The 72,089-nt window shown below is 41.2% G+C and overlaps 1 protein-coding gene across 1 annotated transcript; it reads right to left on the bottom strand.

Moving 5' to 3' along the window:
* Window positions 1-35,426: 35,426 nt before the first annotated feature.
* On the bottom strand, window positions 35,427-66,141 carry LOC130166722 (vasorin-like). Its single transcript, XM_056372451.1, has 2 exons — window positions 65,879-66,141; window positions 35,427-40,326 (listed from the first exon to the last, which is right to left on the bottom strand). Exon 2 carries the CDS (start codon window positions 40,303-40,305, stop codon window positions 38,179-38,181), a length of 2,127 nt encoding a protein of 708 aa, XP_056228426.1. The 5' UTR covers window positions 40,306-40,326; window positions 65,879-66,141; the 3' UTR covers window positions 35,427-38,178.
* Between the last annotated feature and the right edge of the window lie 5,948 nt (window positions 66,142-72,089).

The following is a 72,089-nucleotide window of genomic DNA, read 5'->3' as shown; positions in this document are numbered from 1 at the left end:
TAACAAGTGTGTAGCACATATGACAAGCGTTTGTGACACGAATTGGGAATAACATTTACCTTTTTGCTAAGCGTGATCCAGTGTGTCATTGGCCCTGTTCTGACCTGCCATTATCATCTGTCTCAGTTGAACCGATCACAAGCGGACAGCTCCGAGTTCAGGTGTGAACGCACCCAAGACACATTGAGGACACGATCCGATCACTCGCCGTATTCAGAGGTGGTTTCTGGGCCACATGTGGTCACATTCTTTTAGCCGTGTGAACTTAACAAATTAGTCCTGCCGCAGTTTCATAATGAACTGAAAGTATTTTATTATTTCAAATGGCTAAAACCTTTATTTTATCTCTCTCTCTCTTCTCTGTCTCTCTTTCGATCACAAACACATTGACAACAGACGTTTCTGTCATTGATGAACTGGCTGGACTGAACGCATACCTTTTTATATTTGCACATAGAGTGGAGAAGTGAGATCCGATCATATGTGGTAACTGGAGATGCATTTTAATGGCGGATGTAAACAGGCCCGTTGTCATTGAAACTAATCAAGCATTTTGCGGGATCATCCAAAAATGGACGCTTGTGTCTGGAGGGTTTCCTTACAATAACTGCTAGATGCTTAACTCGGCTCTCTGCCTTTCTGCAGATGTGAGGTGAGTCCCCACAGTGTGATAAACTAACACAGACACACATATAACATCAACCTGAGGATGAAAATGTTCCTTTTGACTAAATCTGGCACATTTTGACTGATGCTGACTAATATGGACTTTTCATGATAAATAGGTGAATAAATACCACATAATATCATACCATAATGCACATTTAAATACTCATCTTTCTCTAATGAGTGAATGAGATGAGAAAAATGCACAATGAAAACCCCCAACCCCAACATCAGACAAATTTATGAGACTGTCCCAGGCTGTAGATACAGTAACTCCCTCCCTCTTGAATACTCTTGAATCCCTGTATACCTCCCCTGCAAACTTTCCCAGGTCAATAAAAAGAAATAGTGTGTTGTGAGATGGGAATGCTGTGCTGGGTTATTAGTGAAATGGGAGAGTGGGAATAACAAGTTGCCTCCCCTGTTAGCCTTAATTCTTGACTGCAGAGTTTTCTCTTGGTGGTTGTGATGATTCTTACCTTCCCTGTCAGCAGAGGAGAGCTCAACGGCCAAATAAACAGCTTGCCGTATAATATTTCACCCTGGCTGCATTCGCAACTATTTCTGCATTTAATGTCAGATCCTGCAGTTTTGAATAAAAGTTCCTCCACAAATGATCAGTAAGTTATTCATCACGTGGATTAGAAGAGTGTGTTTTAGAGCATCTTTAGTCATTTCTTTTGCCTCTGTGCTCTAATGAATGTGATATGTCAGTAACACTTTTAGGTAATCTCTTCAAATCTGGTAGAAACTTTCACTTAAACTTAGATGAAGTGATTAAATTTAGGCAGTCAATGGTCAAGGTCCTGGTGACATCACACACTTGCGTACGCCTGGAGGGAATTTCATTTCATCTGGCACAAGCATTCACTTGGACTCGAGGATGAATTGATTAGAATTGATTTTGAATTGGTCTTCAAAGGTCACTTTGACCTCACAAAACATGTTTTTGGCCGTAACTCTAGACTTCATCTGCTAATTGAGACTCAATTTAACACAAAGGTCTAATAGGATAAAATGATGAGCTGATTATATTGTATGCCCCAAAAGGTCAAAGGTCAACTTCACAGTGTCATCATAATGTTCTGCAAAAACAGTTATTCAAAAATATTTATTCAACGCTGTAACTCAGGAACCAGAAGGGCAGATTGTGACCATATTTCCTGCAACTTGACTGGTTGGCGGAGGGATACAAGAGCGAGGCCTAGTAGTTGTTCGTCTTAGGAGAATGAATGTCTTTACTAAATATGATGATAATCCATCCAGTCGTTGTCAGATTGTTTTACTCTGGACCAAAGTGTTGAAATGACAGAAGTACTGACTTTCCCAAAACAGTAAATGTCTTTGCTGACAGCTGGATCGCTCTCCACCTGTGTTGAGAGCAGACATCCATCCACACCCTCCTGGGCTACATGGACATCATGCTGTTTCCAGCTACTGAAAGCAAATGGCTGAAGTAGAATAGCTGTGTAAGAATTATTCAAAGGGGACTTTGAATTATGCAAAGGGGACATTGCTGGCCAAAGACACATGACAGAAAGAGGGTGATTGACAGAAAACAGTGATGAGTGGGTTTGGAGAGTTTATGGAAACAGATATCGGAGATTGGATTTGACTTGAGAGTATGCAAAGTCTTAGGGGAGTAGTGGTGGAGACTAGAATAACTGGGTGTAGACTTTTTCAGCTGGATTCAAGAGGGATGAGGACAAAACGAGGGGTACTATGAGGAGAAAGTTTCTGCATCACTTGTCTGCTTTGCTGGTGTTATTAAAGCAAATAATCCACAAAGAAAGTCCAGTGTAAATAAAAAATATCTCACTTCTCAATTTGCACTTGGCCCTTCAATCCCCCTTTTCATTTCTCATCTTTTACAACCCAGTGCTCCTTCGACTTACTCAGCACTTTTTCATTAAGTCTCCCGTTCACGGCTCTCTGCTGTTTTGTTTTCAGTCACTGTACTCAAAGAGCTGCCAGAGGCAATTTAAGTACTCACATATGCCCAGTGCTGGCTCAACACGTCCACCTCTCACTGTGGGTTGCTTAACAATTTCCCATTGTGTGCAATTCAAAGCTGATCAGCATCTGTTTGTGCTCTTAATGCAAGAAATATGCACTTCAAATCAACACTTTTAAGGTTAGCCAAAAGGTAGACAAAGAAAAAGGGAAGAAAGCTTGTTTTACTGCATCAGCAAGTTGCAATTGATTGAAACTCTTGCACTAATCAATATTTTTAAATGAACAATTGATAGAATTATTAGATGTATTATATATATTGTATAAAAGCTGTTGGTCATTGTGGAAAAAACCCCCCAGAAGAATTATCACCCATCTCTGCAGTTCTCTTTAGCTCTACAGAGCGTCTTAGCATCTTTAAGCTCATTGTTTTGGTTTTACAGCTCAGACCTTCATTGTTTTGATCAATGTCACCATTCTCGGCCACAAAACGCACCACCTGCCCGACACTAAACAGCACACAGACAAAGTTAGCTACTAGCTGGTGAACATAGTGGAGCATTTAGCAGAGAAAAAGTCGAGTCACGAGTCGAAGGAAACAAACACTAAAATAAGAGTAAATATTCAACTTGCGGTGTTAGTGAATCTGGACACAAACATGACTACATGTGGTAATATGTTAATCTTGTGTTTTTTGCTTGTTGTGCTGCCCCCAAGTGGCCACAAAAAATAAATTAATTCACGTTTAAAGGAGCTATTTGTAAGTTTTGCTATCGCTACATAGCCAACATTAGCATTAACAGCTGTTTACTTACCAGTCTAGAAGAAACGATGCAAGTTCAGCATCAAACTTCAACAGCAGCTGTCTCCCGTGGTAGAAAGCAACTGCAGTGTTAACTCTTGTCTGTATCACGTCTTTTCTTCTACTGAAGTTAGCTAGCTAACAAGCTAGCCCCGGCCCATCTCGTCACTTTACGATAGCGACTCACTTTAGCCTCCAATCTGCCCTGAGGATGTAGCGCTGCTCAGAGGACGTATTATAACCTCTTGTGTAATAAAGACAACGATGGCGGCAGAGAAAACTTACAGGTAGCCCCTTTAAATGGAACAAAACAGTAATGGAAAATATTAAAGACACTAAAAAGTAACCAATATTAAGAGCATACATCTATTTTACTGCATTTTCAACATAGAAATCAGACTAAGATGGGTTTATAACAGAAAACATTTTCAGTAAAGCATTATCATCAGACTTCAGTTTGTTTTCAGAACCAAACTGAAGATGCATGGGCATCTTTATAAACCCACCACTTTAACGTTTAACAGTCAATCCTGCAGGAGAAGCTGTTATACCATTATCTTTGTTTATATCTCACTGTACCTTAGATTTCTAGATGTTATTCTTAATTTCTGCATGAAATAAAGCTAATTTCGCGTCATACTTTATAGCAAGGAAACCATCACTCATCATGTGCCGCACTCACACATTGAACATACATTGAAATTCTTGGTCCAGCACTCCACTACAAAGACAGAAATGGATGAAATCTTTTCAGTTGTGCAGAAGAAAATAAACCCTTCACACTGGTTTCTTTGCCAAAAGTTCCTTTAATAGTCCAGGATGTAATGTAGGAACAGGACACTCGGTTTGAATGTAGAGCAGGAGCTGGAAAAAAAACCCCATTCCTTTTTCCACTTACAGGTAATCAACAGCTAATTTAAGAGAGCTGACATCCTAGAGTGTGGAAATCTCAGCCTTTAAGTGGAAACAGACAAGGCGGGTTGGAAAGTGGGTGCACCTTAAAGGTTAAGTACACCAAGTATTACTATTTTATATAAAGCAGCCATTAGGATCCATTATATATGCTGTTTCCAAGAGTCTCCAGTGGTGGAATATTCCCCTTTAACCTCCTGTTTCCCCAGAGGAGGGTTTCAGTGGCCAGCAGTGGAGGGTTGTGGTTGCACTGGGCAGCTTCCAAATGTGAATTTATATAACTGTATGGAGCATTATGGTGCTAAAACTATCATGTACGCCTAGCAAAAAACATTCCTGGAAAAAAAAAAAAAAAGGCCCAAAAAAACAGGGTCACAACACCGCAAACGCTTCCCGTTCCGAAAGACTCGGGTCCTCTCGGCTCCTCAAGGATCAAACTGTCGGCTCGATGCCAGTGGTCTTCCACGCCACAGCTTTTAGTAGCTATTAAGGCCGGCCCTCGCGATGATCAAAGTGATTATTTGGGAAGCTTGTGGGGCCTGTTGTTGTCTTTGGCCAGTGGTTTCACAGCACATTGAGAATAATACTCTAGTCTGGAGAAGCCATTACCAGTCAGCATCAACAACCTCAGGACATAGTCTGACTGAAGTGAGCGGAGCAGAGGCCGAGCTGAGTCCGAAAAAATATACCAGGTTTGTTGATTGAGACTACATGAGAAGATGGAGGAGTTAAAAGGGGAGACAGTTACAAAGAATACATAAGAAAGAATAATATGTGAAAGAGTTGGAGAGAGGGAGAAAAAAGAGAAGAAGGGAAAAACACAAAAGGCAAAAACTACAGCTGCTCCATTGTCATTTTGTTGTTTTTTTTGTATCTCCCTCCTGCATGTTACTTTTTTGCATTATTTTCTATCTGTTTCTCCTTGTTTCCAGTCTTTATTGCTAAGCTAAGCTAACTGCCAACTGGCTGTAGTTTCATATTTAGCTTACACATACGACAATGTCAAACCATTCCTTCAAGGAAACTCCACAATCACTAAACAAGTCCATAAGCTCAACTGACCTTTAACATTTTTATTAGAGGAAAGAAGTATTAAAAACAGCACAGACATGGCAGGAGAGGTTTGTAAACAGGATAATTCAGCAAAGACAATAACTTTGATTCTTCATTTTTATGCTATGCTGTTAACCTTGTTTGTCTAAATGAAGAACCTTTTGTTTTATATCTAAACGTTATCGAGGTCATGGGACTCCCCAACGTCTGAGTTTGGTTCCTATAGCAGAAACAGGTTGTGTGTGGAAGCACAAGTATACTTCATAATGTTTGTCATATGTTTGTCTGCAATTGAGTTTACGTGTGATGTAATGGTTTGTCTCAGTCGATGAATAAGCGGATTGTTTTTCATCGTTGAGGTCTGTTGCTAGAGGTAAGACATTATAGCACAGCAAAAGACGGCTTGAGGCTAAAGTGTCAATACGGTCTTTGTACACCCTTTGCAAAAAAAACTAAACAAAATGTCACAAGTCTTTGGACAAGTTTAGTGAGTACAGACGTACTTCTCTACTTTTGTGACAATTGGTTTGGTTAACCATGACTAATCTATGCATGCTAACTTGCTCTTGTTCCAAGTTATTAAGGAACAAAGAGACCATGAGATTCGATGATATGAAAACTGACAATAAGAAGGACAAGAATGATAAACGTTCAGAGGAGAAAATGTACAAGAAAGATGGAGGGATGGATGGCTGTGTAAAATATGTGAAGTCTTGGAGGATGCAGTGCTTGGCGATACCCATTAACGCCAAGTGTCTCCATTATTTATGGTGTTGTTTATAAAAAATGCATGCATGTGTACATTTGTATACACCTCCGAGCAAACATCCTGTTTAAATTATTTACGCTTCTAACCACAGGTGCAATGAGTGCACACACAGTTTTCTGGCAGGAATCAGTCGTTTTTATGTTTTTATGACGTATGCAGCTTTAAGTATGTGGTTGTTGTTTAAATAATTTTACACAGTCTGGTGCAAATGTACTGTTATCAAGAAAAATATTAAGGACCATCTGTTTTCACCCAAAAACCACAGTGTTTCATTCGAGGCAGATTTACCAGAGAAAAACATCTTTTCAGCAAATGTGACTCTGGATGTTGTGTGTATTGTCCTCCTGTCACTGTATACTTGTCAGCATCCTGTTAGTGAGTAAACACACAAATCTGAAAATCCTTTGCAGCTTTGTGAAATAAAACAAAACCCAAAAAAATCCAACAGAATTATGTTTTTACAGCAGAAAATGAGCATGAAGGTGTTGATGTGCACACCGCGTTTGAATGGCACATTGAAAGGAAGCCAAGTCAAACAACATTGGTGGTCTTCCCGCTTCTCACAGTATGTGGAGAAAAATATACTTGTTTCATTCCAGAGCTGAGATGAAACGGTGATGCCCCGAGGCTGTAATTTATTTACACATCTCTGCATAGAAGCAAAGAAGGCAGCAGGAGATGGTGACGGATAACATTCATCTGTCAGTGCGTGAGGGATAATTTCATCTGTGCTGCACAAAGGAGACTACTGTTGTTAAGATAAAAATACAGTTTTTATTATTTGCATGAAAACCTCAGATACTCTACCTCTGACATCAGCCTGTAAGTTCTGTGAATAACTAATGCAATTTTTCTTGGAACAATTTTCCTTTACATTTTCTCTTGCAGTTTATAGCATTTACTTGTTTAGGATCTGCAAGCAACCGTAGGTACTGTATATATTGTACTGTAGTTTGGAGTCTCGGCTCTATCTAATGTGGCCAAATCCAGTCAAAGCATTCATCAGGGAATAATTGGTGAGGAAGATTATTGACTACATTTCCTAAAATGCGTTTTGACAGCTCCCAGGGAATGGGGGCATGGACTGAACTCAGGTGTGGTCAATATCAGTAATGAAAACCAACAGTGGCATTAGCACAGAGCGCACTGTATAAGAGCCAAGAAAGAAGATATGAGAAGGCCAGGTGAAAATATTGTCTTGGCCTTTGCAGTGATTTTCTTCTCTGATCATCAACTGAAGCCAAAAACATTTTATTCATTTCAGCGGACTCATTCCAAAAACTTTATGGAATCTTTCTGTCGATGTTGTAAATATATCAGTTGATATATTTTCCCAGAGCATGTTGGTTGTAGCTGCACTGGAACTATTTCCATCCCTGTGGCCTAGAAATTTATGTACTACGAAATGGCTTTGGCACTTTGAAGGAATTGTAATTGCTGCCTGGACTGTGTTCATAGCGATGTTTTCTTTCAGCCCATAAAGTGTTACATCCTTGTAGCAAACAAAAGCTGGAGAGAGGACGTGGTGCTGGTCGCTGGGGGGTACAAAGCACAGGCCCGGTGTTCACATCCTGCATCAAGTGTGTGGTTAAATTTGGGCTGCTGTGATGAAAGAGAAAAACTGTGGTTTTGGTTAAATCAATGAAAATACATGTCCTGTCTTTTGCCACCATAGACTTCTTTGATATCTACTAAGATGATCTTTTCCTAGTAAACTGAACATAACCATTAATATGCCGATTATGCTTTACTTGCCAGGACCTGGCACTGTAGAGACAACTAATGAAATTTATTGACAGTTTTGCAGTTTTGTTGTAGTATGAATGTTTTATAACTTTTCAGATACATTTATTAAAACATTTCCTGTGTGGCTGGCATTAGGGAGCTATTTGCAAGTTTTGCTATTGCTCCAAGCTAACGTTAGCATTAACAGCTCCCAACTCAAAACATTTCTTCTAGACTACCAGTCTAGAAGAAATGTTGTGAGTTCAGCATCAAACTCCATTTCTTTACTCACCAACAGCTGTCTCCAGCTGTGTAAACACCAATGTTAAGGCCTGTCTCTATCACCTCTTTTCTTCTATTGAAGATAGCATGCTAACCAGCTAGCCCGGTCCGTCTTGCCACTTTCCAATAGCGACTCACTGTAGCCTCTGATCTGCCCTGAAGACGTAGCGCTGCTCAGAGGGCGTATTATAACTTCTCGTCTTGTAAATGCAACAATGGCCGAAGCTCTTGTCAAGCCAAAATCACCATCACTCGCTCCCGTCAAGAAACCATGTTCTGCGTCAGAGAAAACTTACAGAGAACCCTGGTACGAACAATGCTAAATGTTTACAGCATATTACCTGCAATGAAAAAAGGAAAACTGATGGAAGAAGCATTAAATTCAGATAAAAACACACACTGAGAAGGAGCTGATACAGGTGTCAGACATTTACTAAAAACCAAGTGACTTGTTCACACCTGATGTCACATACATACATGCCCATTACAGTATCTGTTTTTACAAGTATTGTACCTCCACTGTTGCAGCTGTCATGTTGACGTTTTAGTCCTAGAGTCACCGGTTTTCCAGGTCGGCTGCACGTTGAAGTCGTAAAAAGTGAAAAAGTGATGTAATGTCTGAACATTAGTTCTGTGCTCGCTGGCTTCTTGAGGACTAATAAAATTTTAAAGTTTTTTCTTGTAGAAGTGGAAGTGTCTGAGCTGTGGTTCCCTGTTAGGTGGATGCCGGGGGAACACTAGTGTCTTGTCTTAGGGACTTTAGGGAAATGTGAGGTGTTTTCTCCGCTGAGGCGATGTTACAAATAGGCGACACGGCAGGGTGACGCCCTGATGTGGAGTTTCCTGTTCAGATTTTCTAAACCGCTGTTATGAGGCGCTAATGTAACAACCAACTTTCTTATGAGAACATGAAATATTACAAATATACACATGGTCAAAAACTCCACATAACACACACACACATTAATGTACAGTTAACCTTAATATAACCTTTTTGTTTTAAAGACAGTCTGACATTTTATCTGTCAGTACAGTCCTGTCATGTGGCGACAATTTCTCTGATTGCTCTCTCTTATCCCACTTCCCATTTTCTTATCTCTAACTACACTTTTATCTCAGTCTGGTTATTTTCTTTTCCTGTGTCTCTTCTCTCCAGTTTTTCCAAAGACATTTAAACTGTCATAGACACTGCAAAATTATTATCTTCCCATCTTTCTTTTCTTGTTCTTGACGACCACAATCCATCCATCCGCTTCTTATCACATGTTTCTTTATTTTTCCATCCATACAAGTGTGTGTCTGTTGCCGTGTCCTTCTTGCGTGCTCCTGGCCTTGAATCATGGTTTGAAACCATGTTGAAGTATGCTGACTGCTCAAACTCAATGAACAGATTAAGGATAACAGAGAGAGGAGATGAAACGAAAAGTTGTCATCATCTTCCCCATCTCCTCATCCTCTCTTCACTGCGTCTCTTCTCGATCAAACAGACTAATGAGTCAAAGCTGTTGGTAGGAGCTCTGTTTCGTCTGTCTTGGGTCTCAATGAAGAAAACATTGTCGTGTTTTTATTTTGCTTTTCAGATTTATGTAATGAGAAACTTTCATGACCTCATTTGTGGGCCAATGAAAGCTTTTAGAAACAACACTGATTCATAGGGTTTACTGTTCACCAGACATCACGGCTACAGAGCAGCAATCCCACTTAGTGTCATGCTCAACACCTCAGCACTTCTTCAGATCTTCTCTTCTACCCAGAACACCTGTTCAAAACCTAATACTTTACTTTTATATTATTCTCATGTTTTGCCTTTCTTTTCAAAGATTAGTTAATAGCCATTTTGGAAAGGTTTTGAATCAGTATGGCACACAAAATGTACTGTACACTGCTTACTAATTGGGAAAATCGTAGTACTTTTATATATCAACCTGAAATTTTCCACACTTACAGGAGATGTAAAATTTAAAGACTCTTATAATTCATGTTTTCAAAGGGTCACTGTAAAACAAAAAACAAGCACAATTCCATTTTAAAAAAGTGCATATCTACTGTACTATATTTTCTTTGAGATAAATAAAGTAGTTTATGCTTATAATGGTACAAGTTTCTTTTTCAATTTAAGCTATTTCCCATTGTTTCCTGACTTCATGCTAAGCTAAGCTAGTTGGTAACTGGCAGAAACATCAGCTTTGTGCATCAATCTTCCCATCTAGCTCTCAGCATGAAGTTAGACTTTTCTTTTAGGAGAAATTTTAACTTAATGTTGTCAGAAGAAACATTCATTCGATTCTTTGTTCCATCTCTCTCTTCATCTGCAGTTTTCCGTTGCGGCATAAAGCTCATGAATCAAAACAAAACTGCTTGGACACAAATGGCAAATTCAGTATTATTGTTAAGTAATTTTATCTCTGTCTATGTCTCAGACTGTTGTAATTTTCGGGCCATTGCAGTAATGCTGCCAATTTACTGTGTTCAACCTAATTTTAGGGGCTGTATTGTTTTTGCAGCCGTGCAGTTGACGAGATGATGGTGGTTAGAGAGTATGAAGGTTGATGGGTTTGTCAGATTGATTGTTTCTTAAAATGTTTTTCGTCCAAGAAAGGAATTTCACCAGCCTCTCCAGTTTGTTTTCAAAGATAAAAATAGAGGAATGTTTTTTTTTTCCTGATCGTTCCAAGTGAGGGCAGAAAGACTGGCTCCCTCACCTTTGATCCTTTTTTTTTTTTTACAGCAACACACAAATACTCCAGAGGTGACTGCAGGTGGTATGACCTTGACCTCTAAACTATTAGTAGCAGGGTTAGAGAAGGGTTATGGAAAAGATCTAAGGGGCCAGTTTGCAGTTTGTGTTTCTTCATTAAATTAGATGATAAGTTATTATCACTTATCAAAGATGACATGAGAGTTTGTGTTTTCAAGCGTCCTGATTTAAAACTTTGTGGAAACTGTCAAGCTTTCCTAAATAAGTTAAACAACTTTGATAGCAAGCAAGTATTCACACAAAGCATTCACACACACAGTATACCAAAGACATGAAACATTTGGGATTAATGGAGCTCCAAAGTCCTGAAGAAGCTGATGAGGACCAACCCAATTACACCTTGCAGTAATTTTACAGGATGTTCTTTGTAGTGAGAGTTGTGGCTAATATTTTGTCCACCCTAATTTAAATAAATGATGATAGAAATATAGTCAACAAACGGACTTAACCTTATATAGATTTGTGTCTTGGTCAAATTAGCATGAGGTTTAGAGCTAGGCATGTATTTGTAATCTTTAAAAGAGGTATTTTTAAGTTTTGCTATTGATACATAGCCAATACAAGAGGTTATAATAAGCGCAGCTCTGAGCAGCTACTTCTTCAGAGCAGCCTGGGCCAGGGCTAACTGGTTAGCATGCTAACTTCAGTAGAAGAAAAGACGTGATCAGGGCAAGAGTTAACATTGGTGTTGTTTTCCACCTCTGGAGACAGCTGTTGGTGAGTGAAGGAATGAAGTTTGATGCTGACCTCTGAACAAAGTTTCTTCTACACTGGTTAGTAAACTTTTAATGCTGAGGATGCCTATGTAGTGACAGCAAAACTTAAACATAGCTCCTTAAAGTTATGTTTATGTAAGTGTGTGTGTGTGTGTGTGTGTGTGTGCGTTTCTCTCTGCCGCATTTCTTCTCCTTAAATCAAAGCAATAAAAAATGACAAATCACAGAAATATGCCAAAAGTCTAAAACCAGTGTTGTCACATATTTAATAAATCACTTATGGTGGTTTTGAATGGTTTTAGATTCAATTCCAACAAGAAAGAGAAAATTACCATTTGCAGATAATGTGTGATATTTCTTCAAAGTCAGAAATGTGCAGCGTGGAGGAGGATGACTACTTCCACCACAGCATATTTCCTTAGGGATTCAGAGAAGTGACACAGTCAAAGAGTCATTTGTTTTTCAGAGATGACTCTGCCAGAAAGAGGAAAAAAAACACTTGAATGTTTACTTAATCAAGGCTGCATGCTGACTTGGCAAGAAATAAATCTGAAATGATTACCTTGCAAAGTTTATAACATTCATGGAAAACGTGTTTCATTTTTAGTATGAAAAATGAAGTGTTGAAATGTACGTCTTGTGAAAGCTTGAAGCAGATAAAAAAAAGAAAGTAGAGAAATATTTGTTTTTCCATTGCAGCACCACATAGTGCAGGAGACTGCAGTGCTCAGTAATAATCTTGTTTTGGTTAAGATTAAAAGAAAGATGGAGAAAAGAAAACTAAAAAGACAGATGCAGTCTGAAAATGAAGTCTGAAGATAATTTATTAGTTTTCATGGAACACACTCACTCACAAGAATTTCCTCTCTTCTCTGATTCTCTTGCAGTTTATAGCATAAACACTAGCAAAGTAATAGGCCTCCTGGTCCTTCAATCCCATACCACAACATGTAAGGACCCCTTTATGGCTTTATTGATCTGTCACAGTTGGGTGTAGCTGAATGAATCACACACTGCATGCTAATGAATAGCATAAGGTTTAGACAATCACAAGGTCACTTTAGTTGAAGGCTTTCTATCTGGGATGATAATTGAGTATCACCAATCTTCCTGTAGCTGTAGCTAACCAGTTCTCTGGAGTCTTATGTTTATGTTCATCACTGCATACAAAGAATATTAGCAGTCTACAGTAAGGATGCTCCACTTGCCACTGACACTGATCATCTATGAGTGAGATCAGCTGCACAGCACACAGTTCTTCTCTCAGCTGCAGACACCAGAGTATTAACCACAGGCGACCGGTTTTAAGGTGATCAGTGACAAGAAGTGGATTCACTGATCACATATTATATTATATATATATTTTTGGGGCTTTTGTGCCTTTATTGGACAGGATGGTGGAGAGAGACAGGAGGTGGGGAGGCAGAGAGAGGGGGAATGAGGCCGTCTGATGCGGGACTCGAACCGGGGCCAACTGCTCTACACATGGGGCGCCTGCTTAGACCACTACACCACACGACGCCCCTATATTATATATATTTTTAATGAAAATCGGCCGATCAATCGGAGCATCCCTAGGCTCCAGCCATGCTAGCGGCTCTGAGGTTGCACAGTGGTGGTTTGAGCTAAATGCTAGCCTTAGCACACAAGCATGCTCACAATGATGATGCCTGATGTTTAGCGGGTATAATGTTCCCCCAAAAAGCTATTACAGTTCATCTTGAGCAGAGCATGAATGTATGTTCAACATTTGTTTGCGATTCATCCAGTAGTTTATTCTTCAATTTAATTAAAAAATGTCGACCACATGGTGGCATTAGATCTGAAGTCAAGTTCAGACTGGTCTGAAGGGGTGGACCAGCTGACCGCCATCACTTTAACCGCACCACTAGCATGACTACAGAAACAGTTTTGCTACCGTGATATTAGATATTAAGAATCTATATTAACTTGCAAACTAATATGCCATTGATGTGACAGAAACACACCACTGAGGAATCAGATGTTGCTTCCACAGATCAAATACACTGTTGTGTTGTGTTTTCCCATCATAAAATCTTTGTGTGGTGGTGCAGCTTTTTGGCAAACTTTGTCCTTAATGTCGTGGGTTTGATCTTCGACTCATGCAGTGTTATAGGAACTAATTTTTTTTTCTTTCTTTCTGACACCTATAAAAATGCAAATTCATGCTTTTCTTACTGTTATTGGTCAAAAAATGTGAATTTTGGTGATGTGGTAGAAACAGCCTGTATTTGTTTCATGCATATTAATACCCGTACCCATCTGAAATCACGCTATCATTTATTAATATGATGGAAGCCATGTTGTCAGTGCAGTCCCTTGCATGAGAAAAGACCAGATTTATAATAATGGGAATCTTTTTCGGCTCATGAATGTTGGACTGAACTTGTTGCTCAGCTGTGATAGTTGTTAACGTTTTAACATGTGTTGACAGTTGTGCGTGGTGCTCTGCCAACCATGCAAAAACAATACAGTCCAGTTTCTAGTAAATCAACATTGCATTAAGACCAGTTTTTCTGGTCAGTTTACAGAGGCAATACGTGAGCTTGTCATTGATTTGGCTTCAGTTCCTGGCAGAGGTAGATGTTTAACAGGAAGGTGTGGTTTTAAGGGCCGGCTCTTTCCGTTTCAATGAAAGTAAGGAAAAAAAAAAAAATTTTCAATAAGAATCAATAAGCTGTTGATGGAAGTGTTTTCGATGTGTGTTTGTGTTTGAGGGAGAGAGACAGAGAGAGAGAGAGAGAGACCTGTGACCTCCTGTGTGTGGGAAGGAGAGCGAGTTAGAGTCTCACCGCAGTAAAGTAACATTCTGAGTTGCAGATGAGGCGTGACAGGACTGACAGCAGTGGGAGTCTTTGGTATTAACAGCAACCAATAAATAGTAACCTTTATTTTTTTTTCCTGTCCCTAACCCTGTGGCCTCTGCTTTCACACCCTCACAGGCTCATATATATTATATTCAATTACTTTTATCCTTCAATTTGAAAAAAACTCGTTGGTCTTTAAGGTAAGAGAGGACTCAGGGAAACGGCAGAAAATGAGGGACAGTGTTTTTTAAATGCCTGGACCATGTGGAAGAGTAGTATGCTTCTTGCAATTTTTCACTCCAGCTAACATGTTATGCATGAGGCACTGGAACATAGCGGGGGCGTTGTGCAACCCTAATGGCATAACGGTGTATTGGAGGAAATCGCCGGGTGTGACCAACATGGATGTCTCCATCCTAGGGAGCAGAAAACAAGTTGGGTTTGGTGCCTGAATTGGCCGTAGTCTGTAGTCATTACAAAACTGAGGAATATTGTCTGATTTCTTTTGGAAACTATGCAGGGCTAATTCCAGGCACCACAGCTATCGCCCTCCACATCAATATCATGGCACTAAACCAACATTTGCTGGGGATGATCAGAAAATATCAACAAGTTGTCGTCAATCAAATAGATAATATCAGTGTAAGCTTACTCAGATGAAACAAGAAAGACTCTCAATTACTCAACACTTGTGAGTTTTTCTCAAGCGAGTAACAAGCATAGAGCCACTGTTGTTGTCAGCCCTTGCTCGGAGCGATGATATATAGGAAGTCACATGGATACCGGCGCGGTGGGAGGCAGGAGCGGAGCATTACTGTGAGGGAAAGTAACACTTGAGCATCTTAACGTGTCAAACTGTGGAATTTCTTTTCCTATCGGGTGTTTGAATCACATGATTTGTGTCACAGCTTTTTTCTTTCCACCAGATATGGGCAATAAAACTGGGCTTGTAGGCTGCAATCATCAATTACCATACATAGGAGAAAAGAGGGTGAAAAGAAACAGCAGCCCACAGATGGGCGGATGGGAAAGGAGGGAGACAAGAAGTCCCCTCGGTCTCTGTTGCGGCTGTGACTTCACCACTGCACTTGCACATGTGCTCACTCGATCGCTCTTCCATCTGCTGACATCCACTTTGTATCATCATCTTTTGCTTCTCCACAAACAACACCTCCACAGCACACACACACACACACACACACACACACACACACACACACACACACACCATGGATAAACTGATGGGGATTTCCACTCATTTGTGTTGCCTTTGGTCGTAAATGAATTGTTTGTTTGTAGTAAAACCTTTAACTGGACTCTTCTTGCTACGTTCCCTGAGTCAGTCTTCCTTATATATAATACACAGATGGGTGACAACTACGTGTATTTCACAAAGTAGTAGAACTGATTGTCACCCATTTCTATCATTCTTATTACATGTGATACTTTAGGTCAAATCTCAAATTTAAGCGACTAAAATTGCTGAAGTAAGGCAGTGCTGCATAACATTGATTAGCCTGGTACTCTGATCAATAACAGTGTTTTTTGCTTTAGCTTAGACGTAATATCGGAGAAGATTTTTATGGAATTTGGAAAATTGGACTGTGGTGCAGTGTTTCCATTCATATCTTAAAACAAAACACTATTGAGCTTGTATGGGTCATACTAAAGGTCAGATGATGCTGTTAATCAAATGTGGAATTGTGATTATCACTGGTACTTTAATTAAATATTTGGTGCTTGTTACTGGTTGTAAAAAAGTCGAACTTTGAAAGGCCATAACAGCAATAAAGTAAAAGTTCATTCTTGACCAGGAAACGATAATTTCACACACACAAAAAAAAGCTTCCAGTCTTATCTCGACGACTTTATCAAAAGATGTTGTTTGCTTTACTTTACTCAGCACAGCAAAGACTGTGAAACTTTTTGCAGAGGGAACTTTGTTCACATATGTTTCGTACTGTTTTCTGCACATACAGAAGCCACACAGGTCTGGATATAAATGTTATATATATATATTATATTCTATACACAGAGGCTCCAATGGGAAAGGCTGTGGTGGTGGGAAATGGGGGTGGGGGGGGGGGGTGGTCTGTCACCCTTCCTGTCTGATTCAGGTTGTCAGGGTCATGTGACGTCTTGACCTGACTGTTTATCTTCACAGGGTTGACTGGGAGACTTGACTCCGTCTCTGAGATTGAAATTGATCCACAGCTCTGTAATCAATGCTGGGCAAACAAGACAAGGGCGTTCGTCTCTCTCTCTCTCTCTCTCTCTCTCATACACACACACACACACACACACACACACACACACACACACACACACAGGCACACGAGTAAAAGGTAAAAGTCCAGTTCGTTTAGTGCCCGTCCAACATGATCTTTAGTTGCGAATGTAGTTAAAGAGGCCCCAGCCTTAGAGGGAAAAGTCAACTACTGACTGGCCTCTGACCTAAAGCAGTGTTGGCTGAGACTCATGGGTATTGTAGTATTTAAAGCTCCTCTCCCTATCAAACTAATGGAAAAATCATAATTTCTCATTAACAAAATAAAAAAAAATAAAAAAATGTTGAGGTTATGCTTAATGTTAATGCCCTTGCTTAAGTTGGGCTGAGTAACTTTTGAGTATTTAATAGTAGTAGTCATATACTTTTTTAAACTGGTCATGGAAATCTCACAGCTGATCCATAAATAAAGAAAAAGGCCAGTTTCTCAGCTTAGCAACTTCTTGTTTTCAGCTTCTTTCTCATTTTTGTTCCCGTGACTGTCCTCTCTCTCTCAGTTTAAATCACAGACAGATGATGTCTCGTCCCTCAGGCTCCGACAGTGGCGAGAGCTGTTTATGTATACAGTAAAAAATGCACATGCACACATAAACTCATATTCAAAGCCCATGGCTGAAATTTTCTCCCCTGTCTTCCTTAAAGCTTCTTTTTGTATAGCCTTAACATGAATTACAGGAAGTCCTCCATGCTTGAATAGGAGGGAAAAAGTCCTGCTGGGAAAAACGCCCCGGCCCAAAGAAGTCATGAAAGACTTATGGATATGAACTTAAAGGAAACAGAAGTATGAGTTTTAGATTATGGGGTATAAATTTAACAGGAATAGGCTACAGACCCAGGAATAGTTTCGTCATCTCTGAATAAAACCTTCATTCAGAGGAACAAATTAGGACAGGAGGCTTGGATCACTGAGCAGGGATGCAGTAAATCCATCATGCTTTACACCTTATATGTACAGCAGGAATACTCGGTGGAAAAGTGCTTCACTCCATCGATAATACTGTTCACTGCACTCTCATTTAATTTTATTAATCCAAGGAAAGTTTCCAGTAGGTTTTAGCTGCTTCTATGTTTCACTTTTTACCGGGTTTGCACACATTTACACCTTTTAACTTGTTCTGTTTTGTTCTCCTACATCTGTCCGAACCATGAACTAAATATAAATATATATATATATATATATATATATATATATATATATATAAAACAAGAATAATAACATTGCTGGGACACTGGCTCCCACTAAATTCCACATGCATCATTCAGATGTGGGTCTTCATCAGTCCTACTGGCATACAACTACATTAAAAGAAAAGCTTACTTGGAGTAAAAAAAGTGCTGTCTACATATTTGTGGTCTTTTCTCTTCTATGGAACAATAGTCCAGTTTTCCTATTTTTCTCTGATTGTCAGACGGCGACAGAGTGAGTTCAAATTAGTTCAACATTTTGGATAATACACGTTTTTTCTTTCATCCATCCATCCACTATCATTCGTCTGTATGATAGAAATGCAACGTTAGCTAGAGTCAGCAGCTGCTTAGCTTGGCATAAAAGACTGGAGGTAACTACTGTAGTCTGTCTCTGTCCTCAGGTAACCTCTGACGTTCAATAATCAACGTGATAGTTTTTGCCAAGGAGCAGTTTCTCAGTTTTTATATGGATTAAACAAAAGAGATAGTACACGTTAATTATCGACCTTTAGAGGTGCCGCAAAGCTGATTTTATTAGCTTTAGGCTAGCTGTCTCTGTGCTAAGCTAACTGACTGCTGGCTCCAGCTACAGTATTCATCTTCTCTGCAGCTGGTCCTGACCTCTGAACTCCAAGGAGGAGGGAAAGCAGATTAACATAATTCAAGACTAGTACCTCTGTCTGAGTTCAGGACCTTCAAAATAAAACCTATCCTCACACATTCTCTTATGTTTTTATTTTTAGCTCAAGTTCCATTCACTACAAGTCTTAGCATGTTTGTCTGGGGTAGAACGAGGTTCAACGGTTTTGTTGTGGTTCATGACAGGTCCCACAAACACAGCAACAAACCAAGACAACAAAAAAAGCTCAGAGTCGGTCATTTTATTGGTCAGTTTCATGCAAGAACAAACTGACCACGTATAATTTACAACACACAGAGACACATGTGGTTCAAGGACAAAATGAAAGAAATCAACTCCACATTTATTATTCATTGTATTCAGTTATTTCCCTCCGCCAGTTCATTTAAAGATGTATATACTCTACTGGGTGTTATCACAACTTTGGACCATATGGCTCGGAGGAGATGTGTGCCAGACAATTTGAGCTTCATGCGTCATTCGCTAAAAATGCACCGTCCATCCATCTAAATCGTATCTTACCTGTTCCAACTTCCTGTATTTGCTCTGGCAGGGCCTTCATCACCGCAGTCTGCTCCCATGAAACCTCCGTGTGCATTAATTAAGACCCGCAACGATGTCTTACGCCCACTGAATGGCAGCTGATCCTCTCCTGGAGAGTGGGAAAGCAGGGCTGATCTGACAAGCTCCGAGGGAAGAGAGAGAGAGAGAGAAAGAGAGAGGGAAAGAGAGGGAAAGGAAGGAGAGAGGGAGACTTATAATGCAATTTTCAAAAGGGAGTTTGATTTCATCCTGCAGGTATTTGGAAAGCAGAGAGAGAGGCAGGCTTCAGGGATAAGGCTCTCCTTTGTGTAAACTTTCCACTGTATGAAAAAAGATCAACAAGAAAAAAAAAAAGAAAAAAGGGACTACTTCGGTTTCTCTTTAAGAATACTGGAAGAGCTGTGGTGGTGGAAAGTCGGGGGCAAGTGCCGGGCATGGTTTTGATTAAATGTTATGAGGCACCGAAGGGAGCGTTGCCAGAGAGCTTGCACATTCTTAATTCCGGCCGTCAGTCAGCACTCAGTGTGCTCGCACCTCAGAGAGAGAGAGGGAGAGCGACTGCGACGCTCAATGAGAAAACCAGATCAGCTCCAGGATCGTTACTCAGACGGTGTATTAATCTCATTGGCTGATTTAAACTAACGTGGATGGAATAACAAAGAAGGTGTTGTGGAGCTCATGTTTGCTAACTGATGAGTTTAAAGGGACTAAAATGGACTAATCAAAATATAAATACATATTCATATTCATGATTGTGTCCTAAGGCGATGAAGTTAGTACTGAGATGAGCTGCGGCATTCAAACCATGATTGATTGATTGGTATAAAAGGCCCAAATTGTGGCAAGAAAACATTCCCCACACCGTTACTACCACCACCACCAGCTTGGACTGTTGACACAAGGCAGATATGGTCCATGGATTCATGCTCTTGATGCCAAATTCAGCCCTCACTATCAGCGTGAAATCAAAATTCATCAGACCAGGCTCATCTTTCCAGCCCACTGCAGCCTCAGATTTCAGGTCTTGGCTGACAGGAGTGGAACACGACGTGGACCTCTGCTGTTGTAGCCCGTGATTAGTGACTGGATTTCTGACTAACTCTCCACCTCTTCCTGCACTCTCAACAAAGTCTGGCACAAAGCTACAGAAGACTAAAAGAAAAAACAAAGGTAGAAGTCTTACAGCAGCATCAGTTCCCTTGACCTCACATGCACCGTCCATCAGCTCTGCTTACCCATTTTGCATATGAGCTCCAATCCCAATGCGAGAAGAATCAAGATATCGAGTGTGTAGTTGGTTGTCATACTGTATCCAGGCACTGATCACGTGTTAATACCAGGTCTAAAAGGGGTCTATTATAGGGTTTAAAGGAGCTACTTGTTTTTTGCTATTGCTGCATAGCCAGCGTTAGCATTAACAGCTGTTTACTTAGCAGTAGAAGAAGCGTTGCAAGTTCAGCATCAACGTTCATTGTTTTACTCACCAGGAGCTTTCTCTGTTTGAATCACTTCTTTTCTTCTACTGAAGTTAGCGTGCTAACAAGCTAGCCCCAGTCAGGCTGGACTATAACGCCACTCCACTGATACAGAGTAACTGTAGCGTCCAGTCCGCCCTGAACAAGTCCCTTTGTGTGTGTCAGTTTTTCCGGTTGCTTCTGTCAGAATAACATCACACCAAAGTAATGGTTTACAATTGTTTTTTGAATCGTAAAGAAAAACCTTCACTAGGCAAAATTAGCCATTTTTGGCCGTGACCATTCAGTAAGGGCATTAGCAGAAACGACAGTAAAGTAAATAAAGAATAATGGACTCATACCAAAAATAAAGACAGCAGCAAAACAGTAAAACAAAATGAATGGTGAGGCATGAGTCAGATTTGTTTTGTGTTTTATATTCTTTAACATTGAACAGTGCACTCCACCTCATGAGCTGCAGCAGTGGTTTTGATTAGCTTGCCTTGTGCAACACCAGCTCCTGTTTCTCAGTCTGTCCTCTAATCCATCTATTCATAATGTTATTTCCAAGCGTAATTAAAACTTTACATAACACACCTTTTAACTGTTATACAATGGCAGATGATTAAGAGATCTCGGCCTACTGAGAACAATGACGTAAATGCCACACTTCACACTTGCAGGACTTGCTTTTTGTTTACAGTTGCTCAGCTGAGGAACCCGGGAGGAAACTGGCAGGATGTCAGTATCAGTTTGAGTAAAAGGAAACTGTCACAAAACTAACTTTACAGCTTAAAGGTGCATTCACCAAACTGAAACATGATCAGTTTACATATCTCAAGAAGTACTGCTCAGCTTGTGAAAAAAAAAGATGTATAATCCCATCTGTGTTGTTGTAGGAGCTTTATGGAGGGTTATTGTTTTTAAGTTGTTTAAGAAAAGGAAACCTGATTACATCAGCAGGGTTGTATCAAACAGGCCTTGAAGCTCAACGTTGTATGTAGACAGCCTGAGTTAGTTAGTGAAGACGTGAGTTTTGAAAGAAATGGACATTTAGAAAGTGTTTTGTTTTTTTAAGGTTCAGGGTATCTCGGCCTCGACTGCGTCAGTTTTGATCATTCTCTTTCAAATCTGTCTCTTATCAGTTCCCCAACTTAATGCAGGTGCAATACTAAATTGACGGATTGCCCCTTTAGATCAAATTGATTACAGTTGTTCAAATCCTCTGCCCTTTAATCCTATAATAAAAACTCCTATAATAAAAACTCCTATCTGCTTAAGGTTCACAAGTTTGAGTTGATTTACCAGTGTGACATTATAAAGTTTAATAAAGAACCATACATTGTGTGTTGCTAAGCTCCTGTATTTTGAAGGGGTTTGCGTGTCAGAATCAATGCATCAAGTTCATTCAGGAAATACACTGTAAACTGAATTATATTCCACAAATTACTCATTCATAATCTTCATATTATCCACATTATGAAACACAGATTTTTCGATCGGAAAAGAAGATAATACAGAATAAATTTGTAGTACTTGTAAACTGTGGGCAGATCCCGGTGACTCTGTGGCACGAACACGAGGGAAGGAACTGCTTTCACAGATGCTGCCTTGGTCTGAGAGCATCACAACATCCCAGACGTGCGTTGCGTGTGTTTTCACGAACACCATCTTGTTTGTGTTTAGATCTTTTCCAAACAGTTTTTGGACTTCCAAAGAAGCAGCGGGAGATTTCCACACAGCGTTGCTATAGTCCCTTAAGATTAGGTTGTCATCATAGTTCTAGTTTTAGCCTCTGTTTGTTGGAACACGCTTCTGTTTTTCCGGCGTGACTGCTTCAGCTTCATCCACCGTCCGTCACAGCTGAATCACGCAGGTTTGGCTCAATTAAAATGACAGGCTGCTGATCAGTGGAGGTTTTTCTCTTTGAGACATTTAACTGTGTTTACATGAGGCTGGCAGGATGCTGTAGCTTGAGCAGGGCAATGAGAGGAAGTCATGCAAGGTCAAAAACACAGAAACCCACATGCGACCTTGGATGAGGTTAAACTATAATTAGTAGGAGGATTGTTTAAAACGCAGAGACATTTTGACAGCTGTGTTTCAAAATGAGGTAAAATTTTAAAGGAACAACCACGTCTCAGTTTTGGTTAAGTTCAGGCATAAAAAACATACATGTTTTTTAAAAATTTGAACTAATATAAGCGAAAAATTCTGCCCATATTTACCCATAATGTTTTCATGCACACATCTGTTTCATTGCTCTGTTTCCTGTTGAAACAGTTCCTCACCGATTTCTCCCAGGCAACCCATCACAACACACACAAATCTCACCGGCACGTCATGAGGCCTTGGTTGTCTCTCAGTTTGACACCCTCTCATATCTCCTCTCAGCGGGCTCCACGCAGCCCGCTGCTGAGTTTTTAATATTCGATCCCCCACCTACGAGCTTTCCAGTGTTCACACAGTCACTGCTGATCCCACGCAACCCTAATCTCCCTGCGTGTTAGGAGGAGGGGGTGATGCAATGTGATTAGTCTGCCCCGGGACGACGTTTGTGTGTTTGTGTATGTGTCGGGTCTCATTTGATAAAATACATTTCAGAGAAGAGAAGTTTGGCTTATATCTAAACCTTTTTTTTTTGGATTAGCTATGATGCAAATATAAATTGAGAATTTGTTAAAATTTCCTCATCACCAAGAACTTTTTTTAACATCTTTTTTCTGCTCTACATAAAATATGTGATAAATATGAAAAGGTATTTATCAGATCATTATACGTAATGGACTATTCCTCTTCTAGATTGGCTTGTTTGAATCCATCAGTCACAGCCACCTACTGTATAGTCCATCACAGTGAAATGTCAATTAGTTTATATTTTAAGTACCTTTTCATTTGAGATCAATACACAGATTTTGTTATAGTAGCCAATAAAATAAGATTATATTATATCATCAGAATATTTTCATTTTCAACTTTTTGCGTCACACACATTAATACACGTGAATATGTTGCAAAAAGTATATTCCAGTCCAAGACACTGTGCTTTGAACTCACTCTGCGCTCAAAATCAACAATAATTTGCACAAAAGTAATCAAGTTTTTCTCTGAATGTGTTTTCAGATATATGATGAGACGTGTGTGTGTGTGTCAAAACGACTCCATGCCGAGAATCTTAGGTGTGTGTCCTCATCTGTGTAAACTTTTTAAGACAGTTTTAATCAGATGACCCACAGTCATGGCAGTGCTATAAGTGGCTAAATGAGACGCAGATCAAATACAAATACATGTCACACACACACACACAAAAAAAGAAAATTAATATATATATTACCTTTGCTTTGCGATTAGAATGGAACATGAAGAGACAGCAAAAGTACAACAGGGCTCAGATGTGTGTGTGAGTGTGTATGTGTGCGACTGTCTCTTACAATGGGAGCATAGCTGACCTTGCCTGTCTGGTCTCCGCGGTGAAACCATTGTGCCCTCAGTCGCCTGCAACCTGCCGACCGAGTGTGCTCTCCGCAGAGTCTGAGGAGTTCAAACATTTCATCACACTCAGTCCATTCAATAGAGACGGACAAAATGTCTTTTGTTCGAGGAGGAAAAACTCATAACTGAGAGAGGTCACTCATTTGTTTAGAGGCTCTTGAGGGCTTATCTGTGTGAAAGGAAACGAGCTGATGTTTGTCAGTCAACAAGCTTAAAGTAGCCAAACATGATTGAAGTGCAGATGTAAAATTAAAAAAAAAAAAGAAAAGGAGGTATTTAAAAAGTCTGTTTTCAGCACCTCTCTCAGGGTAGTTTAGACATCCTGCCTCTGGCCGCTGTTCAACATATAACACAGGAGGATTTAATGCAAATAGAGTCATTTTTATTCAGCAGAGGAAAGAAAAAGTATTTTCTATTTACTGAGAAGGAGTAAAAGAGCAAAATATGCTCATAAAAGTGCAGGGAATAATATGGGTTTTATGAAATATTGGGAGACATGAGACTCACCCCACCCAATATGAAACCTTACATTTCCTGCTCTCGCTAAGAGTGTATAGTTCAGTCTGCACACAGTATGGCATTCAGAGCTGCGATTCACAAACTAAATTTATTCCACTGAATTTAGCAAATTCTCACTCGTTTGCTTTCTCTCTTGCTCCTCACCTCCACTAACCATCGCTCAGCAGGCCCAGCAAAAACCAGTCCAAACCGTCTCCACAGTAGGAAACAGTGAATGTAGAGGAGACAGGCCCAGAACATGGTTGCAGAAACCACACTGAAAAATCCCCCCCAAAAAACCCAAACATAATCCTCCCTCAGTTAAAAACAAATAAGGATTAGGATGGCTGCTCTGTCTCAAAAGCCACTGGAAAGTCCAAAGTACGTAAAACAACCTGACAGGAGTTCAAGAGAATGAACTTCTCTGTGACCAAATTTAAGACTGCTGCTTCTCCTCTCTCTTCTCCTCTTCAGTCTGCCAGTGTGTCTGCTGCTGTTAAAGGACATTTAAAAGGAATAGTTTGACATTATTATTATTATTTGTCTGTTAAACTACTTCCTAGCTGGGCACAGGAGCTTCCTTTTACCTGGACAGAGACAGGTTAGCTCTTTGATCCTTCTTCCAGTCTTTGTGCTAAGCTAATGCTGGCCTAACAGCAAACAACTTTCCAATGTCAAGAGAGTTCGCTCCCGTCATCTCGTCGATCGTTTGGTCCGAGCTGTCTTAAGTCTGTCTTTTTTTGTCTTAAAAATCAAACATGTTTGATATTATCGTCAGTTTTTAAGTCTTGGATCATCGAATGAATAGTGACGTTCAGTGACGTTTTCTCCAGCACCAAACAGGAAGAAGCAAACCGAGTTGATAGTGAGCATGGGGGCAACTCCGGGGCGGCGTATGTCAGCGGCTTGGTGTAAGGCAGCATTAAATACATTAGGGAGGCAAGGGTAACTGGACACAAGGAAAATAATTTCAAAATAAAACAGGAAATCCTAAATGCAAATTCCAAATAGTCATTTTCGGGGCATATCATGACAATTATAGTGTTGTGTTACTAACTTTATATAATGAATGTAGAATTTCAAAGAGCAAAAAAGTCTGTTTTTTCTTTCTGTAAATCTCCGCCAGGAGCATGATGGGAGTTAATCTCAAAGGAATCTAGTCTTGCAAATAGTGACCCTGCAAGATCCCCAGTCTTTACAAAATCTTTTAGTGGTAGGAATAAAATAACCATCTTTCTCCGCAAGAAAGTAAAGCACATTTCCCCAAAACATGCAACTCATTCTTAAGTCATGTGAAAATGCAGGTTTTGTGAAATGCAATTTGAATTTCAAGCAGATATGTAGTAACACATTGTGACAGTTGTTTGCACAGTGATTGAATTAAGTTAGTGTTCACAGTAACAAGATGTAGTGAGATATGGTTTAAAATAAGTAAACTAAAACCTAGATTAAATTTACTTAAAACATGGTTAGGAGATGTCAAATGCATTACTTTAGATAATTTACATACAAAGATATAATTAGTCCCAGTATTCTGGGCAATAATCTAAAATAAGATTTGGCTGCAGATGTAATGACTCGACAGAAAAGCTCTGCTTCGCCTCCTTTTGTGAGCTAATGGAACTTTTTGGTCCGATTGTGAACGTCAGGAGAACAAACGCTAAGAAAAGATGAAAAGGTCGTGTGGCTGCAACTCACAGAAGATTTGAATGGATCAGCAAGAATGGTGGAGAAGAAATGAGAATCCAAAGTCGAGGCCAAGAGGGAAATTAGAAAATTAAAACATTCTTGAAATAATTAACTGGGTCGTGTCTGTCAGTAATCTTTCTTTTTCTTCTCTTCTTTCCCCACATTTCCCCTCAGAAATGCCTCGGAGTTTCGAACTGAAGTTTTGGGGCAATAAAATGCAAAAGAGGGTTTAAAATTCACTCACTTTTGATTTTTGAAGAAACAGGATCATGGTCCTAATCTGGTGTAATAGAACCAGTTCTGACCAGCTGGTTGCCGTAGCTACAGTTAACAGGAAAACACGCCCCCTTAAAACCAACAAATACGATGTCAAATGTGAAATCAACATGTTTGATATTTTCCAAATACAAATCACCACCTCCCTCTCCCACTGTTCCTCCTTCTCACCCTCCTGACTTCTCCCCATCCTACAGCCCCGCCACCCCCCTCTTCCTCCTTCCTGCCAGGTCATGTCAAAACCTGCTTCACATCTGGCCTGACAAACACCAATAAAACACGGCCCTTCGTCATGAGGGTGGCAATTCAATAACTCAATTGGTATCAATTTGATGAGGGGAGGAGTAAAGCCCAGAGGCTTACCAGACGTTTCCTGAGACCATGGGAGGAACAAACAGAACACGGGAGGGAAGAAATGAGAAGTGAGGGAGAGATAGAAAGAAAGAAAACTGAATAATGGGGACATTTAGATGTAACTTGTATGTCGCTGCCAAAAACTGTCTGAGAATGAGCAAGAATGTCTCATAAAATTAAATAAAAACACACTGAGTGCAACAACGAGTGGGAGAGAAAATCAAAAGCAGCATTTGGGAAGACACAAGAAGGAGAGGGATGATTGAAGGCAACTAATTATAAGTGACAAGGGGATGGGATGAGTTACCGAAAATAGCTAAGCACTCCAAACACACCCTTTCTTGTTGAAAGAAGTCGGCACACAGAGGCCGGCCATGGCCTGCTCCTGCCGAGGGTCGAAGGTCACCTGTCAAGAGGGGAGAGGTCAAGGGGAACAAGCCCTGCAGCAGTAACGTTTTTAGAGAGGGGCTTTGTTCAATAAAGCAGAGAAGGTTAGACTGAGAGGAAAATAGAAGACTCAAACAAATCTATCTGTTTACCATCATGCTCAGCACCTGCAGGGTTGAAAGGTCGATCTGTAGAGCTTGTAGCTCACTAGCTTGGAGGATGGCGGCTGCGGTTGTCTTAGATTCAGAGCATGTGCAGTGGTAACTTTGATGGTAATAATTTTAAGTAACCTCTACTATATCATAATCTTCTTCTCTGCTGTCGTTTAGTATGTGCTTATCTGTCATTGTTTCAATAATTTATCACCAAATATGCTACATCAAAGTTTGTGGGCTGCATGGCAGGCTAACATCCTGCAAATTACATTCATATTAAATTATTTTTTTCCCTCTAAAGCTGAATCCCAGTGCTAGTGCAGGAAGTATTGTGTCTTGAATGCAGCAAAGTGGAAAATAAGGGTGTGGTGGTCAGGGTGGTGGATGAGCATGTAGTGGTAATGACTTGCAAACAGAAGACTGGAGTTCATATCCTTTTTCAAACCTGCAGCTCACTGTCACCTTTTTATTGACATATTAATACGATTGATCCCTAATCTTGTGTGTAAAGTGTTTTGGTTCCCAGCCCTAAAGGCCAGGTTATACTAGGAAACCAGTTTGTACAACATGTTGTCCAAACTTGAAATCAAAAGTGTTTATTGCAGTAATGAAGACAGGGTGAAAAACTGGCCTTCATTTAAATATGGGGATAACAGCGCATGTTTTCAGACAGTCTCTCCTGGAAAACATTCATAGAGTTCAGTTGTACTAATGAGAAGTGACAGGAAAAAAGAGAAACAGAAGGAAAAATTCAAACCCTGGCTCCTCTACATCTCGCAGCTCGCCAGTCATGGTGTGAAGTGGGTAATGTCGGATATAGTTTCCATGTGCTGATGTTATGACGTTCCTGTATGACAATAGGGTTGTATAAGGAGACAATAAACAGATATTTTATGACAATGACAAAATTAAACCACTGAATGAATGTTACTGTACATGAGGTATAAATATTGCAGGTCTAAGAAAAGCCCTGGTGTTTTCATCTTGATTAACAAGCATTTGAAAGTTACTTTTAGTGTTTCGAAAGCTTTAATTTGACCAGATTTTCTAAATCCACTGAAGAACATGTAACTACCATAGATTAAAAATATAAAAAATTGAGTTACATGGTTTTCATGTGACAAGATTCATACTTTATAGGCAAGAAATTATAGATTTAACATACTTTACAAGCATAATCAGCACTGTAACTGCTCTCTGCATCTTTGTTTCAGACATGCCTCCACGCATGAATGCGCCTTCCCATGCTCATGCATGATTTATGCCTCCTCCACATTGTATGCATATTTGCAAGCATATGGTTTACAGGCACGTATGCCTCACCGTGGCATATTATTAGTCTTGTCTGTTATGCTTTGCAGTGAAGGCCTGAAAAAGGTGCAAGTCCTATTTAATCCCTGCTCTGTGCACTCATGTCACCTCCTATCACAACATGACCCTGCCTGGCCCTGAGGGCCTATTGTTGTAAAAGTACTGGAGCCTAGCAAACCCTCGGCTGCTGCTCCAAAGCCCACTGTTCACTGCAGAAACCTTCCCATCACCTACCCGCAGGTTACTCTATTTTCTTTCAGGTTTCCTTGTTCCTGGTTTCATCTTTGGTTTGAAATTCCAGTGGAATTTAAAGATCTTGTTTCTGCTCTTGCTCTAGTTTGTTTCCTCAGTCTTCTGATCCGATTTCTGCTTTCTTCATCATCATTATTTCATTTCATCTATTAATTTTAGTAGAGATGGCAAGAACTCCACTCCTCATACTTGTGGAAAATGTTTTTATCTAACAGTTCCAACGATCTGTGAGATCTCGGGTGGTCCTGTGTTGGGTTGTGTTAAAGACTTTTTCATGCAACTTCAAATTCTGCCTCAGAGAACATGGAAGTCATTAAGAGCCCTGGGTAAGAGGAGACCTTTGGGTTCCTCGGGCAAATGAATGGCAATTAAAGCTAATTCAATTAAACCTTGTGTTTTATTTCAGAGAGGAAAAGGGCCATCCACAGCTTTATCCACTGTGATTTTCTCATGAGAATAAGGAACATGAGCTCTCAACCCAGACTGTGTGGGAAGCCATTTTGGAGAGAACTACAAAGTGAGGCTCCTCTTAAAGTGATTCATTTCGGCTCTTTAAGTGATTGAGTCAGTCTGTTCCTCTTCCATCTGAAAGGTAAGTTCCACTCAACTGGACTTTCACATACAGAAAGGTATTTTGCAAGGCAGTTTCTTTCTTTGGTGGTTTAATTTAATCTCAGTCAGAATTTAGGTCATTCAAGTCAAGTCGGAATCAAGTGTCACATCCGTCGTCATGGGCAAAGTCAAGCCAAGATACACGTCTTTTATCATTTTTTATTATAAATAGTATTTATATAGCAGTTCCCATATTTTTTGCCAGGTTAAAGCTTAAAGAGGCTATTTGTAAATTTTCTCTGCCGCCGAACGTGGTTTCTTGACAGGAGCAGGTGGTGGTGAGAGAGTTTCGTCCTTCATTGCATTTATAAGACAAACGGTTATAATCCACCCTCTGAGCAGCGTTATGTCTTCAGGGCAGATTGGAGCCTACAGTGAGTCGCTATCTGAAAGGGATGAGACGCTAGCGTGTTGGCGTGCTAACTTCAGTAGAATAAAAGATGTGATAGAGACAAGAGTTAACACTGATGTTGCTTTCCACCCCTGGAGACAGCTCTAGGCGAATAAAGGAATGAAGTTTGATGTCGAACTCACAATGTTTCTTCTAGACTGGATAGTAAACAGTTGTAAAATGCTAACGCTGGCTATGTAGCAATAGCAAAACTTACAAATGGCTCCTTTAAAGAATAAGGCTGACATTATTCTATAATTGTCTCACTGTCAACAAATCCTATGACACAACCAAAAAACAACAACCTGTTAGTTTGTTTCCTACTTCCCTCCTCCATCTGTGGTTCTCAGCCCCAAGCCCATTGGTTGCTCCTGACAACATCAATCTTTAAAAATGGGTCACATAAAAGCCTCAGTCATTTCCTAAAATGGCTGGATACTGTAGTTTTTAGAAAATGTTACTCAAATATATACTCAAATAGGAGTATTTCTTGGGGACTACTTTCAGCTTTGCATCAATACACATATAGTGCGCAAGTGAATATTTACTGACTGACTGTATATGGGATCAACTCGCATAAAACTACAGTGGGCATGTTAATGAAAGAACGTGTCACCCAGTGCAACACTGTGGCTCATTTATGTGTTTTTAATAGGTTTTGGACAAACAATGGAGCTCTATGCCACAGAGGGGTATGATATATCAGGCTTCAACTACACAGACTTGTTTGTTGGATCAAATCATTGTCGGTTTCGGTCTTTTAATGGGATTTGTTGACAAAAGGAAAAACACAAGTCTCCAGTCTCCAGCTCTAGTTCCTAGATCAAGGGCATCAAAGTGCAGAGCCTTAAATTCTTGAATTTTACAGATGCCACATTTGAGTTAATCATGTGGTTAATGCAGCTCCGGATCACGGAAAAGTCTTTCAACTGACAAATTTTGCCGCCTGTGACGAGTGAATGGAAATTTTATGGAAACATTAAGAATTAGGAATCGTGGTACATACAGTAGCCTGGTTTTTCAGATCCTGTTTAACACAGGCTTTTTTTTCATTTGGTGATTTAATGGATTTTCATTGCTTGTCCACAAAGAGAAGTAAATGATAAACCTATCGCAGCAAAAGAGATGTAAAAGATTCAGTTAGATTTAAGCAATTATGACTCCATCATACTTTTGAAGGACTGCCCAAATAGTCAAACTTACTTATTCTCTGTTCTGCTGACTTTTCACTTGCATTTTGTTCCCACAATCAGTACTTTGATACTCAACCATCCAATTATAAGTCTTGTGTCCAGATCCTCTGCCACAGATGCCGGTCCAGTCCCTGTGAATCGACATATATATATATCTACAGTAAGTGGTTGTGATCAGGATTTACTGGGACTGGATCTGAGCTGAGACATCAGGATATAAAACTTTAGTTCAGAATTCCCCTAAAAAGATTAGAAATGCATCCTGGAAAAGGATCTGTGTTATGAATTAGTGCCAAAAGCTTTAGTGTATTAGTGAATGGTTTTAAACACTATGAAGTATGTGAATCCCTTTTAACTGAGACATCCAATATCTTTGTGCCAGAATTTTTCTCTTCAAAATGCATCAACCTCCAAAAGACATATAAACGTTTGCCTTTAGTGTACCAGCAGCTGTAGTAAACATTCTCTCTCCCTCGCTGGTCCTTATATATATTACCCAGGTACGTCTGCATTGATAGAAAGATATATTACAGCACGGATGAGTTGCATATGGAGTTCACGGTTGTAATGTGGTAAGTTAGGTACAGTTCATACACAGAAGTATGTATGCACACACACACACACACACACACTGAGCAGGGAGGGTGGGGGTGGGGGGGCTTAAGAGGCTTGTAAGGTCCGTTTTAACCATTATCAAGTCCAACGATCTGTCTGCAGTTGGATTTCACCGTTCACTCTTTCCCTCCTCCTCTTTTCTCCGCTCGCTCCATCTTTCCACCCCCAGCGAGCGCTGACCGCTTTCATTGCAACCAGATTGTTCAAATAAATCAAGCCTCTCCCCCTCCCCTGGCTTCTTTTTTCTCTCTCCGTCTCTGGCTTTTCTCTCAGCGCCCCACAGCAGCCCATGTGGAGGAAGGTCTCTAAACGAGAAGCACATTTTGGGGATAATGAGGGTGATGGGCTGTGAAGTTGGGGTTGTTTTAATTTAGGGTCGTCATTGTGGTTCCACTGTATGCTGCATGTATTGACCATTTATATTAGGGAGGTTGAGCCACAACTATTCCTATCAACAAAATGAAAGCAACCTTTGATCTTATTGGGAACCAGCCATGCATTTGAATTCTTCCTTTGCGTTGCAATGTGTTACGAGGTCGGTGTGAAGGTGTTTGTAATTGCAGATCTATAGCCTCCAATGATCTGTACCTGAAACATCTGTTAGTCCAGATAAATTTGCTGAATGTAAATTGCATGAAATTTGCTGGTGCTTTTGGTAAATACAGTGTTAAGTGTTTTTTGAGGAGCATTTTGCATTTGCTGGTAATTAGCCAACTGCTTTATGCTTTAAGAGGACGAAAATGACAGTGAGTCGCTATTGGAAAGTGACGACACTGGCCAGGGCTAGCTGGTTAGCACGCTAACTTCAGTAGCAGAAAAGATCGGTGTTCTCCACTGCTCACAATGTTTCTTCTAGACTGGTTGGGTAAGCTGTTAATGCTAACGTTAGCTCCGTAGCAATAACAAAACTTGATCAGTTGCTAAGTAGATTACTGTCCCTGCCTTTCAAACTTTCCTCTGTAACGTATTTTATGAATATATGAATGACTGATGTTTAGCCACTCTCTGGTAGAAACACAGGACTGTGAAAAATTGTCAGGGCTAGCTAACAACTTGCCCAAGTTTACCATCTTTAGCATCGAGCTTGTTTGATAGGGCAACTACTTGCTTCTTATCAGAACTAACGGGGGGGAGAGGTGAAGGAAGCAAATCGCTGTAGATAATTAGTCAGAGGGTTTATCGCAATGGTCCACATTCATCAAGTCTGACTGCTCACTTCTCTCACAGTTTTGAATCCTCCTCCTCCTCCACATTTGTAAATGACGGGTCTTACCTTTGATGCCAAACTAAATTTTGTCTCTGTCTGCAAAATGGCTTAAGAATAGACTTGCCAGCTACTGCTTAGTTACCAACTGATCTCATGTGTTGGGTCTGTTACTGTAATCTTAAACAGAGAAGATGTCATCTTAAAAAAAATACCTCAGTTCATCACAACACATTGCTCGTATCCATACCTCTGACAGGTTCAGACAGCGTGACACTGAGTGCCTTTCTAGCATTGCAATGATGTCTGTTATGTTTCTGGGGTAACACATTGTCATGAACAGTGATTTGTCACTGGTAAAAATGTGTTGGAGCTGAACAGGGTTAGGGTTAACCCTTTATCATTTTTATTTATCTTTATTTTTTTTTTGTCAGAGAAGAAAAATGTTCCAGACGGTCACAAACACGCTTCATGTGGCTCCATGTGAGCTTCCTGTTATATCACTCTGTGCTATTATGACATTTTATTAGATTTATATTGACTTTTCTGAACACTACCCACTGTTTTGCTGAATCCTAAAAAAAGAAATCTTTCCTTTCTGCCACAGTTATAGTATGCCATCCGATGCCACGCCCTTTAAAATTAGGTCTAGCAAACGGACAAAACAAAACAAACAAACAATTTTTATCCCCTTAGTAATTTTCTGTGGAATTCAGGATGATAATCTAAAACACCCGCCCAACGAGCCACAGCAGCTGCTCCAACTCTTTAAAAGAATCCCCTTAATTTTAATCTCTTTTTCACTACAAAAACTGAATATACAGTATAATTAGGTATCTGTATTTCCTTATAGTCCTCCTACTGTTTTTTCTGGGCATTAAACGACCTCAGCAGGAGGTTGTGCTTACTGTCATGTATCTGTGTCTGTCTTATAGAAGCCTGTTTGTAAGGTAACCACCTAAAAATCCTCAGTAGGCTTGTGGACGTGAACATAATCATAGCAAGGTCATTTGTAAAAGGGACATGGGGACTGACTGCTATCACCACAATTCCATATCTTCTCAGTCATAATCAATTAATTTGACCTTTGCCCTCCGTGCTGCCTGCAAGAGAGCCCCCTTCCCACCCCCAGCATGGCACATTCAATGTGTCTCTACCCTGCGTGGAAAACATAGCTCTTTAATCTCTCTCTAATAAACACATTCCACTTGATATGTAGTGGCAGAATCCAAATAAAAAACGTACTGTATTGTCTGTGCCAGCACTCAAAAGCTGTACCACACACTTGAAGTCAACCTGCTGCCTCATGTGCTTCCGCATCTCCATTTAGGGCCACAAGTGCCCTTGTGGCTTTGTAACAATCCACAAGCCAGCATGAACAAATGAAGCACAGCCTTTGACAAAAGCAGAATGTTGTATTTAATAAGATAATGGCTGCATAGCGTCTGGGTGTGCCACTTCCAGAGGCCTGGCATTTTTAACATGCTGGCTCACTGTTCAGGCGACTGAATGACACCTGTGCTTGTCCTGCTTTGACAAATCGAAATGCTCCCCATAAAAAATGGCCTATGATATAAATTATTCTGACAAAGCTGTAGTGTCTGTTAGAAATGTTTGTGTATTTTTATATCAGAGCAGACATACCTGAGCAGTGAAGTCACCACTGTCTACATTTGGTTGGCCATGTACTCTGATCTGCGACACAAAGCTGAACCACGACTGTTTGTATCTGAATTAATAATCCAAACATTAATTTGGTAGGAAAGATTTACCACATGTTAAGGAGAGAAATTAACATAACCTTCTACCCTTAGAGGTTGCATTTTTGTATTCCTTGTCACAAGTTTGGACTTTTAGTTTATTGTGTGCTGTTTTCATTGCACTCAGCTTTGGGTAAGGTATAAGAAATGTAAATGCTGAATCAGCAAGAAAACAGCAATTGGCATCAGCTGCAGAGGCCATGTAATCTCTGTGATTTGGAAACTGTGTGTTATTTTGTAATTTTTTCCACTGGCATCTGTTCTTGGCTATTAGTGAAAATACAGAAAATGACCTCCATCCACACACCAACATAACGTCACAAATAATCGTGTTGTGGCTGGGGTTAGAGTGTGTGTGTGTGTGTATGTGTAATGAGGTATTGAGAGGTACGGGCTGTGCACAGTCTTCTGTTGTTACTGGAAATCCTTTCTCAGTTGTTGTTTTTGACGTGGCTCTATTACAACACCCCTGCACATTCAAAATGGATTTAACAGCCTAGAATGGGCCCAAATTCCTCAAATCCACAAGGAGGAGGAAAACAGCTAAAGGCCTCGCTACTGAGCACATTAACATGTACGTTACTGCACCATTAAAAAACACATAAAAGTGACTTGAATCTGCAGCCAACACCAGTCTTGATTAAAACACAAAACCACAGGCTAGAATTATCATCATGGCATTTTAATACTGTTCTTTTTCTCAGCATTGCTTTTCTGGCAAACATGTACACAAAAAAACGTAATTGACATAACTGACAAACATAAAACAATAAGGAAAAAAAGCTTCCCTAAATAAACAGGGAAGGTACTGTACAAGCATGTTGAAAATATTTCAAACATTTCCTGCCCCGCTCACTGTCCAAAGCAATACAGAATGTCTTCCAGTTGATATATTGGAGGAAAGCAGATATATGAGCATCTGTGTCTGTGTTTATACTGGAATATTGACAAAGTGAAGAAAGAAGTGAAGCCAGAGAACGGTAAGTTGATTTTGGACAGTGCTGGAGTGTAGTGCATGGACTCAATTATAAAGAAGACGACGTACTGTTGATGTGGAAGCAAAAAAAAAAAAAAAAAAAAAAAGACATGTTCACCTGAACAGTAATTTAAGCTTTCAGCTGTCCAACATAACAAATGTAACAAAGAGGGAGATCTTTTTTTACCTGGATAAATTGATAACATTACATTTCATATTTCTTCATTTTTAGTTTGTAATGTAATATAATGCAATGTCATGTGAGGCAAAATAAAGCCCCTTTTGTTTCTGAAATACACATCAACATGTAATATGACACAACAAGATCTCAGTAAGGCTCCACACCAATGTCGCTAAGGCACGTCTCTGTAAACCTGTTATACTTTGCTATTTAAGATTGTTTTTTATCATCTTTTATAAAGAAAAGATAAAAAAAAAAGTAATACCAAAAGCTTGTGACATTCCCGGCCCCAGACAGGAAAAAGAGAATAAATACCTAAGAATGGTGCATTTCACAGTCTGGTTGGCAGTAAACAAGCAAAACAGTCTCCAAACACACAAGCCAGTAATCGTTGTTGAGCAGAAACACACTGAATGGTTAAAGTGGAGGGACAGAAAAACAGCAAAAGCGTGTGAGAGAACAAAAAGCTGCAGGGGAACACTGTTTAGGGGCGGCACAGTGGAGCAGTGGTTACCACTGCTGCCTCACAGCAAGAAGGTTCTGGGTTTGAAACCTGTCGGCCGGCTGGGGCCTTTCTCTGTGGAGTTTGCATGTTCTCCCCTTTGCCTTCCTCCGAGTACGCCACCTTCCTCCCACACATGCAGGTTAATTGGTGTCTCTAAATTGCCCATAGGTGTTAATGTGAGCATGAGTGGCAGCTTGTCCCTAAATATCAGCCCTGTGATAGACTGGTCACCTATCTGGCAGTCAAAAAACAGTTTGAGGCTCGTGTTAACCTTGTCCTTATGAAGCGTTGGCAGACCTGTCAGAGAGAGTGAAGTGTCTGCCACTTGACGGTTAGATTCATTTGCTGAGCTCCTCTGATATACTGTATACCGTATGCTGTATTTTGTCCACGATGTATAGATAACAGAAATTTAATTGAATCTTTTCATTAAATCTTTTAAGATATTTGATTATTGCTGGCTGCTTTTAGTGCTAGTCTCACTAGTAAAATAGTATTTTACTTTAACACTGACTGCAAGGACCTCAGGAAAGTTTTAACTACATGCACCCTAAAATGAAAATAGGAAATGATCAAATCCACGATGTCTCATGCAAGCATTTTTAAGAGAAACAATTAATAATGTTTCAACTGACAACAATAACAATTCTGAATGGACATCAACAGCAAAAAACAATAAAAAAACAAAAAACACAACGGAAACAGAATAACATATCAGCTTGACAAAACAGCCTTCTAGTCAGGGCACAAAACAATCAGGCAAGTCCATTTACAATGGCTCTTCGTTCAGTCCATTTATCTTTCACAGCAAATTTATCTCCGTGGAGCCAGAAGAGTTGGGATGTGTAAAAAGAAATTACTGTGGATCTGTGGACACAGAAAAATCCAAATCCGCATGTGCAGAAACTTCAAAGTTTTGTTTCAGATTAGATAATGTCAACAGCAAAATATGGAGTTTAGGCAGCTTTTATGGTCATTAACCTATTGCGTCTAAAGTGTTTTTTTTTTCATTTCCTTATGTGACCATTAGTCTTGTGGCAGTTCATCACTTGGACACCAGAAAGGAAAAGGATTATTTCTTTTCAGTGCAAGCTCTTTTTTTATAAATTCCCATGGAGCAGTTGGAGTTGGCCGAGACCCCATTTTGTACCACGACGTGTGGTCCAGGCAAGTCTGGATCCCTGTTTTCATTTAAACCACTGTCATTTCCCCCACTTCTGTAGCCCAAACGCTGAGGCACTTCTCTCCTTACCGTATCTCCCAAATCCAGCAACAAGATTACAGCTCATTCACATAGTTTCTTTTATATAAACAAAGAAATTTTAAAAAACGAGCCGCCGATTACAGTTGTGTCAATGCAAAAAGGCACTTCCGTTTTCACTCTGCTACTAAGACTCCTCTAGTCGATTGCACATAGTTTAATCACTTGGTTAAGCCTCACCACCATCACCCAACTTGGCTTGATGACTTTAAACCACATCCTGCTTATTGTCCACAGCGGTTTAGCACATTTCCAATACGCTACGTAATCTTAAATTCATCATTTAGTATCTTTAAAACAGATGATCCATTCTGTAGTGTTATCATTAAGTCCAAATAAGTAAGTGCCACTTTTCAAACTGTGGATAGGTGAAATTGGAATGAAAATCTGATTTTTAACCACTAAGTGAGCCATAGCAGGATCTCACAAGTCCTGATGGGCAAGCCCACTCTCTCCAAAATCTTTCCAAGTGTTTGTATTTCATTGCATCTCAGAAGTAAGACGGCTTTAGGGATGCTATATTGTTATTTGATGGGCAGTGTCCTTGCATCAAGGGTACCTCATAGTCCAAACCCCCATTTTGTTGCGAGGATGGAGGCGGCTGAGGAGTGTGACAGCGGTCAATCTCAGGCTGTTTGTGGGGTAGTGTACCATTTCCCCCATTCTCCAGGCAGGCCTTGATCCCCTCCAGTTCCATGGGATCAGGATCAGCTGGGCCCAGCTCAAGCTCCATTCCTGCCTTGGCCTGCCTCCTCTTCCGCAGACAGACGATAGTCCCAGCCACCACGGCCAAACCCAGCACCAGTGCCAGGGCGGCGAGAGCAGGGATTAGAATATATTTTACCTGGCTCTGTGTCTTCACCCTGGGCTCTAAGGATGTCAGTGGAACCCCTTCGGTGCGAGCCTCTGTACACGACGCTGTTTCTACAGAGCTGTTGGCCCGAGAGTTGACTCTCTCTCTCAGGGGACTGGCACATACTGAGTAGGTAGAGTTGGGTCTCAAACCCCGCAAAGTGTACTCAGGGTATGATGCCGGCACACTCAGGATCATGGGGCGGCGGTCAGGCCCTGAGAGGTTACGGTAGGTCAACCTAATGCCACGGATGTGTGGCCGTGTCTCGATGAAGCGGTGCAGGTCAAGAAGGATAGATGTGGAGGTTACCTGGCGTGAGCTGATGGCATCAAGTTCAGCAGGAATTGCAGGGGCAACTACTGAAACTTCTGTTGCTGAAGGTTTTGGTGGCTCAGGAACTTCATCCACATTTTCACAGTAGAGGCCAGAGGTTCCCGAGGGACACAAACAGCTGAGCTGACCCAATGGGTCAAAATTACAAGTGCCCCCATTGAGGCAGATGTTTGGTGGGCAGATGTGCTGTCCGTAGTCCCCACTGGTGGAGCTAGGGGAGACTGGAGGTTCTGGTGGAAGTGGATAGCTGTCTGTTTTGGAGGAGAAGGTTTCCTCACTGGGTGGTGGAGGAGGAGGAATAGCATTGGTATGGGTGGTTTCCGGAGAGGTGGTTGGCATCTGGGGAACAGAAGTACTTCCAATGGGGGAGCCAATCAGCATTGTTGTTGTAGGTGGACATCCAAAATCTTTGTGTTCCAGCGCTGAAAGCATCTTCCCAGCGTTAACTAGAGGGAAGTGACATCTGGTTACCTCAGGCCTCCCAAGAATCACACCCTTCTCTTTTAGCCAAACAGGGAACCAGGCTAACGGACACAAGCAGTTGAATGGGTTCTCAGCCGCTGTCAGCTGCATCAACTTAGGGAAGCTCTGGAAGAAACCCTGTGGAAAACCCTGAAGATTAAGTCCACTGAGATCCAGTTCTTGAAGTCCAGTCAATTTCTGGAAGTCCTCCATCCTGAGCTCACCAAATGGGTTGGCCGCTAGGCTGAGCTTGATCAGCCCCTTAAGGGAGTCTTGCTTTAGGGCCTGCGGCACCTCAGCTAACTGGTTTAAGGAGATGTCGAGCTCATGGAGGTTCCCCAGGGAGGCTATGAGATCCACATCCAGAGAGGTAAGCCCCAGAGAGGCCACCTTAAAGGCTTCTAGGTGGGGAGTCTGGAGATCTGAGACTCCTAGGTTTGGGATGTTGTTGTTGCTGAGGTCTAGAAGCAGAAGCCTGGGGAAATGAAGGAATGGCAGAGATGTGAGCTGGTTCCCTTGGAGCTTGAGTTCCAGCAGCATCTCTAATCCTTCAAAAGCATCCAAATGGATACTCTGAATGCGGTTTGCATGGAGATACAGCCTCTCCAGCTGGACCAAGCCAGAGAAACTGTCTTTGGAAATGTGGGTAATGTGATTAGAGGAGAGATCCAAGTTCTTCAGCTTTGACAGCATCTCAAACACACCATCTGGAATCTCTGCCAGCTCATTCTGGCTCAGGTCTAGCATCTCCAGCTCCACCATGCCTTTGAAGTCTTCTTGGGACAAAGTGCTGATGCCGATCTGGAAGATGTAGAGTTCTCTGGTGGTGGCGGGGGCACGTGGCACAGTGCTGGAGCGACGATTAATGCAGAATATCGAGTCCTGGAGTGGGCAGGAACAGTCTGTAGGGCAGTCGGAGGATAACACCAGACCAGATGAAAGGAACAAGAGCAGGAAGTAAGGTAACATGGTGGTGTCAGGCCTCAAACTCTGAAAGACATAAAAGAAGAAATCGTTTGTGTTAGTCACCAGTTGCATACTAAGGTTGTTGTAATTAAGAGCGAATTTTACACGTTCAAACCAATTGATACATAAAATAAACTAAAGAATAATAGGTAGAAAGTTAATAGACATGCTAAATAAGGAATTAGAAAAGATTTTTTCTCAGTCTAACTTCTTAAGCCAAAATCAATTGGCTCATAAAGAAATGCCGGGAGATTTTTTTCATTATCCCTTCCACAATCTTCCACACTCACACAGGCATATATACAAACAGTCACACCGACTGCTCCATCATAGTGAATTTTGTGTTTTACATTCTTAATGAGCAGACACCCCAGGGATCAGGACCCACAGGCCAAGGCGACGGGTTAATACAGCCCACCCAGGGTGACCCCTCCTGGAATAAGTGAGAAACCTATTCAGCCTCTTTCCTGTGTTTATGACACAGTCCTTAGCCCATGCAACCCAGTCTGCAGTAATGCAGCAACATACACACATACCCAAGGCAAATATGCTGTGAGTGTGAAGGCACACACACGCAAATATTCAATCACATGTTTTGACATATTTGCCTAATCATATTACCAAAAACATTGGTGGCACACACAGGAACGTGGGGGAATTGGGGGGGGCAAGCGGCCCTGTTGTGGGTATGGTGTGTGTGTAAATGTATGAGTGTTGGACGGAGAGGGAGGTTGGAGGCGGGTGCTAAGCTCTAATTCATAATGCAAAGGCAGACAATGAATTTGGGAAGGTGGGAAATGATAATTTACTTTCCAAGTGTTGTACATTTGATTGATATTTGTTTTTCGTTTCACTGGAGTAGCTGATTAAAGGCAGTGACTACTGAGGCAAACTGAGGTTTCATTGCCTGCAAGGCTGGCAAAAAAGACTCTGTTTGTAATGGATGAACTAAAGGTTGTTTTTCTAGTTTAGATTCAGCCTTGCCTAGAAATGATGTAAATACATGCAAATTATATATAGATGAGTGCACACACAGATGATTTGGAAGCCTAGTATGACGGGATCAACTCTGGCGACTGTGACCTTCGACTCCAGACCAGCTGGAGCCCAAAGAGAGGATTTTCCAATTTCATCAAGTTTATTCTGGATTGCTTGTTGTAGTGCGACACGATCCAAGAGTCACAAAGACTGAAACTTGAGAGTGACCCTGGTAACAGTCAAAGGGATTTTCACTCAGGGAGGAAAAGAAAACAACAAATCAAACTGATGACACTTTGAATTTTAATTTGAATGAACAAAAATATAAAATAATTTTTTTTTAAAAACTGCCAACACTTTGAAACTGTACCATCCCTACCATTGAGTGGGAAATGATACACATTTCTAATTTCCACTGAACTGTTCAGTGACACAGGTAATGTTTTTAAAAGAGCAAAGTGCAGAGTGCAGGAGTGGGTCAGTTGACCTCATGTGTATTTAGCTCCATCTTTGCCTTTTGTGCATTTGCAGTACATATCCTTATGTCACCCCTTCCTCACCCCTCTCTCCTCACATCTCTCCCTCTTTCCCTTCCTCCTGTCCGACCTGGTTCATGTTAGTAAACTCTTGCCCTTTCCAAGACTCCAGAGGTGGAAGTTAAGGAGAAACCTAAGATGTTTTATTAAAGTCAGGAGCGCACCTCCGGCCCAGATGCCTCCGTTCCCTTTGTGCCCTTTGTCTCCTCCATTTATTCCTTTCTCCTCATAACATGCACTGAGCGAGGTCAGGGCTTGTCAGCGTGGCAGGAATTTGCAAATATTCCCTCATTTTCTGTCTTTATTTAGCTCAAAAGGAAAAGAGGGAAAGGGAAGAAAGAAGGTGGGTAAACAAGATTCTTTTGTGTCTTAAAAAAGAAAAATTGGGACTTCAAGAGAAGCTAATACAAACCAGAAGCAGCCAAATCTAACAGTGTTGTGGTGGTTGAGCTTCTACGGCTCACTTGGGAAAGATCAAACCTCTAACCTGCTGCTCAACGATAAGTGCCATGTTTTAATTGGCCCGTCCGTGAATACCAGTTCTCGGCAAGTTCCTAATGCTTTTCTGTGTTTTATAGAAAGTGACCACGACAAACGGACAAATGTGCGGCAACGAGGCAATAAAATGAGGTGGGATACAATGTGTTCTGAGTGCGTAGAGTCAACCTCTCTCTATCTGATGCCAGCTTCATAAAGTTTTATGAATGAGTTTCCAATTACAACTTTCTTTCCATTTGAGTCCTGTTGGTCCAGTGTCTCTCAGTAATGGCCAAAACTTGGAAATGGCGGGAAAAGGCGTTAAAGGACGTTAGAACTCTAAGCACTTCCCCCTTAACTCTTAACTTAACTTTCCAACACATTTCATGACAGTCCGCAGGAGTTTTTGACATATCCTGTGAAAGACAGACAGACATGATCAAAAACACGACCTCTTTGGTCGGATACCGTGTGATTCTTTCTCACGTTCTGCTACAGTCCATCACAAGATGCAACTGGATTGAATATGACCACTGAAATGTTACTGTGTTAGTGCCGATGCGACAGTGTTAGTTTTGGTGAGTGGAGACAGCAAAGCAGCCACCGTAAAATGTCTGGCATCACATTGCTTAAGTCACCAAACCACTCACTCTCTCACATCAGCCAGAAGAAAAAGAGAAGTGATCATTAGCATTGTTCAGACAGAAAGCTAATGCAAATGTCAACAATGCACGCGTTGGAAGTGTGGAACAGCATGCTCCGCTTATGTCAAAGTATTGCTGCTATGTCCTACGAATGCTTTTGTATGAAGGCGCATGCCTCAGTCTGAAGTAGCACAGCTCGGGAATCCAGATCTTTCTTTGTGTGCAGTCACTTACTGTTTATAGAACAGTAACAGGGTTATAATAAGAGCTGCTTGTCATTCCTTTAAGGGTGCTGCTGCTGCTGGTACAATTTGATTGCAGAGGAGAAGAGGAATGAATGGAATATGAATGAAGGCATAATTGTGTTTCAGAGTCAAGAAAAAAGGAGGAAAAAAAAATCATCTCCTGACAAATCTTACAGTTTGCTTTTTAAATTTAAAGCTAACATATCCAACATGTGTCAGGACATGCACTGTAGGTAAAACCCTCCTGAGAGGATGCGTCATTTACAGCCTCTCTGCAAAGTTTACTGCAGGGAAACCCGCTGCTATGAGCTCTCTGCCGCTGGGTGGTGAGGTAGAAACAACCTTCAACCACAGAGGATAAGGATTTAAACCTCCATGACAGCGGGCATCCGCCCTGCTGAAGCATCCTTGTTTAAGAAACAGAATCCCTTCCCACTTAAGGGCTGCTGCTCTGTAGCTGAACGTGACCTCTGACCTCCCTGTAGATGAGGCTGAGACAACAGACGAGTTTCTCTTTTAGGGTTATAAAGTGTCTCCTTATGTCAGTGAACTTTAGTCTTTCCAGAGGTGATTGCACCCTCATGTGTTGATGTCACCAAGAGATCAGCTGATGGCCCGTCAGTGACGCCTCAGCGCAGCATTGTATTATTTTATTTTCGCGTTTCTCTACGAAAATTCGAATTGCTTGTGAAAGCGTTTCACGAGATGTATAGTTTTCCTGTTTACTTTATTTCATATTAAAGTAATTAAAATATCGAATTATATCAAATTATGTTTCAAATTATGTTTTTTAAATGATGCTATGTTCCTGACGTGTGCCAGTTGCTAACTAATTATATATTGCATCCTTGAGCTTTTATTTTCTTGACTTGTTTTCTGAAAGTTTACTCGCTCAGTGAAGGCATCATGTTGTCATAGCAGACCTTGGTAAATGCATGGTTTTTGTGCAGTTTTTACATGTTGTTGTTGTTGTTGTTGTGGTGTTGTGTTGTGACATTTTAAAGTCATTCAGAAAGTTCATAACAGCTGATTTTAAGAGCTTAGTGTTGGTTCACCACTGGTGATTGTTTTGACTTTTTTTGAAATCTGTGCAGAATGACCCTTGGGATTATATTAATTTATTTAATAAGCGAATAATAATCATTATTAGTAGAAGTAGTTAGAATTAGTAGCAGTGTAGAAATAACAATATTTTAAAAGAACATGAGTTAATTCGATCACAGCTGCTTTATACACGGTATACCTCCTCTTAATTTGAAAGCTTTTCAAAGGAATGACAGGATAAGTGGGAGGAAACAAGGATGCAGGAGGAGATGAAGCGAGGAACGAAAAGCTCACAGCTTAGTCTGTGCGTGCCTACTTTAACATCTCGACCTGTTGGTCCTGTTGTTTGATACTGAACGGGTGCCCACATCATAAAGCCAAGAATCTGCCATCCACCACATGCAATCGGTCCTGCATAGCACTGCAATAACACAACTTGGAGTTACGTTCTCTTTGCTCTTTCATAAATTCATAATTAAATGTGACAGGGAGCATTCTGCTAAGACTTTGTGGCACGCAGTATATCCTCAGCTATTTGTATGAGTGTAGATAAGGCCGCATGATGAAAGAGAAACGTCGCCGTCAGAATGACATGAAACAGGTCAACATCCACCCGAGACCTGAGGAGCACTGCAGCACACAGCCACCAACACACACACACACACACACACACACACACACAGGCATTCCTGCACATGTTCACACCAGCAGACACACACACACACACAAACACGTCTACAACACAGCTGGATTCTGTTACCCACAATACACTGCAGCCATCTCTCACTGTGAGACAGAATGAAAGACCCACATAAACCTTTGTCCTCCCCCGTGATAAGAGAAAGGTAGAGAGAGAGAGAACAGAGAGGGAGACTAATAGACAGTGAGTGTGAGAGGGAAAAGGACACGAGACGGTGAGAGAGAGAAATTCGGTGTCTTAATAGCTGGTAGCTGACGACGGCCTCCATTCATCCAAAATCTGCTGTAAACACAGCGACTCCACTAAACCTACAGTGTATAACAAAAACCAGATATGACAAGTGTTGACATTCTCTCAGACTGAGGTGGAAGGAGTCAGAGAAAATCCCGGTCAAGCACAACTACTGCTACTTGACTAACTATTACTCAATGAAAATTAAAGGAAAGTCGACTTTGAAAGGGAGAGGGACTATTTTCTTACTTTTTACATTTTTTTGTAATACACTGGAATTATCCTTTCCTCGTAAAACATCTCTTTACTTGTTAGCAGTCTTCTTCCTCTCCGACAAAACAAGGGCCAACTCATACCGAACACTGTTCTTTAGCTCTACTAGTGGTCAAAAACTCCACAGGTTACCTTTAAGTAAGTAAGTGAAACTGTACAAATGTTTAAGTAAGATTAACTATTAAAGAATATTTACACCAACCTCCTCAATTTTGAGTTTGTAGAATTATGAAAACTGCTCAAGTAAAATTGATTTCCTCTTCTCTTCTCTAACTTCATCTGGGGCGTGCCAGTGGATCAAAAGTATTTAATTAAAGGCAGATCCGCAGCACCTCCAGTTCTTTGCCATTGCTTTGTATTGTTTTTCCTCCTCATTCCTGTCAGGGGTGAGCACTGCGATATCAAAGGGAGGCAGAACAGCAACTGTGGTTTAATCCTTCCAGGATAGGAAGGTTTGGTATTCTTTATTTATTTACACCCACATCAGCAGGGAGCATTATGAAGATTAAAGAAATCACTAAGGGGAACCTAGAAATACTGTTGACTAAAACAACCACAGTGGCTGCCGTAATGCAGGAGCAACAAAACAAGCTCATGTCTGTTGCAAAGTTTCAGGTATGACTTAACGCTGCAGATAGAGCCCAACTAAAGAGGAGGGGCAGGAGAGTCAGGAATGACGGTACAAAGAAGCAGAGAGTGGATCATAAATTTTGTCAGAAGGTCTGTCTACAGGGAGATGACCTCATTCCCGTGGAGAGAAAAAAAAAAGGGGGACATGAGTTAGCGGTACAACCCTTACCTTAACTCCCCCACCCCTGAAACTCCCCGCAGTGGAATATCCTGTTACCTCATGGCTGAAAAGCTCGAAGAGGAAAAATCGGTTTAACCACTTCAAACTCTTTGCCTTAATGGCTGTTGTGTGAACGGGTAAAAGTTCATAATATACTGTACACGCACATGAACAAGCAAGCATATGTCAGGATAACTGATGATATACATACACACACACACACATATGCACAAAATGTCTCAGATGCTACTTTTACGCTTATTTTGATCTAGTACAAACTTTTTCCATTACTGGATTTGCTGCTTTGTACATGTCCCATATTGATCAGTGGATGGTGCGTTCACAGTCATGTGATTGCTGCTGATGTGTTAATGTTGATTAGCAAAATTTGAGCCTGGCTCATGTTTTTGTCACTTGTCTTTGTGCTGAAGGTCGTTGCATTGTGTGTTGTGACTGTGCAAACGATTCAGTTGTCACATTGAAATGAATGATAAACTGTATCAGTGCTATTGTTGTGGGTGATGACGTGTTGATGATCAGGTCCTGTAAGTCATTCTGTACAGAGTTCAAACCTGCGAATGGCATAACATAATGTGGATCAACAACTCATACATTCACATGTGCTGTCCCTGCAACCGCTGCTGAACACTTCCAGTGTCCATGGATGGATCCAATATGGAGGCAAATCTTTCTCACCATATTTTGAAATTTAAACGCCTGCGAATTTGTAGCAGTGAATTTTTTGCATTGAAATGAAGTATCGGATTGATGACCATACGCACGTAACTTGATTGGCTGCATGTTGGTTCGGTTTTAGACAGAATCGATTGCTTATCCTTGTTATTCTGGATGGTGAATCAAAATTTTTTAATTCAAATTTTGGGATCTGAATTTGGACTATTGAATCTGAGCAACTTGAATATTTATGATTCAAATTTTTTAAATCTTTAATTTTTTCATTCTGAATTTGTCAACATTGAAAAATAACAGTGAAGTCAGTTATTGTGAATAAAATTTAAAAAAAGATGATTTCAATTTGGAAAAAAATCTGTGCTAGAAATTTATGGGCTTTTAAATTTCTAAATTTGGTGAAACAGATTTGCTTCCATAATTGAATCAATGAGAGATGGATTAACACGTTTGTTTCAACTCTTTCCAGACCAGTCAGTCTTTTTTTTTCTGTGCCTCAGTCCAAAAAAATCCAAAGAGCAGTTTTAATGTGAAACAGCAAAAATGTATGATGGATGAAGAGATAGTCATGAGGAGCATGTTGAGAAAATTAAAACCAATAAACACATGGAATTCTCTCATTGAAAGAGGGCAGGAGACGATGCATTAAAGGGCCTGTGTGCAGTCTTCACTTTAGATGACAGTGAGCCGACTGCGTGCCGGCTCTGAGCCGAACAAAGCAAAAGCCTCTCGACTGACAATAGCAGCACATAAATAAGTCGCACAGAACACAATGGGATGTGTGAAAGAAACAATCATACACATGCTAACTATTAACGCTAAAGCTTAATTACATACACAACCTCCCACACACAGTCTTCTTTCTCTCCAGCTGCACTGAAAGCTCTTCTCTTTTCTTACTCTCTTTGCTTTAACATCTTTCATACAAATACATATACACTGCACACAAAGGCAGCATGACCAGTCGCCTCCTGCCTCCTTATAGAAAAACCTCTCGTCAAGCTTTCACTGGCTGCTGATCCTGATCTGATTGGAGTCAGGTCTCTTCTTACCTGCTGTGTTTTCGTCTTTCCCACCAGTTCTCCTTACTCTGTGCCTCTATTAACCTCTGGCACTCTGTCCCTCTCCACGTCTACATTTGTCCTTGCATGAGCAAAAGTAGAGAGAGCATTTTCATCAACTTCAAAAGAGCAGCAAAGTTGTTGTTAGCCGCTGCTTAACCTTGTTACTCCCAGTAGTTTCAGGAGAAGTGAGGAGATCATCACGTAGAATATGAAAGAACAACCCAACAAACCAGATTACTGTCTTATAATCAATCATTATTTGCCAGCGACCTCTGTCACCCCGGTGGATGGATTTGGGCCATGTGGCTGCCTCAGTGACGCCTGGTGTGTTTTTGGTGTCTGACTCAAGTATGGCAGAGATGCCAGCTATGCTGCTGCTGCTATGATGAAAATGCAAAGCGGCACGTAGGTGTGTTGCTGCTGCTTGTCAGACCTCCATTCTCTCCTCTGTGGATTTAGGAATCATCGCTGTGAGGGGATGCAAAGTAAAACAACTAGAACCTGCCTGTTTACAACTTAATCTGTCTTTGGCTTGAGGTGTTTGTGGGCCAAAGCCAACAGATACTTTTTTTTCATTTTTTTTAAACTGATTATTTGCTGAAGTCGTTCCAAGACAGAACTGCAGTGACAAGTCCCTGATCTCAGAGGAGTGTATACCCTACTGTCTGCCAGTAAATCATGTAGAACCAACGCTTGACATTTAATCTACAAATATAATAGTTTTGAAAGCTGAAATATTTTAGCTTGACGCTGAGCCTTTTTCATTTTGCTTTATCACACGTTTTGTCTTATGAGACACAGGTGTAACAAACGTCACCGATGATTGTTGCACTCCCTCTCGGTGTTTCAGGGCCAGATCTCTTGTGCTGTGCCTGCTGGCTCACCAGCTCTTGGTCCTTGTTTTGTTTACTAATTATTCTTTATATGGACTGTCCAGAACAAGAAAACATGTTGTTAATAGTGACCGTCTTAGTAAGCAGAGGTCAAGGTGGCACTGCAATAGTTGTCATCAAGGTGGAGACTTGTATTCGAGGTGGTGTTTTCCCTCAAAGCAAATCCAGTGTGTTAAAGCCAGTTTACACCTCTGCCTAGAATTGAGGCTGTAGATGTGGTGCAGGTATGGCGTAAGTACGGTGTGGTTGTACCCGTCACCATAGCCTGACATGCACCTCCCTAGAAATGTAACTACACGTTACGGTGACAAAGACCACAACAACTATGATTTGTTCGCTTGGTAGCATCATATTTCCTGATGTTTATCAAAGCGATGGCGGTCTTCTAGTCGTTCTCCTTCAGACCACAAACGGTCTAAGTTTCCACCCTGTGTGTACAGGGATAAATAAGCTGAATAAGTTGGAGACTACACATCTAACTGTGACTCCACTCAAGTATAGATTCTTTAAGCATGAAAATGTGACAGTGACACATTGGTGTAACTCTTTTTTTTTTTAACAGATCTGTGCACACTCAGATAACTCAAAGTAAAGTAAAATCCAGTAAATATCTAATAGATACATGCTGATGTCCATTAAAATGTTCTGTTTCCTAGAGCCAGAGAATGTAGAATGGAAACCCGCCAACTTATCTGTGCTACAAGAGTGATTACCAACCTGCTTTGGTATTTCCGTGTGGCACGATTGGTTACACCCCTTTTGGTTCAGGATGAATTTTGGTGGCACCGGTTTTTCCACTGAGGCTCTAAACCTATGAACGCAGCGATAAAGCGCCACAAGCAAGGTTAGGAATCCAGCAGTAACGGCTGCAGCAGCAGATCAGTCATAAAATGTGGCGTGTGTGAGTGCTCATGTGTCTTCACACTTCACTGGCTGTGAGCCTGTCCTGTCAGTCAGCAGTTGGAAATAAGCATGTCACCTGCACTCAGCCATCACACAGGTGTGCCAGCAGGCACCTGGCAATAGAAACAACCCTCTCAAACATGTCCACTCCTTTCCTATCATCCTTTCCTGACAGCTGATACAAATCTGTTTAATCCTCCCAGGGAAGCTACAAATCCTACAGGTACAGTTAGACTTTTTACTCACTGAAATTATTGCACTAAGTTCGTGTCTGACAGTCTGAGGTCGTCCAACAAGTTATATGCAATTAAAAGTTGTTATTCTCAACTTGATTAGGGCTGAGGTTTTATAGAATTAAACTGTTGGAGCTGAAATATGCAAACGTCTCACCCTGAAGCAGTAAGTGCATTATTAGTCCCTCCCTCGCCCCCCTCACATCTCTTAGGCCTGCCATCGCTTGTTGCTCATCTTAATGAGCTCTTTACATCTGGAAATAGCATCTCACCTGAAGCTGAGATACTGACAGAGGTCACAGAAGCAAAAGTTCAATGAGGTTCAATAAGGTTTTAATTGGCCTTGTTTTCTGTGCACCTTCCCTGCATTATTATTATTATCTGTGATACCACTGCACATTTAAAGTCAAATACACTTCACTGGTCCCTGCTCTTCATCCATTTATCTCCTGCCTCCCTCTGCCTGTCCGCCTGTCCACCCATCCATCCCTCCATCCTTCCAGCTCAAGGCCTGATTACTGACTGACAACAGGAGCCCCATCATGCTTGTTAATGCTAACTGTCAGTTACCCGTGACTGGCCTCTGGCAGGGTACAGGCTGGGCTGAACTGTGGGGGACGAGTGAAGTGCTTTACGCTCCTCCACCAACTTATACAAGTCTAGACAGGCATTATACCACTACAGCTTATCGGTATTTTAACAAACATCAGGCCTAGTCTCTCTCTGAGTGATGTTCCTCTTTTCTTCCATCACTCCACACAAATATATTGCTATAAAACTTATTTTATTGGTCCTTTTTTAATTGTCTTAAAAATAGCAACACATAAATGGAAGAAAACACACATACAGGTGTGAGACACTGCTGCAATATCATCGTCCAAGTAGCACAATCACAAAGCAGCTCATAAATATTAAGCATGTTTGATACAGACAGGACTCAGTCCAGTAGCTGCAGTCACAGGGAGGGCCGACCTATCGTGCAGTGTGTTTATATGCACTCAAGAAACCAAGTAAGGAGCTATTTGTAAATTTTGCTATTGCTACAGCATTAGCATAAACAGCTGTTTACTTACCAGTCTTGCTGAGAGCTTTAGCCATCGTTGAGTTTACAAGACAAGAGGTTATAATACGCCCTCTGAGCAGTGCTACTTCTTCAGGGCAGGCTGCAGTGACTTGGTATCGGAAAGTGACGAGACAGTCGGACCTGGCTGGGGCTAGTTGGTTAGCATGCTAACTTAAGTAGAAGAAAAGAAGTGATACAAATAGAAACAAAACCAGAGGAATGCTTTCCACCACTGGAGACAGCTCTTGGTGAGTAAATGAATGAAATTTGATGCTGAACGCGCAATGTTTCCTTTAGACTGGTAAGTAAACAGCTATTGATGCTAACGCTGGCTATGTAGCAATAGCAGAACTTACAAATCGCTCCAAACTGGGTTTCTCCTTTACATTATGTTATCATCTTACTGGAGAAAGTGTGGTAATGTTGGGAAAGGCCCTGCCACATTTGTATTCTGACTATCCACTTGAAATGCAATCATGGCAACTTTCTTAACCTTTTGACTTTCACTCATAAGTTTACACTTTTATTCATTGTGACTAACTATGTATGCAGTGATACAGGTCATTTGGCGGATGTTGTCCGCGTACCGAATCAGATTATCCAGGGACTTAATAAATTACTCGCCAAGCTTTGCCTCTTGATGGACCAATTCGCCTCAGTACAAATGTGCAAGAATGTGGCATAATTCTATTAGAGTTCATAATTTTCACTACACAGCAAAACTTTTACACATTAAATTTGTGGATACAATGTATTTGCTGTATGTCAGACCTTTCCTCAGACTTCACCACAGCCCTGGCATGCTGGCGTGCTGTTAGCATGGCTCAGTAACATCATGGGACTTCCGACTTCACCAAAACCTACTAAGTAATTTGTGCAGGAAATTTGTAAGCATGGCAGAGTTGCACCGGAAAATCAGCAACAATCAGTGCCGTTATTTACAATCACACGTCCCCGTATCATATTTGTCCCGTGCAAACACGACTTTACACCATCATGAACACTGCATCTTGCCGCACCCGTTGAAATCCTTGCGGGGAAGCACGCACACACAACAACACACACACACACACACACACACACACACACACACACACACACACAAGCAAGCAAACTGAAACTCATGGCCCAAAGACCTCTACCAACTGTCCCCTGCTGCTGGATCACCTCATTAACCCAGTGTTAGGTCAGGGAGTGTGGATGGATTTACTGCAGAGAGAGACTTCTATAGGAACTGCCAGTAAGGACACACACACACACACACACACACACACACACACACACACACACACACACACACTGGAAAATGAGTTCACCTTCTGAAAATCAAGAACACATAACAATTTATTAATATGAGGCACAAAGGCACAGTTTGTGTGTGTGTGTGTGTGTGTAGAAATGTATCCCTGAAGTAGGGTGTTTTTTTGGTGTGTGTGTGTGTGTGTGTGGGTAGGGGGAATGGGTGTTTACTTTGTCACTTATCTATTTACTTAAACTCCTGACATATCCTTTAAAGTAAACACATGCACGCACGCACACACACACACACACACACACACACACACACACACACACACACACACACACACACTGTTGTCTCCGCTGGAAGGGGAATCAATTAGTGGAACTGAAGCACGCGTGTGTTTGTTTGGCTTGGTTAAAGCCGGCGACCTCGGCTGGTTCATGACCCAGAAACAAAGGCTGCATTTTACACAGGAACAGAAAATCTGAATTTTAACTCTTTGTGGTGCCGGTTCAGAGCCACGCCAGGTCGTCTGCTCAAAGTTTACAAGACCAGATCTGATTCCCAGCCATTATTTTCACAGTGTGCAAGCAGCTACAGACACGTAAAATGTGTCCTGGGAGGGCGACTCTGCTGAGAACCCTTTGTGTCTGCAGGAGAAGGAAAATATGGAACTCATTTTAGTTTGGACGCAGATCATCCTGAGCTATTTGTGCAAAATGTCATTGCAAAAAAATTAGTTTTCATGCTTCAGTCATGTAAAGTTTGATGTTTTAAAGCACTTTCTACTTTTATTAAGAAAACTATCTCACAATAGCAAAAAGAAAAAAAAAAAAAGTGGTGATTTTATACATAGACCACAGTTCTGTGTTTACCTAAACTCACAAAGCAGATTGTGTTAAGTCCTCTGATGACATCACACACAATCACACACATCAGAGAGCTTATCTCTTCAACAGACCATTAATCAAGACCGAAACCAGGCTCTTTCTCTGTTTGCACATGCTTCACTATGAGCAGTGAACATTCACCTCGAATCAGAGGCGACTTATTCAAAGTCCTGAGAAAAAGCCATTGTGATCATAAGTCATTTTCTGGGTTTGCAAATTGTTACACTGCAGGAAAAGCAGCTTAGATTATCCAACAAGTGATCTAGTTGAATATGGTCAAAGGTCACGTTAATACCCTGTCTCGCGTCTTCTGTTTCTTCTGAGGTGGGACGTTATATATATATATATACACACCATAACCAGTTACATGGCTTAAGTGGTTGATGGTGAAGCAACTGGGCAGCAATGAAGAAAGTGTGTTTTTAAATGTCATAAAGTTCAGTTGTGCATCTTGTGTCAAAGCGCAGTTCAATGATCCTTTTTTAAACACAAACTTGCCAGTTTACATGTTTGCTAAGTATTCTGCGAGCCTCGCCCCGCCCTCCGTGGTGGAACTGGACTCTGAGGAGAAATGTGAAGGAATAGCTGCGACACGGTCTGCTGCAGACCGGGCGCTGACACACGACTCTGAAAAAAAAAAAAAAAAGCGCCCGAGGCCTGTGGGGATGTTTGGAGAAGGAACGGGGAGAAAAATAGTGTTGTTGTGTTTGTGTGGATGGATGGAGTGTGCATACGCGCAGACACGCACAAAAAACAAACGTGCACGCTAGACTACCACAGAAGCCGCAAGTGACCTTGTTTGATTTTGCACTGATAACATAGACAATGCTGCCTTTTTTAAAAAACATCCCATGTAAGGGGGGATGAGATGATTTGGGTCATTTTGTTGTAAAATTTCATGTAGATACATAGAAAATGCAGGAAAGAGGGGCAGAACATATGACAAACACTTATACTAGCCACCAAATTGTTTTTCAAACCTCATGGAAACAGTGGGATATAATTTGAATGTTTGAAGTATTTTTTAACTCATATGAGTTTCGAAGGAGCTTAAATGGTCCAGTAAAGCGCGACCATGCTCTTTTTTTCAGATTCCTTTACAGATAGTATCTCGTCTGTTTGATTTCATGGGAAGATTGGAGTCTGTGACTGTTTGAACTAGTTGAAGAACATGCAGAGTCTCAGCCTAACAACAAACAGGAGAAGACATCCACAGAAAAACAACTTAAATCTAAATATTTCCACTGTAACTTCAGCTCATCGTGTCATTTCACACCTTTTATTTTCTTTCTAGACATCATTTATGCAAAAAGCAAATCCCCTGGTGGTTCTGATCCAGTTCTTGCGTCCCATGTTCATGGGGTTTCAACTCCATTTAAACTCTGCATTTGTCAGAGTGTTTGCTAAGAACATACAATGACTAAAAACACTGTGCGAGAACATAAAACAAATAGCTGCTTAATATCTCTACAGGCTCAGCTGTCCTTCAAGCTGTCAATTATAAAAAATACTGTATGTTTGTTTCAACTGCAGGGACATTACTGAGTCGACTTACAGTTTTTACTCCATGTCCACTGTTGTTTGCTTACTCAGCTGTCCAGTGTGCTGACCCTGTCGTTACCCTCAGCTGACACTCCATATAAATAGTTTTCTCTGTCCTGAAGCAGGGACAATAAAATGAACGAAATCCATATAAAACGGCTACATTTAACGGTTCTTTTGGAAATCTATCACTTTCTTCCTAACTACAGGAGTTGCAATAAACTTGGGAGAACATGTCCCTCCCCGAACCCCCCCCCCCCCCCCCCCCACACACACACACACACACACACACACACACAAACACACACACACACACACACACACACACACACCTTTCCAGACCTTTGAATAATGGCTGCAGTCAAATTTTAATGAGCAGGGAGTGAAGTGAAATCCAGAAGTGTCTGAACTGACCAACAGCCCAACTGAAACCCAACACAGTTTTGCTATGAGGCTGGGAAGTTGCTTCATCAGTCTTCTTCCTCAATTCATCTAATATGTAATCTGTTCCAATGAGGGTAAGAGTCTGGTGTGTCTTGGCCTCGTCAGAGGTATGGAGCAACGTTCCTGCAGCTGACTGACCCTCTCACTGCTTGTCTTGGACTTGTGTTGGTCTGTCTGTGTTTATGAACTGTCTTGGTTTAGCTAGTGGCCAGCGCTAATGCATTGGTACAATAAAGAAATAAACACTGTCCTGTGTAGAACTTTAAGACCGACCCTGGCAAGTGTCAAGAGTACACACAATGTTTATTTAGTGCACCCTAAAATGAATAAACTCACAATAATTAGCAGAAGAGACACAATATTCACACAACGTTGTGTTCGACAGCCAATGACTCAAGAATACATACGTACTGTATCTCAGTCCAAGATCATAATAAAACTGTGGCCTTATTAATCACAGGCAGCCCATTTCTTACCTAACAAGTTTTACTGTTTATTTTCACAGCAGCATGTGTACAGCTAGTTGCTTGTTAGCAAGGAGTAAGCAAAGTGTGCAATATAGCATCCCATGTAGCTATTTGTAAGTTTTCTCTGTTGCCAAATGTTGTTTCTTGCTGGGAGCCGGTGGTGGAGACTGTCCCTTGACAACAGCTTTGACCATTGTTGCGTTTACAAGACAAAAGGTTATAATACCCCCTCTGAGCAGCGCTACTTCCTCAGGGCAGATTGGAGGGGCTAGCTTGTTAGCGCGCTAACTTCAGTAGAAGGAAAGATGCAATGGAGACAAAAGCTAACGTTGCTGTTGCTTTCCACCTCTGGAGACGGCTCTTGGTGAGTAAATGAATGAAGTTTGTTGCTGAACTTCTTGCTAACTGACCAAGCTGTGTATTATTTCAGTTTGAAAATGTCACCTTTTATACCTTCTCGCTTCATACTTTCCCAAATTGAATCTTTCTGATTTGTTGTCATTAACTTTAGTGGATGCTATCTGTGTTTGTTGCTTTTTTCTTTTTTTAAATAAACACCCAGTGATACACATGCACACAAACACATACTTCCATTATTCACTCCTCTTGCTGCCAGTGTGCACTGAAGCTGCTGGTGCCTAACTCTTGATCCGCTTGCCATCTCTTTGAAGTGGCTTTCGCCTCTCATTTGTGAACAAGATGTCCAAATTAAAGATACCGCAGGCTCGCCCACAGCCGCAGTTTGCTACGCTGGGTTCAGTGGGCAGACTGATGTTTTATCTGAGACAGCACTGACTCAGACCAACAGCTAGTTATGAAGCTGGAGGGAGTGTTGATAAGTTGTAACGACGTTCTTGTCAACAGATAAAGCGGATTTGTTTCTTTTGCACTTTTTAGCATTATGCAAAGAACGTGACCGCACTAAAAGCTGTTTGTCTTATTCCTAAAAAGCTCTCCAACTCCGCTGACATGCCATGTGGGAACAATGAGGAAATAATCTGTGCCTCGTCTACTCAAAACAACTTTACAGTGTTCATTATAAACATTCACAACTGTTTAAAGCTGACAGAGTGTTCTTGTGGATATTGTTGCTCTGTATAATTATTCTCAGCTTTCGGCACATTTTAATATTTGTGTTCCTGTTTTCTTTCTACGTCAAAGAAAACACTGCAATGTCACCCAGAAACTATAAAATACATAGCTTTGCCTTTTTTTCACTGCAGTACGAGACAAAGCTGTTTAATTCACAGAAACACTCCCACTTCCATGATAGTTTTATTCTAATACTTTGTATTATATGGATCATTGACTCTGTCCCTTTGGTCTTTTTTCCCCCCATGATTTACTGGATGTTTTTAAGACTTCCATCAGTGGGCTTGTTGTTGCAGCAGTGGAGACAGATGTTGTCAGGCTCAGGAAATATATCACAGATATGTTTTGTGTGTCACAGCAAAATATGCAACAGTTGTCAGACTCTGCTTTTTCTTAATGACATGGAAACAAATACATCCAACAATATGTAATAAAATGTTTTTTATTATAGATACTTTAACTGCATTAAATCTTCATCTACATTAATCATAATGTCTTGGCAGTTATTTGCTGGAGCTGACCTCAAGTCTACTTTCAAAATGCCACACACCTTGCAAGATCTGTGATGTGGAAAGCCAAGTCGACTGTTGAAGACGTGACCTGAACCTGCTCTCATTACGATAAACAAGTGAGTAACAGTTGTGAATCTTGCACAAGCCCCTGCGTGCATGGTTGGATCTGTTTGTCTGTCTTTGGCCAAGTATTCAAGTATCATCAGACAGTCGGCCTTGAGCCAAGTGGAAACACGGTGAACCGCAGAACGCACTCGCCTGCGATGTGCTTGCCCCTCTGGGGTTGATTTTTTTTTTTTGTATTTCATTTGGATTGTATCTTTGACTCCTATTCAGCAGAATATCTGCATGTCTCTCTTTTGGCCTGTGTTTTTTCTGCTTCGTCAGTTTCTTGTCGCGGTCTGTAGTCTGACTGGTCCCCCCTTTGACTCCTGACGTCTTAATCCCCTGCCAGCTGCAGCGAAGCCTCCAAGGACGACTCTGGTTGTGTGTGTGTGTGTGTGTGTGTGTGTGTGTTAGTGACAGAGAGAGGAGAAACTGTCTATGCAGGAATGAATGTGTGCAAGTGTACAGCATGGACAGTATTGTATTAAAGTTTGCTTTTTCTTGACACATAGAAATGTGTCTCTCTAAATTAGTGTGGATTAGTGAGTGTGCATGTCACTCATCCTCTTGCAGGAGTGAGATTATAAACACCGTGTCAGTTAAATAACAGGTTGCAGAGTGTAACAATACAACTGGGTATGGCAAGACTGAGGATACACACAAACACACACAAAAAAACATCCAGGAAATAGACTTGAGGCTGTTATTTCACAATAGAGTGATAATACCTGTTGTGCGTTTGACTTGTGGCCAAACTATAAATAAAGTTAATTGCGGTTTTCCTTGTTGAATTTGTTGAGGTAGTTGAAGCGTAGTGCCACACCTGCAGTCAAAGCTGTGATTTAGCTGTCGCTGATACACTTGTACTGTAGTGCTTTTGGTTCCTTTGCACATTGTGTCTCATCAAGAAATGAAGATAATAATCTGCAAACCATAATTTAAATTAATTTCATTCTCTGACCTCTACACTAATTAATATTCATTTAATTTGTCTGTGGTGAAGCAGCAGCTGCAGTTTTCTGGATCCTAGATCTTTTTATTTTGAGAAACCAACAGTGGAATAATCCCATCCTTCCACTGATATCCCTCCAGTCTTAATTTACTCCTACCAGATATTTCAATTAATTGCTAGACGTACACACCATTAAACTAAGAATGACTACAAAAACCAAACACCTCTAACCAGATCTTTAACCAATGAAGCAGCCCACAGTTCAGTACAGACGTCCACGATCTTTAAAAGTCCGACTGTAATTAATCACAAACATATCAGCGATGAGATAAATCGAGAAAGGATTATAAAGCGCTGGAGTGTTTAAGGCCCAGTCACACCAGCCTGTAAATCTGTAAATTCATTCCAATGAAATCGCACTAGATTCTCTCACGGAGATGAAGGAAATCTGCACAAAATTTCTGTTGCACAACTGTGTTCTGTTCACCAATAGAAAGCCGTGCCAGTTAAAATACAGGGGGGGTCCTTTGAATATATCATGGGAACCATTCAACTGACAGTTAGCCGCCTTGCTAGCTTGGAGAGCTTAAATTTCTTTCAGTAACTCTTTGCTGAAAGTTACAATCGTGAAAACAAAATGCTGAGGGGGAAATAAGCGGCTCACAACAGAGGAAACAAAAAAAACTAAAACCTTTGAGAGCTACTGTGAGTCACTACTCTGGCATGTCCCCAGCTTGCTAATGTCTTAGCAGTTAGCCCACTGGCTATAATAGTTGTCTAGCCCTGCAGGTAGCCCTTATATCACTAAGTTTCTGGAACCAGATATTCTGCCGAGACACACAGATTAATTTTGCTTTGAGCATAATTCCATGGAGGTTAATTAGGCAATTATGATATAGAGTAATTAGATTAGTTATATTTAATTAGTCCTCAGATTAGTTCTCTGATGTGGTGACAGTCTCTTAGCTCATTAAAATCAATAGTTTCATGTGAAAACAAATGAACAGCAGCCCCCCCCACACTTAATGTTTCCCCTCAGCGTTGGTTCATTCCACATTCTTCCCATAGTTACTCAGTCTGATACGTTTTGCTTGTTTTCTATGTTCACTCCCACAACTGTTATCCATTTTACAGCTACTATCAAAACATTTAAATCTGCTCATTACTCTTCTTTTTCCTCGATGCCAACGTCAAACCAGTGATTAAACCATATATACCCATCAAACTGTGGTTAATGTTTCAAGTGAACACCGACTGATTTACGGGTCAAAACATGTCTAGACATCTAGATTAATACTGGGCTAGACTTGTTTGTAAAGTGAAGTTTGTTGTTTCAACACAATTTTAACGATTTCTATGTGAAACAGGTCCTAGCTACATATTGAAATATTAAATAAAATATATATGGACTCTTTATATATGTATATCTGCATTAATATTACTGCAAAAATACATTTTTAAGTGCTGAAGGTAATAATAAAAAAAACCTCATGCATGTCAGACTTGAAAGGCAAACGCAGACTTGCAGTTGGACAAAAGCAGAATTTGAATGTCAACTCTACAACACAATGAGAGAAGAAGGGAACATGATACTACATGTGCACCTGAATGCAGACACACATGAGCACAAGACCCATTCCCCTGAACTCACACCTGAGGCAACTACGGCTCAGTGATCTCTCACGCGTCCTGACGCATACAATGTGCTACACACAGGCGCGAACTTCAGCGCACACGTCCGTGGTAACCAACACTGCCAGCTACCTCCTGTTTGTCAAATGGCATCTCTCTTCACCTGTTGTGGCTTGGAGTTGTTCAGAGCGTCACACGTCCAGACTTCAGTGCTTTGAAGTGATTTGAGGCCCTGCAGCCCCTAAGCCACTGTCTACTTCCAACCTGTGTGTGTGTGTGTGTGTGTGTGTGTGTGTATAGGGGAATGAGGGCTGTTGAATGGGGATAAAAGGATGTATGTGTAGACTGCTAGACTATGTGCCCTCGGGGAAAAAAAGAGGTGAGTGAGGGCTCAGAAAAAGGGGGCTGGAAGGTGGGGTTCCCTAATCTACACACACACACACACACACACACACACACACACACCTCCCCTCAGGTATAACTACTGTCAGAGGATGAAGGGGGAGAGATGCGTTATCTTAAAATTAGGTGTCAAGTCTGAATATGACAGCTTTCTGTATATACAGGGTCGTGTTCAACACTCAGTTTGTTAAAGGACGTTTCTTTCTGACTATAGACACAGATTTTTTATCTTTAATCAGAAGATTTGATGTTTTATTCGGGGGCAGATTTCGGGAAGACTTGAGACCTCAGATTCAAAAAATGCCAATAATGTTTCCAAATGAATGACATCAGGCATGAGGTCTGGTAGATTAAATTCAACAAAGCCGTCTTTGACAGAATGAGAGCCTTTAAACTCTTCTCCAGTCTTTTTTGAGCCCCTCAAAGACTTTGTTGGAAGCTGGGCTGTCCAATATATTGAATTAATTCCATTAATTAATATGTAAAAGGTCTAAAAATTTCCTGGACTGTTGTGATTCCAGCTGACCTTCTAGCTGTGGCCATGTTGTCGTGAATCTACACATTCACAAGATTGAGAAAAGACGACACACTTACTGTCAGTTTAGTTCGTTGTAGGTGTCATCTCTAGTGATGGGTGAAGCCACAGGAATCCACTGAACAGAGTGTGAATTCTACTTTGTTTAGCCTGTTGCTAGCATAGCTAATGCTAGCTACCCAGCTGATTTACCCTCTGAGGACCACGAACACGTGAGCAAACTTTGGTGCCAATCCCCCGAGTAGCTGTCGAGACATTTCACTGAATAAGTGACGACTTTGATTTGCTGGTGATGCTAGAGGAAAAGTCAGAGGATCTCCAAACTCATTAGAATAAATCCTCTTGGGATGTTGAATATGTGTAGTAACCTTCATGCCAATCCAGTTAATAGTTGTGACGATATTTCCCTCTGAACCAAAAACGTCAAGCTCACGGTGACCCCTGGATCACAGAAGTCAGTGGGATTCATCTTCTGGGGATCAAGAATGAGCAAAATTTCATGGTGATCAATCAATTGAGATATTTCAGTCGGGAACAAATTTGTAAAGATAAATCCAACACGCCACAACGAGTCTAAATATATATTATGTCCAAGATGTGAGATTCTTCATTAAGGGATACGAACTGAGAGAGGAGACTGCCGGTATCAGGTTATCAGAAGGTCGATCGTTGTTACAATCTCAGCTTCGTATTTCTGTAAATGGAAACCTGACCACAGATCTGCCGTAAGGAGGCATCTTTCCCTCCTGGTGTCTCCTGGTACCAAAGTGGAATGTTATGAGGAGTCTATATGTGTCACGCTCTTTACCTTCCTACTGAACCACCGTGTTTATACAACACACTGTGAGGATGAAGGGGGGGGGGGGTACTTAGAGACACGCTTCATGGGTTAGTAAAGGAGTAGCAACCCCTAAACCCTCCCTGGGGGGGTGGAAGGGGGAGGAGGTGGGGGTTGAGGTTCCCCCCTGGGTAAGCATGTTAAGTCTCAGCCCGTTGTGGGTTTGAGTGTAGCATTCCTGTGGTGTCAGGGAAGCTTGTAAGGATGTAACGTGAGCCTTTTCATGTCGCTGAAAACGAGACACCAAGTTTAGCAATATCCCAAATGCCATCTTTTTAAATACACGTATATTCAGCAAGTTTGTTGCATTAGGCAAGATTCGAATGTTTACACGTGGTGCTGCAGTGCAGAGGAGTGTCCATTACCAGTAACTTGAAACTGTAGTGTCTGATAAAATATTGAGGCACTGGTGGTCAATCAATAACTTGACACCTCTACTGCTTTGATTAGGTTTCGATAGCCACTAATTAATAACTGCAGTGACTTTATCGAGTTCTGGTTCTTCTCTCTGCACATCAGACAAAACAAGCAAATCACAGATGTCACCTTGGGGTCTAGATAACTGTGATTGACATTTATTTTACTCATGAGATTAAATCAGTAATGGAAGTGATCATAGTTACGCCTAGACACATCGAAGGTTACTTGATTTAGATGAATAGGTCTGGAAAGTTTGGAAAAATGTATTATTCAAATGCCTGAGCAAAAGTGGAGCAAACTAGGGGAACGAACTATCATCAGCACAGATGATCAAAACAGCTTGTTACTGTAAATGGTTTCAGTATGTCTGCAGAGCTCCAGGTACGCCTGTTCACGAGAGGGAAATCAGCCCTGAGCAGAATAATGACTGAGCTGAGCAGAATGATTTATCAGCAGTCAGAGGCTTGATGCTGGACGTCCGCTCCATCTGCGTGGTCCCCGCTTCCTTAAGCGTTCCCAAATGAGCCGACAAGCTGCTCAGGCCACCCCATGTACACATCTGCAGAACAGCGAGAGGAGGGAGATTTCTCCCGCCTCTTTTTTAATGTGCACTTGAATTTTGTGCTTTGGAGCTAAATGTAGGAAACATCAGGAAAAAAAAGAAAAGTGATTTCCAGTCGAGCTGAGGGAGAGATATCGCGATGTGTAGCGGCATTTGATACTCTCTGCCACAGTGTCATTCTTGATGCTACCACTGGAGGGTGCTAAAGTAAGAAATGTTCAAATCTGACACATACTGACTTTAAATGTTGTTAATGGACCCACTTCACCATGTTACACCTGCACAGATGCACCACTCACATATCGATGCCATTCACTGCTACATGCCTCTACTTCTTCAAATATGCCACAGAAAACTAAACTAAATACCATTAATTCCATATTAATAGTGGTTACCAGATAGTTTCATTGCAGCTTATGGAAGTACGTTGAAATTTGCCTTTTCTTTTGCCAAATTTTGTGGAATTTGCAAAAGATTTGTGCAAACACACCTGAAAGACAAGGGACCAAATCTGCAACACAATTAACGAAGCAGTGTGCCCTTCAGTGGAGCAGAAGTAGAGGTGTGGAGGTTTTAACTAACCATCACATTTTCTTTTTTAAAACCATGACCACAATTTTTCTCTAACCCTAACCAAGTGTTTTAGTTGTCTAACCATAGTTTATTTGAAATAAATACACACATGATCTTTCTTTAACCTCAACCATACTGTAGTAGCAATGCACAGATATTGTAAGAGGATATCAAATAACGTTTAAGTATCACTGAATGTAACGAAGGCGTCCGGTATCACTGTGCTGTCTGGTGACGGGTTTGGGTATCACAAGGATTTGAGTGAGTGTGACACTCTGTTCCACATTAAAGAGAAATCCAGAGAAAATATTAAGGCAGCAGAAAAGCAAGATGGAAAACAGATCAAACAGAGACGAGAACAAGGGAGCAGGAGGGTGAGGCTGGAAACGAGCCGCTCCGCAGTGGTAAAAAATGTCACGCCTGCACATGTCAAACACTGTGGACGCGACAGTCGAGACAACAAGTGTCTGAAAATGAGAACAGGCAGTTTTTGTCATTTTTATTTCCTTATAAAAATATATACAGGAAGTGGTACAGTGACCGAAATCTGACCTGGAGGGTGTGTGTGTGTGTGTGTGTGTGTGTGTGTGTGTGTGTGTGTGTGTGTGTGTGTGTGTGTGTGTGTGTGTGTGTGTGTGTGTGTGTGTGTCATCAGAGCACCACAGGGCACACTTAAATCCCACTAAAGAGGAGGGGCTTTTAGTTGGTGCGGTTGATAACAACTGAAATTTTATCCTCTCTCTCTCTAACACACACACACACACACACACACACACACACACACACACACACTATCCAATCCATGTCTCAATCCTCTTCACCTTGTACCTCTTAACTTCCTTCATGGGGTTATTAACTCCCTGATTGGGGGAGCTTTCCTTTGGGGTCCCCTCTATTTAGTTGTCATGGTGGCATGACCTGAACACTTATTAGCTGACCCTTGGGATTAGTCCAAGCTGGAAACGGGGGGGAGTCGGGGTTAAGCCTTCACCTCGAGGTGCTCGCTGCAGCATCTCACAGAAACCTTAATTAAATTGCTGAGACACCGAGTCAGGAATGTTTGCTTTGCTCTCCCGTACGTACTCCGGTCCATCCCTCTTTCTCCACCTTTCTTTGCTTTTCCCATACTCATACTCCACGCTGGGTTTGTTTTCCTGCCCACTCACCAACCAGAACTGATTTGGAAAAAACTCTGTTATACCCAAACTCCTCGTAGAGCTCTCTGACAGTGAAGACCGAGATTAGAGACGGCAGACCCTGGTCTCTCTGAACAACTCACTCCTACTTGTTTATATTACCAATATATCAGCATGAAGTGCAGCTTCATTAAGTCTATATCACTAAGATACGTTTTTTTTCTTTCTTTTTACATTTAATATGATGTTAAAGATGATTTTGTTTTCTTATACTGTATTCTCTGGTCCAAAAGTTAAACTTCACTTTCATTTACAGTGATGTAAAAGTTTTTCAAAGTGCAAAGAATGTTCACCTTGGAGAAGCTGTAGGCACCTGATGTTTAACATTGTTACTCAAACAACTAATCAACCAGTTGACTAATTGTTGCAGCTCCTCTCTGAACAACTCAACCATGCATTACAAACTCCTACCTAACCTGTTGCTCATGTAATGTTTCACCATGACGTGCAGCCTTTTAGAAAGTTAAATGTATGCGACCTGAAGATGATTTTGTTTTCTCTTTTAATGCTCAAAGCAACAACTTGCTTGTTTGGTCAGATTCTCAGTCCAAAACCCAAGAGAATTTCATTTGCTGCGATATACAGGTACAAGACAAGCAGCAGCTGGAACAGAATTCAATGCGACAGACAATTAATAAGATCTATTTCATAATGCAAATAAAAACACATGAATCGACGCCACAGCAAAACCCCATAAATGTATCCCTCTTAACCCACAGAGTATGTCCCAACGGGAATAAGGTGATCTGTCTGTGGGGCTCGCACAGATTAAAGTCTCCCACCCGGGGTGACAACAAACAGCCAGGAGGGAGAGAGACCGTGGAGGGGCAGATAACGACCTCGAATCAGATACATTCGCCACAAACACGGTGTGGAGCAACGACAGCGATAAGAGCTAATCCAGTTTCCACATATCTGTGCAGGAAACACTCCTCCTCCTCCTCCTCCTCCTCCACAGCGTCTCTCCTGTCCCTGCGTCCCTCTCTCGGCTCCTCCGGCCGGCAGATCCTGACCCGAGATAGTGACCCGTGCGCCGGGGAGAGGAATGCGTGGACGCGCTGACAAAGTCAGTGGATCCACAAGAGAAGCTTTCACGTGTGAACCGGGCTGGGTGAAGGGCGCAACGGGGAGCTGAGGCTGGATCAATTATCAGAGCCTCTGAGAGCGTCAAAGTTTACAGAATAACTGATTAGCTGTGTGCCTCTAATCGATATCACAGCGTCTAAAAGAGCTCATACATGAGCGGGCTCTGTCATCTGAAAGGTGATAAGATCGCATTAATCTCCACTGAGGAGGAGAAGGAGTTGTTGTGCTGTTCAGTCATTCGCACTGTGCACAGAAAAACACACACTGCCAGTTTTTAAAATCACAATAACAGTGAGAGGCAGAGGCGCAGGAGGAACTTACCTTGGCAAAGTAATCCAAAGTTCGCCGGAATGCGCTCGAGCTGCTTCTACCCAAACTTTTTTATCCACTTTATCCGCGTGTCTCTCGATGCAAAACCCGAAACTGTTAAAGAAAAAAACAAAACCCGTCTTGTTGTACCGCAGCGGAGTTACCGTCCACACACAGTTCAAACGCAAAGGTGTATCACTGCAGCGCGCTCCGCTCCGCTCAGTCTGTCAGAGTAAGAGACCGAGGTCCGCCGGCGTTCAGGGGCGCACACACTCTTTCAACAATAGCGCTCATTGAAGTGAAGGAGGCGAGCACTTAAACAAGCTGGAGAAGTGGGCGGTTCCGTGTGGAGCCGGAGCGCGCGCAGTCGGGGCGCGTCCCCGACACTGACTGCACCTGCAAAAGATATCCACAGAAAGATGGTTTATTCTCCCTGTCAGAGCTGTGGAGGATGTGAAGTCTGCAGATTGCACGTGCGTCTGCATAATCAAATTTACAACTTTATGTCATTGCATTAAATCTAATGTAATGTCACTGTATTTTTTTTCTGTCTCCCTAGATCTTTGAAGTGGTTTAACTTTCTCTGCAGCAGTCTGTGTACTCTGAGCCACTCTGAGGATTTGATCTGGTTGAGGGATTCCTGTTCTGTTGAACAACACTTCATCAGTGTGTTCATACCTGCAGCTCATTATGGAGTGAACCTCCTTAAAGCTGCATTAACTGGTTTTGTTTGACCGCTCGATGGCGGTGCAACAAACTGTAAACACAGTTTTGATACATCTCCTTATAAAGTTGTCATGGTGCACTGTTTACCAAACAGTTGCCGGCGATGTGCGGCTGTGTCCCGGGGGGGTAGAGCAGGTCGGCCAAATAACCGGGAAGGTCGGTGGTGTCACAGTGTGTCTGTATCTGTGTCTGAATTGGTAAAAAAAAGCGTTGTGTGTAGGGAAAAACACAGAATGAATGTGTGTGTAGATGAGCGAATGTCTCTTCCACCGGAAAGCGATTTGAGTTGTTCATAAGAGTGGAATATAAGTGCGGTCCATTTATCATTTGTTTAGCAGACAGTGTTTCTGGTTCCCCGGTGAATGTAAAGTTCATATTCAGCCAATCCGTGGTCAAGTCTCCACTAACCCTTAAGGGAAACATCTGCCTGTTTAGCTGCTAAATGCTCCACTATGTTCATCAGCTCACTCGTGAGAGCAGTGAGAACAAAAACAGTCATGTTGCAGTTTTATGCGGCATAAAACCCAAATGATGAGCTAAAAGATGATAAAATGCCTCCACAGAGGTGAGGGAAGCTGCAAAGTCAGGTGGTAATTCTTTCACATTACTCATAGTCATTTGATCTCTTTGTGTTATTAAAAACATTGGTCAGAGCAGCTTTAATTTTTGGCTTGTTTTGCCAGGTGAGAACACGCTAACTCAAATAATACCAGTTAAATGATGCCTGAAAATGCAATGGGAAATTTGTTGGAAGTGAGTTTTCAATTTTTAACCAACTGCAGGAAATGACCTTAGAACACAAGGGTTTATGGGTATGAGGAGAAGTGTGTTGACGTCCGAGAACCAGTAGTTCTATTACACTTGGAAACGTGAACACAACAAAAATTAAGCTTCATTTCATTCTTCATTCTTAACAAGAAACACCAAGGAAGATCAATTACAGCAAATAACAGACGTTAAGTTACAAGGAAGTGACTCAGATTTGTTTTCAACCCTGCTGCTACGGCCAAAACGTCCAAATGATTGAAAGAGTACAACAAGAAAATCAGTCCAGCTCCGGTGAACCAAATGATCCAGATGTTAAAAGACTGAATAAAACAGTAAGAGTAGGAAATGTTCTGTAGACGTGATACTGAGTTTCCAGATTAATCCTGAGGCTCTGCAACGACGACAGACTGCAGTTACTGTTCTCCTCTTTTTCTCATCACTTCACTGTTGTGATAAAGTACTAAAAAGCCACAGCTTCAATCCCCATGTTGAGTCAGTGTTTCCTGTTAGGTTGATTTCATAAACATTAAACTGAACTTGCTCACTCATTCATTCAAATGCCCTGAATACAGAGGCCATGGCATGAACAGCAAACATCACTGATGATCAAACTACAGGAGGAAAATATGCTGCTGATGCTTTTTGTTTTTCACCTGCTTTGCTCTTCTGAAAACTCCCGTGTCGCCAAAGTTCACCCACCTATTACATTTCTTTTTATTTACAGCTCCCCAAGTTTGCGTTTCCATTTTAAGCCTGTGTATTTATACACAGTCTTGGGAAAGTTAGTGTACTTCCACCACTAACCAAATACTTCCGTTTGTCACCTAAGCTGTAAATGAGCTGTGGACGGAGATACTAAATTAAAAGCGCAGGGCTGTGCTGCGTGCACGGGAACACGCTGAAACCTGAAACTCTTGTCGTTTTCACCAGCACCAGCAGCCCGGCGAAATGCGTGCGCTGACGCTGAAGCATGTCCACCGGTGTCACCCACACGTACAAACACAGGAAAAACAACACACACATCTAAATATATAGTAAATACATATGTAATACCTGTACACACATGTGCAGCCACATGTACAAAGATGCCTCTGACACACACACACACACACACACACATAAACACACTGACATCTGAGAGTCTAAAGTGAGGCGGTCAGTCAGACAAGCCGGGACTTGCATGAGCGATGTCCAGATGAAATCCTGTTTCCATCAACATGACTCACACACAATAAAAACACTGAGGAATTTGTTCAGTTAGCCAAATGTGATTTGTCTGATTTTGGTAAAAAAAAAATATATAATAAGAATTTAAAAAATTACTTTGGGACTGTTTTAACTAAAATGTTAAACTGGACATGAACCAGAAGCATCACGAGCAAAGCCAATCCTTTTTTCCTCTGTGTGTTTTCTTTCTTTGAATGCAGCATGAAGAAAATAACAGCAAATGGAGTCAGTTATTAACCACATGACCTTATTAGTACATTTAACAGTGTAATGGTTTGAATCTGAGGGTGAGAATTTGATTAATCGCATATTTAGACCAGGAAGTACTTCATGACTAAAGTTGTTACACAACCACACAACAGACAGAAGCAGCAATCTGATTGGTCCAACATTTACTAATCTGTTTAGTATCAATGTATTAGCAACTTGCCAAATACATGAATCAACATTATGTCCTAATGAAAACATACTCTTCCTAATAATTATATTTGCTGCTGCAGTTTAGTTGTACATAGAAGCAGGAGACAGGGCTGCAGGCGAAGCACAGCATTGGTCCAGGCAGAGTTGTATTGGCCAATCGGCATCAGTTGTCTCATATATGCTTCACGATCATTAGCTCATTCAGTGATGCGCAGCTAGTAAACATCCAATCATATTCATGCTGATGTACGAAGCAGGCATTATAACCTGACACTCATCACTGTTACTCTGCTGATACCTTCGTGCTGATACCCCCCCCCCCCCCACCCACCCACCCAACTCTCACCCCCACCCTTACATCCTCCTCCCCCTTATGGTGCTATTTTTGGTGTTGTTGATTTAAGTAAGATTTATATTCATGTATGTTTATGTGGAGGGGTTGGTTCTCCCGGCAGGATCCTTCTTGCTTCTCAGATTTTGTCTCATTTAAAATGTAAACTAATATGAACAATGGTTGTGCAATTCCGATTTAATGTTTTCTAACTTACTGTGGTTTACAATTTTGTCCATCAGCGGTGGTGTGTGAGGAACATTTTGTGGCAGGACGATGCCACAGCAAGATCAGGTGTGGCCCTTTAAGAGAATTCAGCTCATTAACTCTTAATCATTTTACCTCCAATCTCCATTTACTATATGTGGCCATTATCAGCGGCCTCAGCTCCCTGCGCAAGGCCAGCTGGTCTGTGGGATCAGTCCCATTACAAGAGTTGCTTTGTGTTATGTGTGTTAGCAGCTACGCCTGTGCGTCTGTGTGTGTGTGTGTGTGTGTGTTGTTGCAAGGTTGAGAAAGAGGAACAGATTTTGACAGCAGCGCGAGAAAACAAACACAACGACCCTGATCCCTCGCACTCGTGTTTGATCTGCTGCTTTTACAATGGAAACAGTAAAGTGGGATTTTCTCATGGGAAGAAATCGATACAGCGAACTGATGAGCTTACATCATGTTTAAAGGGTCGATGACTGGATGTTATTTTCTTGATTACAAGTGTAGGCTGGCAAGACAAATTAAAAAGTGAAATCAAGGGAGGAGATTTGTTTGTTTTTTTTATCATTGATCTAAAATCAGTGGGTATTTTTTTAAAAACAAAACCCATATTTAAGTATTTTTGGGCAAATTGTGTCATGATTGTAAAAAAAACCCAAAAACCTGCAGAGTATAGCATCTGCATTTTATTCAATAACATTGAATAAAATGTATTAAGGAAATGCCTTTTTACATTCTGCAGTCACACGCACAATTACACATGGTGGGATTCTTATGGCTGATTTCAATATCATGCAGATGAAATATGTTAAAATGTCACTTTTTATGTAAAATAAAATGAAATAAAGATAAAGGTAAAAGAAGGCTATTCTCTACTTTAACTACAGTATGTACCTGACAGTGTGAAATGGGCTTTAAAACTATATTTATAGAATAATATTGGGAGATAAAAGTTATAGAAATATGATGGAAATCTTCACTGATGTCGATTTATTCATCACAGAATTAAAAATAAAAATAACCCTGACATTATCATTTTACTTCTATTGTCCATGACTTCGGCTTGAAGTCTGTGTTTGAAAGTTGAGGTTGAGTTGAGTTTTGTTTATATACTATGAATTTTATAGAGTGGGTGGGGTCGTACTGTGGAAATATGACTGTCTCCTCCATTTTTCAAGGATCCAAAATGTCTGAGTCTGGCAGGATTTAACTGACAATCGATATTTAAGACACACAACAGCATTTCCATTTTGCAGAAACACTCTAATAGTACAGTAAAAGTGGTGTTTAAAAGTGTGGCTCCTGCAGCGGGAGCGCCAGAGGAGGGCTGTGGTCGTGTACGAAGTGGGAGTGTTTCAGTCGGGGTGTTTATGTGATTCACACAGCCAGGGCTGGGGAAGGCTTGACCCTTCACAGACCTCCCTAACACAGCGGAAATGACTTGTGTCCAAGTAAGACCCTCGTGTTTTCTCCTTCGGTCCGTCCCAGACTCCCAATCTCCTCCAGTTGTAACTTTACAGGAATGTAAATAAGACAGACAAACAAAGAGGGTGAAGCACAGGGAGTGTTAATGTGTGTGTGTGCATGTATTTGAATTTCACACAGCAGGCAGCGTAACTATACCTATTTGCATGTGTGCACATGCAAGCCTGACTGCTTGCACATGTGTACTGTTCACAGCTGCCTGTACGGTGTGTTTTATGACAGTGCAAACACTGGTAAAAAAGCTTTAATGAGCGCTGGCACACAGTGTGTTTCAGGGAGAAATGACTGTGGCGCAGAGGAAAACATGAAATAACACAAAGGAATTCAGGCCTGGAGTTACTCTCCCCAGGGGAGGCAGTCAGACTCTGTGTTTGGTCCTCAGCCAGGAACGCAAAGACGAGACGAGATCAGCGTCCGTGTCTTTTTTCTTTCTTCTAACATCTTTGTGTCTGACTCTCCAGCCGTCAGTGAGGAACCAGACGATGAGTCTGATTATCATGACTCTTCTCTTTTTCCTATTTAATCCACTTTTCTCCTTCCTGCATATCACTGTCATCTTTCCTGTGTGCGTGTGTGTGTGCGTGTGTGCGTGTGTGCGTGTGTGCGTGTGTGCGTGTGTGTGTGTGTGTGTGTGTGTGTGTGTGTGTGTGTGTGTGTGTGTGTGTGTGTGTGTGTGTGTGTGTGTGTGTGTGTGTGTGTTGCTGTTCCTGTTCCTCTAACACTCTGGTATATTAATAGAACTTTTCTCCGCTGATGATGAAGCCACCTGTACCCTGTTACAGCTACACTCACACACACGCACACACAAGCATGCAGTAACACATACAAGGCCAAAGAGGGCACAGACAGGGTGGTTGTGTGTGTGTGTGTGTGTGTGTGTGTGTGTGTGTGGCAGCTCTCCAGTAATATTGCCTAAGTGATACTTCATACTACTTGGTCATGATACTTGGTCATTGCAACGCAGTCAGTAATTAGTAAAAAAATACTAATTACATCATTATTATTATATTATTATTAATATAAAACACCTGTATCTGTCCAAGAACATGTTGC

The sequence above is a fragment of the Seriola aureovittata genome, chromosome 3 (genome assembly GCF_021018895.1).
Source record: "Seriola aureovittata isolate HTS-2021-v1 ecotype China chromosome 3, ASM2101889v1, whole genome shotgun sequence".
Lineage (NCBI taxonomy): Eukaryota > Metazoa > Chordata > Actinopteri > Carangiformes > Carangidae > Seriola > Seriola aureovittata.
Note: the sequence above shows the minus strand (reverse complement) of the source record. Positions and strands in the feature narration are given on the sequence as shown.

Bases quoted from the DNA above. Each gene is read 5' to 3' on its own strand.
- LOC130166722 (XM_056372451.1), bottom strand. From the start codon at position 40,305: ATGTTACCTTACTTCCTGCTCTTGTTCCTTTCATCTGGTCTGGTGTTA.